Raw genomic sequence first — 58,878 nt, 5'->3', positions numbered from 1 at the left:
TTCGCCATTCAATGTTGGGCTGAATCACCCTATCCACTAAGTGTTCAGAGATATAGGATGCATGGAAATAATAAAGTGATGCGCAGCAGCCTGCGGCCCTGATGGTGGGCTGTAGGCATATCAAATAATATTGTTAAAGTTTAGTGTTTTCAGTTTTTGTTCTGTTTATATAAAACTTTATTGCTTAAAGGGTTTTTCCAAGTTATAAAAACACTGGTGGCAGCGGGCGATGAATCATATATTTAAAAAAAAAACAATACTCATCTCCCCGCTGCTGTGCTGCTCCCCGCCGCCCCTCAGTCTTCTGTTTACTTCGGCTGCAGCAGTCAAATGGTTATAGGAGGCCCCAAGATGGGACATCATCAATGACGTCCCGAAAACCTGCCAGGTCTTCTACATTGGAAGCCGACGTGACCGGTTTACAGGATATCATCAGGCCAGAAGACCCAGTGATGTCACCTGTCAGATCGGCGCTCCGGACCCACGGCGAGTATATTGCTTTTATATCGTTTTGGGCACAAGAGGCCGCCTTCAACACCAATGATAGTATTGAACTTTTCTGATGTGTATGATTTCCAATAGCATAGTGTTAACCACAATCTTATTTTAATATGCCATACTGGATATTTAACTGTCCTGGAGTCTGCAATATGAGACAGAGAATCACTATTTGTCAGTTTTATGCAGTGTGTATCAGACATCGCTGTGCGCAGGAGACCGACTGCAAAAAGCAGCAGTGGAAAAAATAATATCAGTGAACTCCCCCTAGTGGACAGCTGAGTATAACAATCAACTATACTAGAATTCATACTCATCAAGCGGAGAGCCTTTTGTACTTGTAGAACTGAGGTCAGTTTATTATGTACATGTGAGAGGGCCTCAGATGCAAGCGTGGGGTCTTCCATTCAGTCAGAGGGACCGGTACAATTGGATCCACACGGTGGACTGCTCTTTCTCTATTGCTGGGAGGGCCAAGCTCAACTCCTGTAAAGTCACCATAGTGGCACCATCAACATACTTAGGCAGTAGCAGCAATACAGAGGGTTGGAGGGTATGCAGCATATGAACTAGGAATTGCCATTGCAATACTTCAGCAATAATTGAAAATCAACAAGAAAATTTGGTTGAGCCTGTATCTGAGCCACTGGCGTATCTATAGGGGATGCGGTTGCACGCTGATAGAAAAAAATGACCCCCACAGGTATTTAAATACTTGCGGATGTCCAATGATAGACTATAGGCATACTGAACTGATCGTTGCTGCAGCATAATGTAATACCATAGTTTTACATTATAGCGCGATCTGACAGGCAATCTATCAAGCCACGCCACAGACATGGCTTGATAGGCAATCTCATCGCTGGGGGCTCATTTGAACTCCAATCTGAGCATTTAAATTGGGTCAGAATTGGGTTAACAGCTGCACTCAGCGGGAGTGCTGATCGCAGCTGCTGCAGGCAGGTGTAAGCTGTAAGAAACAGGCGACACTGGCATTGTATGCAGCAGGATCGGTCCCTGATCCCCTCCATACAAACCCCGAACCTCCATGATATAACTATATGTCATGGACTATTAAGGGGTTAGAAGGCCAGTGTGAGCACCCTAAACACCCAGCTAGGTCCCATATGGTGGATGCCTAAGTAGTAGGTCTTATTAGCCATTGTAAGCTCCAGTTAGTTGAGTATGTTGGTTATGACCTTTGGCTGTGTTCCTGACCATTCTGCCTTCTGTACTCCTTTACCTTGGCTCTGTATTCTAGACTTCAATATTATTTGCTGCCTGCCCTGACCATCTGCCAGGACCTGGTTATTGGGCCTGTGCCCCTAAACTTGATCATAGCTAGTCCTCTAGATATGCACCTGTTTACACCATCAGGTAGGATGCCTCAGCTGAGTGCATTGTCGACAGCCACACTACCAGGGATCCCACAGTGAAGGTCAAATCTGCATGCTGCCTCTTCAAATAGTCCTAAGTCAAACTGGTGTGTGGCAAGGGGGATCCTCATCCATCTGTCTCATACAATTATTCATGAGAACAGATTTGTCAATAACCAGACATTGAGTGCCATCAGTTAATGGGCAAAGCAGCTGTGAATCCCACACTTCCAATCTTATCTTGATACTTGAAACACTTCTTGCCAATTGGCTATTGGAGAAGTCATTAGCACAGAGGTTCACTTTCTTTTCTTGCTGCACTTTGATTAATACTGAGTGTACTCAATAAAAGGGCTTATTCAGACAAGCATATATCGGTTGGGTTTTCACGCCCGGCTGATAAACGCTGTCCCTATCTGCAAGGGGAGGAGGCGGGCCTGGGCGGGAGCTGGTGCACTGAGCTCTACCCCCTCTCCACTGCTTGCAATGGGAGGTTTTGGACGGGGGTGGGGCTAAGTTCCGCCCCCTCCCATTGCAAACAGTGGCGAGGGGCGGAGAGGGGGCGGGAGCTCAGTGCACTAGCTCCCGGCCAGGCCCGCCTCCTCCCCTTGCAGAGAGGGACAGCCTATATTGGCCGGGTGTGAAAACCTGACCAATATACGCCTGTCTGAATAAGCCCAAAGACATATCAAACAGAAGAAAAGCAAACTGGAGTGCAGGACTTATAAAAATATAGATTTATTAAATATAGAAAAGTCAGGTCCAATGTCCAAGGGCAGATCTGATCTGCGGAATCTGCGTGGGTTACCCGTGTGGAAGATCCACCAATCAGGCTGCCCATAGGAATACATGGGTGTCCACAAATGAAATAAAGCATTTGGATTTGATTTACTGACTTTTTGGTCCGGGGGAAAAAAAAAAAAAAAAAATCGCAGCATGCTCCATTTCAGTGCGGAGTCTGCACGGACGGCTTTTATTGAAGTCAATGAAAGCCGTCCGATATGTGGGAAGGCAGGAGTTTAAAAAAAAACAACAAAAAGCCTTCTTTTGAATGGCATCATACACAAAAGATTTTTTTAACGCATTGCGGTAAAAAGTCGTGGCACGTGCCGTCTGTGAGCGTTCCCTCGGAACCCCTCACTCACTGTTTTCAATAGGGCTGGCGAAGCAACGCACGGCAATAAAACAATGGGAAACACTCAACGGATCGGAAGATCACAACTTTCTTGAAGTGATGCGAGGAATTTTTTTAACACAAAATCACCCCTAATTCATGGGGACATCGTACATTGGTGAGAGCGATATCGAGCCAAGTTTCACAGCCTGATATCGCACTCGCTCATGTGAAATTAGCCTCATTGTGACTTGGAGAACAATCAAACTACATAATCAGCATACTTTTTCTTGCAAGTGCTTATGGCAGAACCCCCAGGCACGATTTGGGTTCCTGGAGAACTGGGCTGACTTTGCTGTTGGCTACAGGCTCTACCGTAGGGACGGGCTGCATCTTAATGGGGAGGGTGCAGCTGTGCCGGGTGAGAAGATGGTTAGAAGGCTGGAGGAGTGTTAACTAGGGACTGGTGGGAGGGCAAAATGAGAAATAGTGGGATAGTCAGTGTAGCTAGCGACCTGGGTCTAAGCAAGGGGAATGGGGGTTGAGCAGGGGGTGGGGTTAGTACAGTTAGAACTGTTAGATCAGCCATTAGTCTTAATGGGGAGGGTGCAGCTGTGCTGGGTGAGAAGATGGTTAGAAGGCTGGAGGAGTGTTAACTAGGGACTGGTGGGAGGGCAAAATGAGAAATAGTGGGATAGTCAGTGTAGCTAGCGACCCGGGTCTAAGCAAGGGGAATGGGGGTTGAGCAGGGGGTGGGGTTAGTACAGTTAGAACTGTTAGATCAGCCATTAGTAAGAATAGCAACAAAACGAATTTAAAGAACAAAAAAAACGATATAAATTGTATGACCACGAATGCAAGAAGTCTGATTGGTAAAATGGGTGAGCTTGAAGCGAGAATGACTGATGAAAATTATGATATAGTCGGAATAACGGAAACATGGCTTGATGATAAGTGCGATTGGGCGGCGAATTTACAGGGGTACAATCTCTTCAGAAGAGACCGAAGGAACCAGAAAGGGGGAGGGGTATGTCTGTACGTTAAATCGTACTTAAAGCCAAGGCTATGGGAGGATATAGGGGTAGGAGAAGAACAGGTGGAATCTCTGTGGGTAGAAATAAAGGAAGAAAAGAAATTAACAAAATCCTGATAGGGGTTTTCTATAGACCACCAAAAGCAACAGAAGAAACTGAAAACTTACTACTAAGGCAGATAGAAGAGGTGTCAAAGCGCAACGAAGTAATTATCATGGGGGACTTTAATTTTCCAGATATAACATGGGAGAACGAAACCTGCAAATCTCATAGGGGTGATAAGTTCTTGAGAGTAATTAAAGATAATTATCTGAACCAACTTGTGCAGGAACCAACAAGAGGGAGGGCCATTCTGGACCTAGTGCTAACTAACAAACCGGAACGTATAAAGGGGGTGCAGGTTGAGGGGCACTTGGGGAACAGCGACCACAATATAATCAACTTCCAGCTGTCATTCAATAAGAAGCCTTATCAGGGAGCGACAAGCAAACTAAACTTTGGTAAAGCAAAATTTGATCAGCTTAGAACTACTATCAGTAACATTTATTGGGACAACATCCTCAAAAATATCAGTACAGAGGACAAATGGGAAAAGTTTAAAAGGATCCTAATCGCCTCATGTGAGCAGTTCATTCCCTTTAAAAATAAAAGAACTTCAAGTAAAAGGAAACCAATGTGGCTCGACAAGACGGTACGAGGGGCAATAAACGAAAAAAAGAAAGCGTTCAAACTACTAAAGCAAGAAGGCAGCGAAGAAGCGCTAAAATTGTACAGAGAAAAAAACTAAATATGCAAAGATAAGATCAAAATTGCCAAGGAGGAAGCAGAAAGACTGATCGCCAAAGAGAGCAAAAACCACCCGAAACTATTTTTCAACTATATTAACAGCAAAAGGATTTGCAGGGAGAGCACTGGCCCTTTAACAAATGATGCAGGAGAAATCATTGATGATGGAGGGAAGGCAAATGTATTAGGGCGCCCACCCACTGGCGTTTTTTTTCCCTGCGAAATTCACAGCATTTTTTTCTCTGCAGGGGTCTATGGGACTTGTAATGTTAAAACCGCGATCGCGCAAAATCGCAATTTACCGCGAAATCGCGATTTTGCGCGATCGCGATTTTAACATTACAAGTCCCATAGACCCCTGCAGAGAAAAAAATGCTGCGAATTTCGCAGGGAAAAAAAACGCCAGTGGGTGGGCGCCCTTAAATAGTTTCTTTTCAAGCGTATTCACAAATGAAAAGGAAATGCCACACGAGATGCAGGGGAATAAAATGAACCCCTCACAAAATATGTCATACCTAACGCAGGAGGAGGTGCGGAACCGATTAAAGAAGATTAAAATCGATAAATCGCCAGGCCCAGATGGAATACACCCAAGGATACTAAGGCAACTAAGTGAGGAGTTAGCTAGGCCGCTATATCTAATATTTCTAGACACTATCAAAACCGGTGTTGTACCATTGGATTAGCACATTGCCAACGTGGTTCCAATTTACAAAAAGGGGACCAAAAGTGAGCCTGGTAACTAACTACAGGCCAGTAAGTCTCAATTCAGTAATGGGAAAAATTTTCAAGGGGTTTCTGAGAGACGCCATCGATGAGTACCTCAAGGAGAACAAGGGAATAACTCCTCACCAGCATGGATTCATGAAGGGTCGCTCATGTCAGACAAATCTGATCAGTTTCTACGATGAAGTAAGCTCTAGGCTGGACCTGGGAGAATCTATTGATCTCGTATATCTGGACTTCTCTAAAGCCTTTGACACCGTGCCACATAATAGGCTAATATACAAAATGAGGCAGCTCGGACTGGGTGAAAACGTGTGTAAATGGGTAAAAAATTGGCTCAGAGCTAGAAAGCAGAGGGTGGTAATAAATGGCTCATACTCCGATTGGGCCACAGTCACTAGTGGGGTGCCACAGGGTTCAGTATTAGGCCCCATTCTGTTCAATATATTTATCAACGACCTGATAGAGGGGCTGCACAGCAAAATATCAATATTTGCAGATGACACAAAATTATACAATTTAATTAATGCAACGGAGGACAATGTACGGCTACAAACGGACCTAGATTAGCTGGGGGCTTGGGCAGGAAAATGGCAAATGAAGTTCAATGTTGATAAATGTAAGGTTATGCACATCGGCAGCAAAAATGGATGTTACCAATATACACTTAATGGGGCACTGCTAGGGAAAAGTGATATGGAAAAAGACCTGGGGGTACTAGTGGATTGTAGATTTAACTGGAGCAACCAATGCCAGTCAGCTGCTACAAAAGCTAATAAAGTCTTGTGGTGCATTAAAAGAGGTATAGGGGTGAGGGACGAGAACATTATCCTTCCATTATATAAGGCACTAGTCAGGCTCCACATGGAATACTGCGCACAGTTCTGGTCACCGGTGCTCAGGAAAGATGTTACAGTACTGGAGGGGGTTCAAAGAAGGACAACTAAACTAATACATGGAATGACGGGACTGGAATACCCAGAGAGGCTATCCAAATTGGGATTATTTACTCTAGAAAAAAGACGGCTAAGGAGTGATCAAATAACTATGTATAAGTACATGAGGGGACAATACAAGGATGTTTATACCCAGGACTGCGACGGGAACAAGAGGGCATCTGCTACATCTAGAGGAAAGCAGGTTTCATCACCAACATAGAAAGGGGTTCTTTACTGTAAGAGCAGTTAGACTGTGGAACTCTCTGCCTGTGGAAGTGGTGATGGCAAAATTCCTAGAGGACTTTAAAAGGGGACTTGATGTCTTTCTGGAGAGGAAGGATATTATAGGATATAAATCTTAGGTTAATTGTTAATCCGGGTATACAGGCAGGTAGGAACTATTGGGGGTTGATCCAGGGATTAGTCTGATTGCCATTAGGGAGTCGGGAAGGAATTTTTTCCCCAAAAAAATGTTTTTTTTTGTTTTTTTTTACCTTCTCCTGGATCAACAACACAGGAGGATAGACAGGCTGAACTAGATGGACATTGTCTTCATTCGGCCTTACGAACTATGTTATGAGAGATTTATTGACTATGGCCGGATTTACCTTTAAACAAGATCACTTTGTTGATTCATAACTCTCCTCACAAAAGGCCGGCGATGAGTTCAGCCCTGCATGAGGAACAAGCAGCCCACGGCCAACATCCCAGCGTGCAGAGATCATTGTGTCTTTACAACATTGTGAAACCCCAGCTAGCAGGAAGCACAAGGAAGAGTGACATGTAAATATTTGCTGTGGGGTCTGTTTGTCGGGCTGCATTCTTCTCCAGTATTTGTAGTTTCGTCACTTATTGCACAATCTGCAGCTCCGTATGTGGAAGGGTTTGATTGGTTCTACCAACTAGTTGGACTGCGGGTCATGACCTCCATTCTTGGCTGCAACACAACTTCATATTGCACTAAGTCCCATGTGTGTGCATGATCCCTAAGGACTCCTTCACACTGTGTGGTGACAGCGTATTACATGCACAGCTTTGGCGTGCATAATACGCTGTACCAACCTGCCAGACTCCCATGTTGCGCTCACACCTTGCGCAAAATATGCACGCAATAAAGATCGCAGCATGTTCTACATTGGCGCGTATTATGCATGCATACACGCCAAGATAGTGCATGATGATTGGTGGTGTGCAGCAAGTACGCAGTGTCATTGCGTACTTGCAGCGCGACTGTTTGATGTGTGAAGCCGGACTAAAACTAAGTGCACATGGGGGTATTTTCAGGATGTGATTGCACAGGCAGCACACAGCCCCAATATAGCCTATGAGGCTATGCACAGACACGTTTTTCACGTGGACCCATGGTCCGTGTGAAATAACTCATGACATGTTCTATTCCAGCTATGCCCGCGTGCCCCTAGTCTTACGGTATCTTTTACACACATGTATTCCTAGAGATGTGGGTAATACATGTATTCAGGGCAAGGTGGCAGCGAGCTGGAAGGGATTTGTGAGCTCCAGGATAACGTGATGCGGTCTGTTGTGGTGTTACTCTATGGCATTTTGCTCCCATTGACACCAATGTTACAATTCATGTGTTCCAAATGCAAAGTGTGAAGGAGGTCTTTATATTTAATCAGCATTTCTGGAACATCTGGATATTCTCATGTTTTCTTTGCAAAAAAAAAAATAACACTAAAGGTAGAGCTGCAGCCATAGAGCTGGACCGCTGGTCTGTCCATCATTGACCTATTGTGCCCCGTTGGTAGATCTCCCAGTATCACAGCTGAACGGTGTGGAGGTCTTCACCACTTCGTCGTGCTCCACCTCTCCAGCTGACTTCAATGGGAAAAGTGGATCAAAAGTTACAAAAGCAATTCTGGACCTTACATCCAATTTTTCAAGATTACAGTGAAGACCTATTTAAATCATACTTGGGTTTTACAAAAATTGTAAAAGCCACTCCAGTCCTCACTGGTCGCTGCTTTGCGTCTGTTTGCACTCTATTAGCTCAGCTTTCCATGTAGATTTTCCCATTTTTTGCCGCCCTGCTGTTTGCTATCTACCTATAGGTGTATGTATGTGTGTGGGGGGGGGGGGGGGGGGAGGTTGTCCTATGCAGCCGGTCTGCCACTACTGTACTGGCCGGGACTTCCGCTCCCATACTGCTTTGTATAGTCCTGCTCCAATCAGCTGCAAGGCAACAACTGAATGCCCGCCCCTCTGTTGCATGTAGTAACTAGCAGGGTTACTCTTGGGGCCGCTGTTCGTGATACTACTGTTGGAACAGTTACTATTGAGGCCATGTCTGTGGGCACTGTTAATATTGTGGTGCATTCTGGGAGACCTATAACTACTGTGGACACTGTTAGTATTGGGACATCTATACAACTGGGGGCTTTGTTACTACTGTTGGCACAGTTACATTCAGGGCACCTTCTGGGGCACTATTACTATTGGGGATCATTCTGGAGGCACTATTACTGCTGTGGACACTATAACTGCTGCAGGTGACTTCTGGGGGCACTATTACTAATGGAGGCACTATAACCACTGTTACTATTGTGGCATATTCTGGAGGTGCTATAACCACTGTTACTATTGGGGTACTTCCTGGGGGCACTACTACTACTGGGGCAGTTACTATTGGGAACACTATTACCATTGGGGGCACTGTTACTATTGGGGCACTTTCGGAGGACATTATTAATACTGTGGGCACGGCTACTAATCAGGAGCATTCTGGAGGCACTGTTTCTACTGTGGGCACTGCCACTATTGCATCTTTTGGGGTCACTAGTACTATTACCTTCTGGGGGGCACTGCTACTATTGGGGCACCTTCTAGAGGCACTATAATGTCTGGGGGGCACTATTACTACTGTGGTCCCTGCTACCAATGGGGTGTATTCCGGAGACACTATTACTTCTGTGAGCACTGCTACTATTGCACGTTCTGTGGGGCACTATTATTATTATTAGAGCACCTTCTTGGGGAACTATTACTATTGAGCCACCTTCTGGAGGCACCATTACTTCTGGGGGGGCACTGCTACTATTGGGGCACCTTCTGGAGGCACTATTACTTCTGGGGGGCACTGCTACTATTGGGGCACCTTCTGGAGGCACTATTACTTCTGGGGGGCACTGCTACTATTGAGCCACCTTCTGGAGGGCACTGCTACTATTGAGCCACCTTCTGGAGGCACTGTGACTTCTAGGGAGCACTGCTACTATTGGGGCACCTTCTGGAGGCACCTATACCTCGGGGGGGGGGGGCACTGCTACTATTGGGGCACCTTCTGGAGGCACTATTACTTCTGGGGGGCACTGCTACTATTGGGGCACCTTCTGGAGGCACTATTACTTCTGGGGGGCACTGCTACTATTGGGGCACCTTCTGGAGGCACCAATACCTCTGTGGGGCACTGCTACTATTGGGGCACCTTCTGGAGGCACTATTACTTCTGGGGGGCACTGCTACTATTGGGGCACCTTCTTGAGGCACCAATACCTCTGGGGGGCAGTTACTATTGGGGCACCTTCTGGAGGCATTATTACGTCTGGGGGGCACTGCTACTATTGGGGCACCTTCTAAAGGCACTATTACTTTTGGGGGGCACTGCTACTATTGGGGCACCTTCTTGAGGCACCAATACCTCTGGGGGGCAGTTACTATTGGGGCACCTTCTGGAGGCACTATTACTTCTGGGGGGCACTGCTACTATTGGGGCACCTTTTGGAGGCACTATTACTTCTGGGGGGCACTGCTACTATTGGGGCACCTTCTGGAGGCACTATTACTTCTGGGGGGCACTGCTACTATTGGGGCACCTTCTGGAGGCACTATTACTTCTGGGGGGCACTGCTACTATTGGGGCACCTTCTGGAGGCACTATTACGTCTGGGGGGCACAATAACTAATTGCAGCCACTACATGGAGCCCGGTATTTTGTGACACGGGTGGCACCCTGCGCACGAGTGCCCCCTACAGACGGGAGGGCGGGGTAATTAATGGCAGCAGTAAACATCTGCAGGTCTGAGAGCTCCTCTTGATAATATGCCCTCCGCACAAAACCACCAGCGCTCCTCGCTGCACTTCCGTTCACCAGTCACGTGTGAGGAAGGGGAGGCGGCCGAGCAGCCCGCGGCTTTCACTCTGTACGTCCGCCTGTAGAGGGCGCTGCAGTGACAGGTGTGTATGAGCCCCGCGCATAATATAATATAGGGGGAGGCTGTGGAGGGCGCTGCGGGGACGGAGGTGTACTGGGTGCGGTCTGCTGGGGTAGTGCCGGTGTCTGCGGTCATATGGAGTAATGGTGGTGCTAAAGTGGGACTACAACTACCAGCATGCCCTGTCGGTCAGATGGCAGCTGGGTGCAGTACATACGTTACACATGTATCCGGCAGAGCAGCAGCTTCTCCTGAGGCTCGTTTACACGTAACGATTGTCGCTCAGCGAACAATAGTGCGCAGTAACCGTTAGGTCTGAACGCCATCGTACTCTCCGCCTGTCGCTCAGAATCAGCATAAAAATCACAGCAGTTCGATTGTTCTGATGATCCGCCTGTCTAAACACGCCGCGCCAACAGCCAGCGGCGATGTCACCCGCTTGTGGAAAAGGAACATAAGTACAACAGTCGCTGCGGCGAGCGCAATTTTTAGCCAGCGATAAACAGTATTTTCCATGCTGTGAAATATGCGCTATTTGTATTGTGCGTCTTTCTCCACTTCCGGGATCTTTTTTTTAATGCGGTTCCCATAGCAAACCACACCAACAATGTATCACACTCGCATCAAAAGCCTCGTCATGTGACTACGAGGCACTATTAACCCTTTCATTGAAAGTAAGGAGTTATTCGTGAAGTAACATCGCGCAAAAATGTGGCATACAGCAGTTTGTGTAAAGGCGCATTCGCACGGGCGTACTTTCAGTGCATTGCAGTAAATTGGTGTATTCACACGTCCGTGTTTTATGCGAATAAAGCAGATGGCGGCGCGTCTTATTCTGGTCCATATTCATGCAACAAAAAGCCCATGAAAGTCTATGAAGCGACAAAAATCTGCAGTAAATCCAGACGCTACCGGGCCGCGCACTGCGATTTTTCGCATGTTGCTAGACAGTATATAAAAAGGGGGCGTCCTTTGGGCCTCATTGAGGTTTTTTTGCACATGTGAAAATTACACTGAATTTAAATGCGACAAATACAAAAAACACATAAAATAGTAAATACTGCGTGAATGGACCCTAAGGCCTCTTTCACACGGGCGACAGCGATAACGCCGCTACATAATCGCAGCTTTGTACCCGCGATTTTCTAGCAACTGCAATGCATTTTCTTGTTGAAAAATCGTGCAGCACATCGCCGCTCACCGCGATTTTAGCGCGAGAAGATTAAGCCCTACCCAGAAACAAAGCCAAGACAAAAAAAAGGAATACATACCAAGCAGGCTCGGTCCGGGTCCTCCTGCTGCTCTCCGGAGCTCCGCCGGGCGTCTGCAGTCCTCATTCACCCACAGAAGATCATAAATCCCGCCTCCAGGAAGCGACGGCTGTGATTGGTTCATCCAGCACTGCATTGATTTGCTGAGCAGAGGTCAAAGAACCAATCAACAGCCAGTGCGTTGTGGAGGCGGGATTTATGAACTGGCTGTTGATTGGTTCTTCAGTTGCTGCTCAGCCAATCAATGCAGCGCTGGATGAACCAATCACAGCCATCACTTCCTGGAGGCGGGATTTATGAATCCCGTAACCAGGTAGTGATCTTCTGTAGGTGAAGGAGGACTGCAGGACGCCCGGTGGAGCTCCAGAGAGCAGCGGGAGGACCCAGACCGAGCCTGCTAGGTAAGTATTCCACCCCTTTTTTTTGGAGTGCGGGTAGGGCTTAGTTTTGGGGTAGGGTGTATTTTCTAATGATGATATCACACGAAAATTGATAATAATTTTTTTTTTTTTTTTGAGCTTTGCGATGCGACAAACAAAATCTCCACAGGGAAACATGGGCTACAAAAAAATCTAAAATCGCGTCAATATAGCGTTTGTCACGATTTTTTTTCCTCGCAGCGTGCAGGAGCCCATTGGAAAGCAGGGCCTCACATACATGCGTTTTCTCGTGCTTTTGTTGCCCATTTGAACGCGGCTTAAGGCCTCGGCACGCTATGTGATTTACATGCTGCGCATGTGTTAGTGTGAATAAGCTCTGAGGCTACATTTACACAAGCACGAATCTCGCAGTGCAAGATGCACAAAATTTGCGCAAATATGAACTACATACTTTTGAATGGAGTCATGCATATAAGCCCCGATGACCCCGGCTGGTCCAGCCCCGATGACCCCGGCTGGTCCAGCCCCGATGACCCCGGCTGGTCCAGCCCCGATGACCCCGGCTGGTCCAGCCCCGATGACATTTGTGTAAATAAGCCCTTAGGCTGGTTTCACATGGGCGAACACGATATCGGGCAGAGTAACACGACCTGATTTCGTGCTCGTCAATGCGCATTTTACCCGCGGATGCCTCTGTGAAGTTCCGTTCCTCTCGTGAGTCTCTCCTACTATAGAGTATTAAAAGTGTTTCCCATTGACCTCACAGCTGTGGCAGAGGATCGCTTTCAATGGGAGACCTTGCGGTGCTGCTGACGGCCCCCTTGAAAACAATGGACGCTGTGTTGCGAGATCAAATAGAAAATGCCACGATGCATCGCATCGCTCATGTGTATGACCCCATACGAAAGAATGGGGTTCGCATTTGTGCATCTCAAAGCGTACAAATCTTGTTCGATTTTAGCGCCCATCTGAAGTCGGCCTAAATGTCATTTTTTCTTTAACACTAAACACATGAAATTTTGCATACATGCAGGGAACAAAACTTTAAAGAAAACCTATCTGGTCCTCGGAGGAGCATCAATCAAGGTTATGGACTCGCTGAGTCCCGGCCATGATGTGACTCGCCTGCCTCCCCATATACTAACTGTCCACCTGCAAACCTGTCACTCAGTCCATTGACTGAGCTCCTTCGCTTCATTACATTCTCGCTGAACACCGCCGGGCGGACAGAGAGGGAACAGGAAGGCAGGCGAGTATGAAAGTCACATCCCTGGACTCGGAGCCCCTAACCTAAGGGTCCTCTTACACGGGCTAATTGGCAGGTGCTTCAGCGCCCGGCAGTCATCCCACCGATTATCGCTCCTGTATAATGATCACTCGGTGAAGCAGGACAGGGATCATGTCCGGCCGCCTGCCTCCATTCAGAATAAACAGGCAGCCGTTCATAGATCAGCAACTGCCTGTTTATATAGGCTGATTGTCATTTGATTTGTAGTCCTGTATGAATTAAACGATCAGCGAACAAATTATCATTCGTTATTCATTCGCAGGCAGCATTTGCGCTGGACATGTATCGCTCAGCTTCACATGGTCCAATAATAATCTGTGTAAGATCTGCTGTCCGCAGACGAGTTGTCATTGCGAGATTTGCGGCGCAGACCTCGCATGACACGCTCTCCATAGACTTACCTGTGGAAAGCGCAGCACCGTCGTCCACGAGCGGACAATCATAGCGATTCTCCGCTCGCGGGATTTAAATCACGGCATGCTGCGATTCTCCGCGGTGAGCCTAACTATTAGATAGGATCATCCCGGAGACCTGTCAGTGCTCCCCCTCGTCCCCTGCAGGGGAATATTGCTTGGTCGTGGACAGGGGGGCCTAAAAGGGCCCTTAGTTGTGCTCATAAGGCCTGACAGGTTCCCTTTAATACAGGCTCTCGCTTCCAGTGAAGGGTGTGTTGTAACTGTCATAACCGTCTGTTTCTCTCTCTTCATTGTGATTGCAAACGGAAAGAGAAATCTGATGCCCTTATCTCCTCGCTCCCCGCGCTCCGACTGGTTGGCTTTACAGAACAGTTGGGTAATCGTGTGACTGCTGGGAAGTTCGGAGCTCCGGCTGCCTGGAAGAGATTCTTTCTCTGCTTCATTCTTTCATAAAGTTCTCTGCTGTAATAATTAACTTTCGGATCCTTGAACTGTCATCCTCACAGGTCCACAGACTTTCTGCATGTTTTCTCCTCGCGCCGGTCTTTTGCGCACACCAGGCTTTGTATGAGGATCCTTTATGAACTCTCCAGACGAGGTAAGAGGCATAGATAGCAAGAGGTGGCTGGCACAGGGTTTCACTGCAAGCCTCAAGTCCTCCACAGTGGGTCATGTTTTCAGGACTCCCTCAGCATTACACAAGTGATAGAATTGTTGAGAGGTATTCTCTCTATAGGATATCCTCAGCAGGACCTGTTGGGGGGGGGGGGGGGGGCTTGAAGATTGGGGATGAGAAGCACTGGGATATAGGACAGACTTCGTATTGGAAATAACAAGTCACATTAGCTGAAGCCGTTGTCCTGACACTACTGGATGATACATTTCTGCAAATCACAAATTATATTCTATATCATCCAGGCACAATAAATGGGTTCTGTAGGTATAAGGTAAGTACTTGCATAGTGGACTGCTGAATGCGCCCTGAAATTCTGCAGCAATATACAGTATAATGTAAGTGAATGAGGTTTTAACAAACCCTGTTCGCTCACAGAGGAAGAAATCAGCAGTGGAAATAGTCATGCTGGGGATCTTCAGTGGATTTCATTCACTGCAATGCAGTAAGTTACATCCACAATCTCCCAGGGATCTTTGTAAATACTTTTCTTTTCATGTGTTCCTTACTATACAATAGTATATATGTGGTATCTGATATGTATCACCTGCTTCTTATGGGCCTGTGATATCTCTTTAAATGCACCCTCGATGTGATACAATGCACTCATTTGTTTCTTCCTTCTTCAATAAACAGAGGTTTGCATAAAACAAAATTCACCACCAAAATATGCAATGAACTCTGGTGCAACTTCCTCAATGCCTGTTCACACCTTTTAAAGGGAACATTCCACTTTTGGGTGAAGCCTGTCTTATATATTAGTGTATTAGGAAACTACACATATAGCAATTTCCTAACATCTCTCATATTACTTGCATTGTGTTGTGCTGCATTGATTGGCTGAGCCATGGCGCTCGAAAACCAATCAGAGCCAGCGCTTCCTGGAGGCGGGATTTATGAACCCCCTGACCAGAAAGCGGTGGCTAAAGACTACAAACAAGTGTGCCAGAGCTTCGTGAGAAGTGCGGAGCAGCGGACATCGCCAGTTAGGTAATGTATTGTTTTTTTGTTTTGTTTTTTAACCCCGTAGTGATGGCCCCATTGCCTTTTTACGCCTTAGCTAAGTGGGCTTTAATCCTAAAAGACGTAAAAACATGCATCCTCTTTGGATTAAAGCCCTCTTGGCTGAGGACATGACAGCTCCATGCTGTCGGTGCCCGCAGGTAGCTGACAGCCTGGAGCTGTCATCCCGGGCTGCGGGGAGCTCCCCCGGCAATGCGAGTAATTGCTTTGTTTGGCTGTGTAGAATAAAGACTTCTAACGCCAAATTGATGATTTTTTTTTCTTCCAGTCACCAAGTGCCCATCACGATGCAGTTGAGAGTCCTGTATTGCTTCCTCCTGGTTGGCACTGTTGCAGTCTTCTGTAAAGAAAACAAAGGCCATATATCCGTTGTACTCCTTGGGGCTACCGGGGACTTGGCCAAGAAATACCTGTGGCAAGGACTGTTCCATTTATACCTGAATGAGGTCAGTAGTGGCCATAGCTTCAGCTTCCATGGAGCTGCTCTGACCGTACCAGAAAAGGCAGAAACCTTACTGTTCGATGCACTGAAGTCTCTGAGTTGCCCTGCAGATGTTCACGCAGATAGGTGCGCCCTTATTAAAGACCAGTTTTTAAAACTGACCCGCTACAGACAGCTGAAGACTGCTGAAAATTATACAGCGTTGCACCAGGACATATTGGCTTCACTGGCAGAAGAGGGACTTCACGAGGCCGGCAGGTTATTCTATCTGTCAGTTCCGCCTTTTGCGTATGCTGATATTGCACGAAACATCAACGGCAGCTGCAGGCCGCCTCCTGGAGCGTGGCTGCGTGTGGTGCTGGAGAAGCCTTTTGGTCATGACTACGAGTCTGCAGAGAAGCTGGCCAATGCTATGCAGACGTTCTTCAGAGAAGACGAGATTTACAGAGTTGACCATTACCTAGGAAAGCAGGTGAGAGGTGGTAAGCTGGTGAATCGGTGCGCGCCATAATATTTCTTATCACATGTTGCACTGTAGATCTATCTGTAAGCAGACCGAGGCTATTATATGGCAGTCTGGGGTTTATTGACTTCTGCTGGAAACAGATGGCTGTAAATGTGTAAAGCAAAGGATACTGATTAGAGATGAGTGAGTATACTCGCTAAGGCACATTACTCGAGCGAGTAGTGCCTTAGCCGAGTATCTCCCCGCTCGTCTCTAAAGATTCGGGGGCCGGCGCGGGTGACAGGTGAGTTGCGGCGGGGAGCGGGGGGGGGGGGGGGGGAGGGAGAGAGAGAGAGATCTCCCCTCCGTACCTCCCCGCTGGCCCCCGAATCTTTAGAGACGAGCGGGGAGATACTCGGCTAAGGCACTACTCGCTTGAGTAATGTGCGTTAGCTAGTTTACTCGCTCATCTCTAACACTGATATATTCTGCAGCCCTACATGTGTATTACTAGACCTTTCCTGCATATCCAGCGATTGCTACAATACAAGTTCCCTGACCTATTTCTCTTGCTTCACCAATCCTATCTGCTGGAGCTCCTCTACCTGAAGTTGTGTTCACCTGCTGTATGTCAACAAGTAGGCACCGGTGATATGAACTAAGATCAACGTCCTCGGTGGCAAACGCACTTTATGGGAAGCTGAGTAACAGTATAACCACAGTGCCAGATATGTCTGAATGTGGGGTAAAAGTCTTAGTACTTGGCTGGATTCACATACAGCATTTTTTGTGATTATTTTTTAATTTTTTGTTTGCATTTTTTTGGAGGGGGTCAGAAATAGCTTTAAATACTTTAGTGCCTCATATAGCGCATTACATACAAACTGTTTTTGTTTTGTGCTTTTTTTTGTTCATAACGCAGCATGACCTTGGTATAGCATTTTTTTCTAGTCTTTTCTCATAGGAATACCAGGAAAAAAACAGGTTTTAAAGGTTTAAAAAAAGCCCCCCAAAACACTTGTTAAAAACTTTATTAAAAATGCTTGAAACACTGTTTGTTTGTTTTTCTAAATGACAGAATAGTTTACTTATTTAAATACGGCAGTCTATGATGGCGGACAACAATCGAACTTCCATTTGAACGTGTTGGCATATAAACGGCTCCATGATGGAACGGTGGTCCTCTCCAGCGCTGCCATGAAAGTTCATTTTCTGTTCATTTGATGTAAACCGAACAATGCTGTTACGGATCAGTACTCATTGTGTACACGGTCTAAATCAATGTATTCCCTATGATAAGGTTTTTTTTTGTATGTATTGCAGACTGTTGAGCAGATTCTTCCTTTCCGACGTCGGCACCATAGACACCTAGATCCAATATGGAACAGACACCATGTGGAGAGAGTGGAGATAGTAATGAAGGAAACGGTTGATGCAAAAGGTATTTGGAAGCTCTGTGTTATTTGTCACGCATTCAATCTTTGTTTTTGAAAACCACTTCTAGAAGTTCAAGTTCCAGAGGTTATTGACGTGATAAACATCTGGATAGGTGAAGTCACTCCTGAAAACATTGGCCCTAGTCTTCTATAAGTCTTTTGCTATGACCTTCTTTCAGGATTACCTGTTGTACTCTTGGAGTGATCGTAGCGGGGCGGCCACTTCTAGGGAGCGTCAGAATTACAGAATGTAGACCAGGCAGCATCAGATGAGTTTTTAAATAGTTTTCAAACCTTTATTCCTCCATTAAAAGAAGACCAGCGACATTTCGGCCACTACTGTGGCCTTTTTCAAGCATGGGACCAATCAGGGGCAGCTCTCAGCTGAATGAGAGCTGCCCCTGATTGGTCCCTGCGCTGAGCCAATCAGAGGCAGCACTCACTCACCCATTCATGAATTCATGCTGCCACAGCTGTGGCAGAGGAGAATGATTTGTCTACTATATGTTCTCAATGGGGTCGGCGCTGCTGCCGCCGGCCCCATTGAGCGCATATAGAGAAGAGAACAGGAATCGCAGATCGCAGATAGGTGCGATCTGCGATATCTGATCTATAATTTATCGGACAAGCGCATAAAAAGCGCTCATGTGTCTGATACCATTGCAAAGCAATGGTTTTATAAAATCGCCGGACGCATGCGCATGCGCAAATCGCGTGAAAAAGCGCACGTCTGACCGAGGCCTAAAATAGCATCAGTTCTTCTAGGTACACTTGCACACAGAATTTGAAGGAAATCTCCAGGGTGGTTCAAAACATCTTGGGGAACTAACCTCACATCTTCTTATGGATGTAGTCTTGCTCAAATCCTTCTGTCTCTTCAGGTAATCCCAGACAGACTTGATGATGTTGATCAGGGCTCTGTGGGGCCGTATCAATTCTTACAGGACTCCTTGTTCTTCTTTACGCTGAAGGTAGTTCTTAATGACATTGGCTTTATGTTTGGGTCGTTGTTCTGCTGCCTCCTTGGTGGTATTCCCTGATGATTAAATATCTGTCTGTATTTCTTACCATTGAGTACACTATTAATCCTGACCAAATCCCCAACTCCATTTGCTAAACTCCAGCCCCAAACATGAAAGGAACCCCCACCATGTTTCACTGTTGCCTGCAGACACTCATTATTGTACTGCTCTTCAGCAAACAAACTGCCTTCTACTACAGACAAATATTTCAGATTTTGACTCCTCAGTCCAGAGCCCCTGCTGCCATTTTTCTGCACCCCGGTATCTATATTGTTGTGCTTAGTCGAGGCTCTTGGATCTGGTTTCTATGTCGAAGTTATGTCTTTTTGGTCACAGTTCTTCTATGAAAACCATTTCTTGCCAAACTTCTCTGAAGGTGTACCTATCTTCAAAGGGAAGTAAGCATGATGTGTCTTTTATCTTCTACACTAAGCTTCCTTGGCCAGCCACTGCATCTACAGTCCTCTGTATTCCCCATTTCTTGGTGCTTCTTCAAAAGAGTTTGTACAACACATCTTGAAACCCCAGTATAGTTTGAAATCTTTCCCTTGCAGAGACCTTCGTGATGCAGTGTAACTACCTTGTGTCTTGTTACTGTGCTCAGTCTTGTCATGGTGAATGATCTGTGACTTGAAACTGCTACAAAGGTGAGGTTGTGGAAGACAGAGTTTAGCTTCTCCTCCTCACCCAGTTTTAAGCCGCCTACACAGCTGTTTCAGTTAATGACTGTGTTTCAACTTACATATGCACATGATGATCATTATCACCTGCTTGGTATAACTGGGTAATCATACACCTGACTATAATCCTATCCTGACTTTGTGCAAGTGTACTGAGAAGAATTGATGCTATTTTGAAGGCAAATAGTGGTCACACCAAAATATTGATTGATTTAGATTTCTTTTTTGTTCATTCATTGTATTTATTGACAAAAAAGAAACTATTAACACTAGTATTTTTTAAAGAACTCCCCTTTTGCAGCATTTTCCACACCTGCCTAAAACTTTGATTTGTCAGTAACCAGGCTTTGCCTGCCTTTTACCTAATGGGCATGGCACCTGTGAAACCCACATTCCTATGTCCTGAAAGGGGTTTTCTGGATATATTCTATTGATGATCTGTCCGTAGGATTGGTCATCAATAATTGCTTGGCAGGGTTCCACTGCTTAGGATCCCCACTGACAAGCAGATCCAGTGACCCTCTGTGTCAATGCAGCGGAGTCGGACGTCCACATTGGTGCTCAGAGACTGAAGTGTAATAGATCAGTTTAGTTAGCTTATCGAAGTCACAATTATTATAGACAAATACAACCAGATTTTTCTTGTAATTAGTTTACAAATCCAAATAATTCCAAAGGGTTCACTTTCTTTTTTCTTGCAACTGTACACCATAATTAACCCCTTCCCGCTCCAGGATGTACATTTACGTCCTGGAGCGTTGGGGTATGTATGAAGAGAGGTTGCGAGGCGACCTCTCTTCACACAGCACGGGCGTCAGCTGTTTATTACAGCTGACACCCGCGGGCAATAGCTGCGATCGGCCGTTTGCGGCTATTAACCCTTTAAATGCCGCTGTCAGTTCTGACAGCGGCATTTAAATCCCCCGAATGATGTTTGGGGGTCCCACACGGCCGCCCGTGGTGAGATCAGGGGGGCCGTGCAGGTGTCATGGCAGCCGGGGGCCTTCTGAAAGGCTGGCCCCAGGGCTGCCTTGAGAGACTACCTATCAAGCCATCCACGTGGGGTGGCTTGATAGGCTGCCTGTCAAATTGCAGTATGATGTAACGCTGTAGCATTACGTCATACTGCAGGAGCGATCAAAGCATCGCATATTGTAGTCCCCTAGGGGGGACCTGAATGTAAAGTTAAAAAAAAGATCAATAAAGTTTTTTTAGTTGTGTAAAAAAAAAAAAAAAAAGTTTAAATCACCCCCCTTTTGCCATATCTATAATTAATAAAATCTAAATAATAAAATAAAAATACATATTGGGTATCGCCATGTCCGTAAAGGTCCGATCTATCAAAGTAGCACATTATTTTCCCCGCACGGTGAACTTTGTCCGAAAAAAAATAAATAAAAATAACACCAGAAATGCACTTTTTCAGTCACTCTGTCTCCCAGAAAAAACACAATGAAAAGCGATCAAAAAGTATGTATTCTGATTGGTACTAACGGAAACTACAGGACATTTAGCAAAAAATGAGCCATCGCTGAACTACGTCGACGGAAAAATAAAGTTATTACGCGCACAAGGTGATGGCAGAAAATAATTGAAAAAAAAATTAAATGTCTTTGAAAAAAAAGAGTAGTATAGTAAAAAAAAAAAACTATACAACTTTGGTATCGTAGTAATTGTGCCGACCCATAGAATAAACTTTTCATGTCGTTTTTGTTGCAGTTTGTGCGCCGTAGAAACACACTGAAAGATGGCGGAATGTCGTTTTTTTTTTTTCCTTTTACTTCACTTAGAATTTTTTTTAAAAGTTTTTCAGTACATTATATGGTACTTTAAATAGCACCATGGAAAACTACAACTCGTTCCGCAAAAAACAAGCCCTCATACAGCGACGTCGATGGATAAGTAAAGGAGTTCCGATTTTTTTTTTTTTTTTAAAGGGGGGAGGAAAAAAACGAAAATGGGGGAAAAAAAAGGGGCCGTGTCATGAAGGGGTTAAATAATATCCCATAGGGTTGAATAGGGGCTGCATTTAACTTTCTTGTATACACGCCCAGACTCCTTGAATGGAGGAGCTGCAGGGTAACTGTGTGAGAGTACGTACCTTAGACGTGGGCACATTTGGGGTTCCAGCGCATAAGAGAACATCTCACCCGTTGTTCCCTTGTAAGCCCTGTGGTCTGTATAGAGAGGCTGACTTTTGTTGAAGTGGAAAATAGCTTTCCAGCTGATCCTTGCATCTGCTAAGCCATTGGATTATAATACAGAATCCTTTAGGTTGAGGGATGTTTCCAAGCTGTCCTATTATTCCTGCAGTGCCATGAATTGCTAATACTTGGCGATATTTACATGCTCTCTGTACTGTACAGGCCGCACCAGCTTTTACGAAGAATATGGTGTTATACGTGACGTCATCCAGAACCATTTGACAGAAATCTTGACCTATGTTGCCATGGAAGTTCCACGTAACCTCAGTGACTCCAATGATGTCCTAAGAGCGAAGCTAGAATTACTGGGTTCTCTTCAGCCTCCAGAACACAACAGCGCTGTCATCGGTCAGTATCAGAACTACCTGCCGCAGGTGAGGGAGGAGATGGAGAAAAACGAAAATTACTTCACCAACACTCAGACATTTGCTGGTGAGTTGCTATTATAAAACACCTCAATAGTTCAGTAAAGGGATCTTATGAAGTATATAAAATATAAAGGGAACCTGTCATCCCTTTAGAGAGATCCCTCTATTGAAGTGCGTGCATAACAGGTGTCTCAGCAGGTGCCGTTGCACCAGGTGAACAGCGCCACAAATTACTGTTCAAGTCATTTCAAAAGCAAGAGCCATATGTTAATTATTGTATCTCCCAGCCTCATTGGACCGTGTAGTGATGGCTTAATCCTGGCCATACCCCTTTTGGCATGGCCGTGACTGCTAGATGCCTCGCAGTAGTTGCCACATGGCGCATGCTTTTCGACCCGCTCAGCATGAATACCATCTTATAGATGCCCGGTAACAGATTTTTAGAACCAAACATAGTGATTTCACTTCCTTTAGTGATGGGAATGTTCCAGTTATATAGCAGCACGTCTATGCTAAGATTTACATTATCTGTAGCTTTCCTTGTCATCATACATAGAGAGCACTGCGCAGTCTCTGCCCCAACCCAGAACTGATTTGTTTGATCGTTGCACTAAGGGAAGCTATTTGAAAGCTACAGCTGGTTGGATTCCGTGGGGGAGCCAGCAGTGGATCCGACCATGCCTGCAGCCGAGGACCATGCTTACCTGTCCGGGTCTTCACTGCGGATGTGTGTGGAAGCGCCGACACATGCACAGTAGTGATTTTTTTTAAGTCTCCTGTTTTCCAGCGGAATCCGTGGGCCCGTCTGCAATTGAATTGCGGATCAGACGGCTTCCATTGACTTTAATGAAAGCCGTCCGTTCAGGAACCGCAGCAAAATGGAGCATGTTGCGATTTGTTTTCCGGACCAAAAAGTCCGCAAAACAAATCTGCATGCTGTAATTCAGCTGAAGAAACCCATGTCTCCCTATTGGTGGCTTGATCGTCCGCGCGGGTGCTCCACGCGGATTCTGCAATTCAAATTTGCCCTTGGACATTGGGCCGATGGTGGTAAACCAGCATGTGTAAACCTCAAATTTGCACTAAGCCACTAGGGAATAATATACTAAGCGCCTGTAGGGGTTATTCCAGGATCCGGAGTTATTCCCTATCTCACTGCTGAGACCCCATCAATCCCAAGAACAGACGTTCTGTCTACTCATCGTTGTCATTGCGGGCATACTCTATTCGTTTTAATGACCCCCTCAGTGACTGACAGAGGGCGACACCCTTCTTGAGGTAGGTGCAGGTCTCAGCGGATAAGGGCTAACTTGTGACCCTCATGGAGTATGTCCAGCGTTAAGAAACTTTCAGTCTTTATTAAACAATCCAGACTGACATAGAGAAATGGAGAGCGTGCGCCGTCTTACATGTTTCAGGCATATGATCATAGACATCAGGGCGCATGTGAGTAACACTTCTATCGCTATAGGCAGCCAATGGGGTGCTTGAAACAAAAACACATGACACAGAGGCAAAATATAATAAGAGAACAGAATAAAAAGAACTAATCGGGCAATAAAAGCTCAAGTTGACGGTTTATGGGTTTGTACAATATGCATCCAAAATGCCTCCCTATCAAGACGTTTTCCACCCCATAATCGGTGGTTAACTCTCTATCCCCCCATCAATCAGAGCATATTTGTTTGATTTGTCACATTTAGTTTTTTTTTCTCCAAGAAAAGGAGTGAAATAACGAGGAGTCGCTCTTCTAATCACTCCTCTACACCCTTTAACCCTGCAGATGCCGCAGTCATTCCTGGCCATGGCATCTAAACTTTTTTTTACGGGAAAAAAAAAAATTAAAAATTGCTATTTCCCTCACACAAGGCTTCAAATATTAAAAAAAAGAACAAAAAACCCTACACATAATTGCTATCACCATAACAGCCCGTACTATAGAATATCACATTATTTATCCGGCATGGTAAATGCCATTAAAAAAAAGAAAAGGAAAAATGCCAAAATAGCGGATTCTGGTGATCTTGCTTCAGTACAACCGGAACAAAAAATAATCAAAAAGTCGTATATCGCTCAAAATTGTTTCAATAAAAACTAAAGTTGTCCACAAAAAACAGGCCCTCGTCCATGGAAAAATAACAATGCTGTGTTCCTGGCGTGGGGCGTCATCGTCCTAATGACTTGGATAAAGGTAACATAATATTTATGGTGAATGCTGTAAAATTCCAAAAAGCAATAGTGAAATAAACTTCCTTTTTTTCCCATTCCCCGCCAACAAAAATGGAATGAAAGTTATTCAATACGTTATATGGAACCAGAATTAGTTCTTATAAAAACTAGAACTCGTCCTGCAAAATGACGAAAAAATTAGGGTTCTGATCGCTAGCTTATAATTAGTTATGTTATTAAGGGGTTAACAATGCACTTAAGGCAACAAGTTCTGTGCCAAATATAATATCTACAATAAAAAGGGGACATTTTCGGGAGGGTTTTTCCAAATTCTATGTGACTGTTGGGTTGAATAGTTGTATTTTAAATGAAACAGTGCTGCGGTGTCTGTAACTCTACCTTGTGCTGTTCTGTTACTCCTCTGGGAAATGTATACATAAATTTACTACTGGGCATTATTAACCCCTTCCCGCTCCAGGGCGTAAGTTTACATCCTGGCAGCAGAGTACTTCCCGCACCAGGGCGTAAACTTACGTCCTGGGGATAGCGCAAGATCACATATGATCTCACGCTATCCCGCAGCGGGAGCCGGCTGTCAGTCTCAGGCGGCGTCCTGCTGCAACAGCGGGGGTGCATTGGAGATGCGACCCCCCGCTGTTAACCCCTTCCCTGCCGCGATCTATGTAGATCGCGGCATGGGAAGGGTTCACGGAGGGAACATGAAAAAGGGAAATGGTAGCATCCAGTTGACAATTTATTAAGCCGTTTCTAGAAGGAATAACAGAGGAAAGGCGCAACACACCGTTTTAGGCAAAGAAATTTTAGAATTTCATAAGGAATGCAAGTATTTACTAAAATCAGCTTGTCTGAAGAGCTGTTATTTTTCAGAAATCTACTATACTGGTACATGAATCTGAGTATATAACTCTTGATTTCCATTTTGAAGGTGTCCTTATTTATATTGACAATGCTCGATGGGAAGGAGTGCCCTTTCTGCTGGTATCTGGAAAAGACCTGGATGAGAGGACATCTTATGTCAGAGTGGTCTTTAAGGACAATACTTTTTGTGTCCTTCAAGAATCCAAAGAAGAAACTGTAAAAAGTTCATGCCAACCCAAACAGATCATTTTCCACATTGGAAACGGGGCTCTAAACTCTCCAGCTATTCTACTAACACGGAATCTTTTTAAGGCGAGCTTTCCTTTGAGCCAATGGAAGGAAGCATCAGAATTTCCAAACATCTCATATTTCGGCCAGCCTATCTCCGATTATTATGTGTGGCGTCCAAGTCAAGAAAGAGATGCGTATGATGTGCTGATATCAAATATCTACCGTGGAAGAAAGGGATCCTTCGTCACAACAAAGAACCTACTTGCTTCTTGGAAGTTCTGGACTCGACTTCTGGAGAATCTGGACGAGACACCTAGGATCTACCCAGGAGGAGCAGAAACCGGGACGATGCTAGACTTTCTAATAGAACAGAGAGCACTACGTTATGTTACAGATGAGCCTCTAGAAGTTATAAGTATGGGCCAAAAAATGAACGCATTTGCTTCTACCCAGTCCATCTTCCTAGGCAATACCATGGTGTCTAACTGGGCAGAGCCACTCATACAAAAACTAGCGCAAGACATACAGGCAACAGCTGAGGAGGCTGTGAAGAGTAGAGGGGTTTTCCACTTGGCCCTCTCTGGAGGCTCCAGTCCTGTTGCTTTGTTTCAACAGTTATCTAGGCATCATTATGGTTTCCCCTGGAAGCATACTCATTTGTGGATGGTTGATGAGAGATGTGTGCCATTCACAGACACAGACTCTAATTTTGGTAGCCTTGAGCGGCATCTCCTACGGCATGTGAGAGTCCCTTATGTGAATATACACCCTATGCCGATACACAAGAACCAGAGACTCTGTGCAGAGGCGGACAATGGCACGGAGGAGTACGCACAAGAAATATCTGCTCTTGTGAGCAATTCAAGCTTTGACATGGTACTGTTGGGCTTGGGTAATGATGGGCACACAGCCTCCATCTTCCCTGGTTCCCAGGATGGCATCACTGGAGATAAGCTTGTCGTATTTTCAGAAAGCCCACTAAAGCCTATAAACAGGATGAGCTTTAGCCTCCCACTCATCAATAAAGCCCAGAAAGTAGCTGTTCTTGTATTGGGTAAAGGGAAGCATGATATTATAACGCTTATCAGTAGAGCAGAGAGCAAGCCCAAGAAATGGCCAATCTTTGGCGTGAAACCCACTTCTGGCCAGTTGGTCTGGTACATTGATTATGATGCCATGTTCAGATAAAATGCCTCGATGTTCTCATCCCCAAGTGCCTTATATCTGGTCCCACTCATACTTTGCAGCGAGAGAGTTTACTTTCTGGTACTGTATCTTATCACAGGTTACTACCAACTTAAACAGGTTACTCCCAACTGTATCGCAGTTGGGAGTAACCTGTTTTTGAATCTCCATTCACACACAACATTAGTGAACACTGAAGGGTTTTAAAGCGTATTTGATAACTTAACCTATCCCTGGAACTAATGTGACTTTTTTTCCCCAATGGCTAATGGAAACTTCGCTATGGTTTTAAGCGACCCTACGGCTCTAAACCAACCATGATGGCCGCACCGCTTCTCTGACTACTCGATACACGCTATTGATTGGTAGTGCAAGACACTATATGTGGCTTTAAATGGCCAGAGCTGCTCACTGGCCAATCAGAGCAGTGTGTACCAATGTACAGTGTGAATCGGGTAGTTAGACAAGCGGTGTGACCATCTTGGTTTGTTCAAGAATGGAGGGTCGCTTGAAGTATGCAGTGTAGTACGTGCAGTTTTAATAGTTGTTCCAGAGATTTGCAGATGCAGTTTTAATACTGTGTCGTGTACAAAGCAGACCTTATGGGAGCGAGTTACATCCTATAACCCCCTTACACACTTATTTTGTGTAGCATGTACTCCAAATAGTTAAAGGGAACCTGTACATGTATCTTTTCCTACGAAACCGTGTATTAGTCTTTGATTAGCTTGTTCCTTTCAGGAGCTCCATGATAAATGCCGGAGGAAAAAAAAACAAACGCAGCATTATTTTTTTGTAAAATAATGGAACCCATTTATAGTCAATGAGTTCCGTCAGGCACCACTGGGTTCTGTCATTTTGACAAATCTGGCGGACATTTCCTCTTCGTTCTTCTGTTCAGTAATGGAATAGAAGAATGGAAATGTGAACAGAGCCTTGAAGCAATCCTCCAGGCCTGGACAAGCAAAGATGGCCGCACCAGCTTCTCTGTACACGTAATTAGTCTGACGCTACACCTGCATTGATTAACCAGCGGCCAGTGGGCAGTGTCTTCGACTACCAATGAATACTACTGCACAGTGCACATCTGGTAGTCAGAGAAGCGGTGCCTGCAGGCCCGGATGGTCGCTTTAATCCTCTCCCCTCCTCCTGCCTGAAGACACAATGTTCAATGTGAAAGGTTCCCTTTAACTTGTTTTTTTGTGACGAGTTGTATTTTTTTTAAATGGTACTATTTAATGCACCATAGTCTATTCAAGTTTTTAAAAAATTTTGCATTTTTTTCCCCCCATTTTACGTCACTTAAAAGTGCAATTTTTCAGGGGTTTTTGCTTGTGAAGTTATAACACTGATAGCTTTATTCTATGGGTCCGTACCGTTTTGACGATACTATGTTTCTAGATTTATTTTTTGTTTGTTTAGTTTTACGACTTTACCATAAGTTTTTGGCATGGCAAAAGTATTGTTCAGTGGGGGTCCCGCTGCTAAGAGCCCTGCTGATCGCTAGAATGAGAGGACTGCAGTGCTCATTCAAGTGCTGTGCCGCCTCACGTTATCTTCACTCGTTTTCGACTTCTTCCTGCTGCTGAAGACGGCTCACATAGAGGTATATAGAAAGTCCTATACGCATGCCATCTTCGGCTGCTGGGGGCAGCTAAAAATAAGTGAGGATAGCCGAGGGAGCACAGCATTTGGGTGACCGCTGCAGTCCTCTCATTCTAGCGATTAGCAGGGATTTCAGTAGTGGGAATTTAAAAATCTTTTTTATAGAAAAAAAATGCTTTTTGTCGTCCCATTCTCCATAACTATTCTATTTTTCTGTCAATAGAGGTTTGTTACTGGTTTTTTTTTTTTTTTTTTTTTTAGCCCCAGTAGGGGACTTGAAGTTGAAATCGTTTGATTCTACAATATACTGCAATACTTCAGTGTAGTAGTATATATTATATTTTTAACATTCACATATTAAAGGAGTATTCCAGGAGTTTGGTAACTTCTTCTATTGTTGACTGGCGGTTCATTAATAGATGATCTGCGGGGACCCACCACTCGGCCCCCTCTAATCACCTGATTACTACTGCTGCTGCTGTCGCTATGATCAGTGGAGGAAGCAGAAAGCGCTGACCATAGTGCATCGGTCCAGGTTGGTAGTTCAGCACAGCTCTCATTGAATTCAATTAGATCTGCGATACTAACTCGGGCCATGTGCTATGGTCAACACTTTTAGCTTCCTCTGCTGAGCATAGTGACAACAGCACCAGGAATCAGCTGATCGGCAGGGACCCAAGTAGTAGGTGCCCACCAATCGCCTATTGATAACCCGTTGATCAATCAATAGAAAAAGTTAATAAAGTTTTGGAATACCCCTGCCTGTGGCAGGTCTTTATATGGTTATCTACATGGCAACCATAGGCAACTTGTGATGACATTACTGGGGACCGATGATGAGTCGGAGGGTTCCTTTCCAGCTGACAGCTTGCATTCCGCTGTCAGAATCTTCAGTGCCTGTAAGCTGTCAGGCAGCCGCTACTGGAGCTGGCAGGTGTCAGCTATCTCAAACTGCTGGTACACACTGGGTTTGCAGGGAACTGTGCTCCCGGGCCTGTTTCATACCTATCCTGCACCTCCGTGACATACATGTACATCTGAGAGGCAGGAAGGTGTTAAGTTCAGAAGCAAGTAGGATTTGGGGGGATTTTGTAAATGTCTTCACTTGGCTGTACATATTTATACTTTTTTATATTGATGTAACATTTCCTTGATATTTTTATGTTTTTAGTAAAAAGTTTTTAGGAAATTTTTACCTTCACCTACAGAATTCTTGAGCACAGTAATTTTGCAAATCGACTCAAACTGAAAAATAATTTCACTACCTGAATGTGACCTACATTTTTTCAGTTTTCACTATAGATTCTATACACAGTTTGTTACCTCTTTGTAAAAATTTTAGTAGAAAACATTAAAAAATCGTCCATTGACATAAATGGCTTCTCATATGTACAGGAATACATTCTCCAAGGACGTCTAAAGATCTTCAAGTAAAAACCCAAATGGTGTCCCATGCTAGCAGATGGTGACGTCACAAGTTTTCCAAAACTGTAGCTCCATTCTTGTTGGACTATCTCAGGCTTTGATTTACAATGGTACGATTATTTCGCAAAAGCGGTACCACGGATGCCTGTAGCAGCCAATTATATTTGAGCTCTTCTTTTTAAACTGTCCTTTTTAAATTAAAGAAACCTTCTGATTGGTTGTTCTAGGCAGCTGCTCCCGAGTTCCTTTGAGCCAGTTTTAATAACTCTCCACCACTGTTCTTCAGCTGGTTAATGACATGTTGACTCTTCTGTAGGAGTGTGTTCACACTTTGAGATCAAATGTGCATTTTTTTGCTGCTATTTTTCAAGAATCTTAGCCAAATCCATGACTTGAACGTGATGTGTGGACACGCCGTTTGGACATGGATACTTGTTTCTGCAGCATTTTCATCACAGACTTTTGCTTTATGTTGTTCTTATAATTAGGAAATGTTTTCCTCTCATTCGTTACACAAAAAAAGCTGAAAAAAGTGGCAAAAATCCAAAGCATAATCCCCATGCGTATAGTTCATTGTTTGCTGGGACGGATCATTTGTAACGTGTGAATATTTTTTTTACCTGAATAAACTAGAGAACTTTTTTCCGAGATGAAGATGTGAATTTGCTTTTCTTGAGTTAAAAGGAATATTATTGTAGCATTTCACAGCCCTTCTGAAGGGATAGAACTGTATGCCACTTGAAGCTAGTGCACTGAGCTCCCGCCCCCTCTCCGCCCCTCGCCACTGTTTGCTATGGGAGGGGGCAGGAGCTCAGTGCACTGCTCCCGTTGCATCCCATCTCCTCCGTTTGCAGAGAGGAGCAGCGTATATCGGCCGGGCCTGAAAACCTGACCGATATATGCCCGTCTAAATAAGCTCTTTGGGAGTATTTTTCATTACAGACCTAGCATATTATACATACATACAGATGTGTTTGGAAATTTGTGAACCCTTAAGAATTTTCCATATTTGATCTAAAACTACATCAGATTTTCCCAGATAGCTTGTTGCTCCAACCAAGCTGTTGATCCAGGTTTAGTTAAAATCAACTGTTGAACTTGGCTTAACCCCTTAGTGTTCAAGCCTGTTTGCACCTTAATGACCAGACCAAATTTTGGAAATCTGACGTGTCACTTTAACAAAGAATAACTCCGTAAAGGTTTTGCATATCCAAGTGATTCTGACTAGAGATGAGCGAACGTACTCGGATAAGCACTACTCGTCCGAGTAATGTGCCTTATCCGAGTACCGCTGTACTCGTGCAGAAAGATTCGGGGCGCTCCGCTGCTGACAGGTGAGTCGCAGCGGGGAGCGGGGCAGAGCGGCCGGGAGAGAAGGAGAGAAAGATCTCCCCTCCGTTCCTCCCCGCTCTCCCCTGCAGCTCCCCGCTCCGCAGCGCGTCCCGAATCTTTCTGCACGAGTACAGCGGTACTCGGATAAGGCACATTACTCGGACGAGTAGTGCCTATCCGAGTACGTTCGCTCATCTCTAATTCTGACATTGTTTTTTTGCCACATGTTATACTTCATTTAGGTGGTACAAATAGACCGTTAGAACTTGTATATATTTATTAAAAGTGCCAAAATTGGGAAATGTTGAAAAAATTGTAATTTTTTTCACATTTTCAATTGCAATATCTCAAATATGTGCAAATATACTGTACAAATTTTGATAAGATCTATATTTCCATCAGTTTGCTTTATTCTGGACGCACATTTGAAAAACTTTTATTTTTTTTTAACCATTTAGGAGACGTACAAATTTAACGTTGATTATTAACATTTTGAGGAACCTTGTGTTTCCTACACCAAGCCAAGATTGCAAAGGCTTATAGGTATCAGAATGATGGATACCCCCACAAATGAGCCCATTTTAAAAACTGCACCCCTTAATATATTTACTGAGGGGTGTCATGAGTATTTTGACCCCACAGTTTCTTTTCAGTAGTTAATGCAATTTAGAGGAGAAAAAATAAAATTTCATATTTTTTGAAAATATAAACATATTTATTTATTAGACGTATTTTTTTTCTAAAGTGCACAGAAAAATGGGGATTTGCACCCCGAAATGGATAGCCCTGTTTGTCCTGTGTTCAGGAACATACCCATTGTGGCCCTAATATTATGTCTGTATGCACAACGAGGCCCAAAATGAAAGGAGCAGCCAGTGGTTTTCAGAACAGACATTTAGCTTGTAGGTGTTTCAGGCCCCATTGCACACTTGTAGAGCTCTTGAGCAGCCAAAACAACAGAGAACCCCCACAAAGGACCCCATTTTGAAAACTTGACCCCTTAACAAATTCATCTAGGGGTGTACTGTATTTTTTGACCCCATGGTTTTTGAATGAATTTAAGCAAAGCAGAAGGAAAAAATTATGATTTTCTTTTTTTTGGCAATTGTGTAATTTTAAAAACCGTTTTATTTATACAGCACACATAGGAATGAAGACTTTCACCCCAAAATGGATACCCCTGTTTGTCCTGTGTACAGAAACATACCCATTGTGGCCCTAATATTATGTCCGTATGCACAATGGGGCACAAACCGAAAGGAGCTAAAAAACTTCAACTGTCTTTTAAATTTTTCGTGATCGCTATTATCCGTTGGTTAACGGCGATCACGTGATCGGTGACCGCTCATTGCAGCCCACGGCTACTGCTCGAGGCTCTTCCCAAGCTTCTGCGCTTGGGTCTGCCATTTTGGCGATGGATGCGTGTGCCGAAGATCCCATCGGGGGACAACACCATGGCCTTAGGTAAGTAATTTCACCTCCCCTCTTGGATCTGATCCGTGACGAGAGGTGAAGCTTTAACCCCTAATGGTACATGATGTACAGCGTTTGTATGGAGGGGGATCGGGTCGATATTTTTTCTTACACCTGACACCCTCCCACTGATTGCAACTGTTAACCCCTTTTTGCCATATTTGTAATAAATAAGCCCTAGCTAAACTACAGAAAAAAAAGACTGCAATACTCACCTAGCCGGCAGCGTCTGGGTCCCTTGCACTGGTCACCGGCGCAGCAGCAGGCTGCAGTGTAATCCTCAGCATTGACATAGCGCTCCATCTCTGGTGACAGGGCTTTGAAAACCTCACCTCCAGTAAGCGAGTGCTGTGATTGGACTACGAACGCCTTGGCTCAGCCAATCAGAGCTGGCGCTCGATCATTCACAGCCATTCAGTAAATGACATCACTGAATGGCTGTGATTGGTTCACCGAGCGCCGACGAGGTATTCAAAGCCCCGTCATCAAGAAGAGACTGCTGTGTCAACGCTGAGGATTACACTGCAGCTTGCCGAAGCGACGGAGGCCAGTGTGAGGGACCCAGATGCCGCGGGCCAAGTAAGTATAAGATACTCCTGAAAATGAGATACTGTGCCTTTTTTGGGGCAAAAATTAATATCTGACAGTGTGTTATTTTTGGAAATACACGGTAGCTCCTGCCCCCTCTCATTCCAAACAGCCGGCAAAGGGCGGAGAGAAGGGGGTGGGAGTTTAGCAGACACGATGCTAAACTCCCTCCCACCACCCTTCTCCGGCAGCTACTATTGGTTCCCATAGGAGTCTATGGCAGCGGCCGACGTGTTCAGGCCAGGAAGAGAGTTCCTGAACTATCTTTCTTGGCTGACATAAAAGCGCCGCCCAAAATTGGCCGGCCAGGCGCTTTTACGGCGCGATAATACGCACATGTAAACTGATGCATGGTATACCAATGCATCAGATTGGCATCGTATGTCGGCCGGGCGTGAAAGTGTGGCCGATACACGCTCGTGTGAATAAAGCCTCAAGTAGATGTCGGCAGAAAGTAATTTTTTCCATTTCCCCCCCCCCCCCCCTTCTTCTAAAAAATCCTAACTCTTTTAATTCTTCATCAACATAGCTATCTGAGGGCTTGTTTTTTGTCGTATAAGTCATATTTTTCAATGGTACTATATAATGTACCATATACTGGAATGAAAAACTAGTGGATTGAAATGGAAAAGAAACGAAATTCCGCCATCATTTGGTGACATAGTTGTGGATGTCTCATTTTGTGTGGAACGTCCTATAGTTTCCATTGGTACTATTCTGGAGTACATGACTTTTTGATCCCTTTTTATTACTTTTTTGGGGGGAAACGGGGTGACCAAAAAAGCGCAATTCTGGCATTCTTTTTTTCTTTTTGACTACTTTCACAGTGCGGGGTAAGTGATGTATTACCTTGAAAGATTGGACTTTTATGGACGCAGCGATACCAAATATGTATTTTTGTTTTATTATTTAGATTCTTTTATTATAAATATGGAACAAGTTTTAGCTTTTTTACTTTTATTACCTTTTTTTAATAATTAATAAAACTTTTTTAAACTTAATTTTTACTTCTTTTTTTTTTAGTCCCCAGGGGGGAACACAATAGTGTTACATCATACCGCGTTCTAACAGGTATTCTATCAAGCCATGCCACGGTCATGGCTGGATAGGCATTCTGCTATGACATCCCTGAGGCCTTTCAAAAGGCCCCCGGTGCCATGGCACCTGCAATCTCGTCGTGGGGGGCTGTACGGGACCCTGGAATATCGGCCGGGGAATTTAAATGCCGTTGTCAGAATTGATAGCAGTATTTAAAGGGTTAACGGCTCCAATGAGCCACGTGGCTTACTGGAGCTGTTGCGGGCGGGCTCCTGCTGTAAGAAACAACCGGCGCCCGCGTTGTATGAAGGGAGATCACTCTGCAATCTCCCTCCATACACATCCCGAACGTGCAGGACATAACCTTACATCCTGCTTCTTAAGGGGTTAAAAGTAGTGCAGCAAAAAATCCTACATAACTTTGGTATCATAGTAACCATTCTGACCCGTAGAATAAAGTTATCATGCCACTTTTGATGCAGTATGTACACCATACAAACAAGACCCCTCCATAAGGATTGCGGAGTTGCGCTTTTTTCTTTCCATTTCACTCTACTTAGAATTTTTTTTCTACGTTTTTCAGTACATTATATGGTATTATTGAAAAATACAACTCAACCTGCGAAAAACAAGCCCTCAGACAGCTACGTTAATGGATGGATAAAAGAGTTATGATTTTCTTTAAAGTGGGGAGAAAAAATTAAAATGAAGTATGTAAAAAAAAAAAAAGGACCTCGTTCTTAAGGGGTTAAAGAACGAGCATCCATCAAAGTCTGAAAACTTGTTAGTGGAAGTGTATAAAGAGTCAGATTTTCAGACTACGCATGGACTTCACAGGGGACACTGCGGGAATGAGAGAGCGAATGAGTATAAAGGAAATACATCCCCGGCTCCCTGTCAACTCCCTGAACAGCAGCAGATCTTAGTTTATGGTGCTGCAGGGAGGTGACAGGTTTCCTTTTAAAAAGTTTTGCAGCTGTTTGATAAATCACCTCTGAAAGCCGGTGTCCCAGACCTCTTGTGCAACCTTAACATCTGCTCCTCTTCACTGCCAGGGAAGATAAAGCAGAGTAGTGCAATACAGTGTGACTCAAAGCTGGATCACATCGACATGTCTTTTTTATTACTACTTTAAAGAGCACTCAGCAGCAAAATAGCATAGAAGATGAGCGTAGAGTCTTCATAGCTGAATAAGGATAGGGGCAGCAGCTCAAGAGGATATTCCTATTAAAGGGAATCTGTCAGCAGTTCTTTTTGCAGGCAGGATGTTATACAGCAGGAGAAGCTGAGCAAACAGGTGTAAGGTTTAGTGGGAAAATGTTGTGAATAACTTGGATTTCTCACCCGTATCATTGGGGAACACAGCGAAGACCTTAGGTATAGCTTCTGCTGTTAGGAGGCGACGCAAAGTAGAAAGTGTTAACTTCTCATACTAGCTATATCCAACTGCAAGCACCACGCTGATCAGTTTTAGCTTAGTGTCTGCAGGAGGCAGACATGTTAGTGTTAGGTCTTCAGAAAAAGACATCGATGGTGGGAATACGGGGAGGCAGGACTTTTATGCTCGACCCAAAGAAAAAAAGGAGGCGCGATCATGCTTGTGCAATATAGATCGATGCCCACCAGCCATAGTGTGTCCCACACTGGAGCAACTCCTATCCCCGGTCTCGCTCCACGATCCCCTCGGACATAGACGAGGAGCAAGCCTCTAAGCTATACACTCTTGTGGACAACCTGATTGTCACCATTAAGAGACTCTCCACGTGGCGGAGGATACAGCGACAGCCCCGTCCGCGACCATATCTTTTAGACGGCACAGCTATTCCCTCCTCATAAGGAAGTCCTGGGCATTCTGGATAAGGAGTGGGAATTTCCCAACAGGCGTTACAGGGGACCCAGCAAGGTCTAGGACGTGATGTATCCCTTTCTGGAAGACCTGGTGAAGGAATGGTAGGTCTCTCCTGTAGTAGATCCCCCGGTATCTCGCCTAAGCACCACTCTTCCTACTGCCGACGTGGCATCGTTTTCCAATTCACATAATAGGAAATTAGATTTATTTTCGTAGCACAAAAAAGAAATATGGGCCCACCTCACCAGCAGTATCTTCCAATATAGCAGGGAAATCTGAATTTCAACGGGAGCTCCGTCCTCAAGCAGCCGACGGCAGACGGCTAAATTCCATATGAAGAAAAATAGAAGTGGAGAGGAGCTGCTACCGTTAAAAAAGTCATTCTTTATTAAATAAAAAGCATACAGCTCACAGGTCCGCGCTGAACGCGTTTCAGCTACAATAGCCTTTGTCAACAGCAGGGTCTGTGCAGTGTGCCATATTTGCCTCTACTTGGGTCAGTAAGGCCTCCGTGGCATGGGCCAAACAATTACGCCAAAATATTCTTGCGGGCACTCCACCAGAGGAATTGGCAGACGTAGCAGAGAACATTGTTCAGGCCAGAAAATTTTTATGTACGGCTTTTTTGAATTCGGCGAAATTCCAGGCCCCAGTGTCAGCAGCATCTGTGGTGTCTAGTCGTACGCTCTGGGTGAAGAACTTGAATGCAGACGTGGTTTCTAAAAAGGCGCTGACAAAGCTTCCATTTGTTGATAACAGACTCTTCAGGGCCAAACTGGATGAGCTCATTAAGGAAGTTACGGGTGGAAAAAACACGCTTCTTCCCCAGAGCAGGGCGAAAAGAGGAAAGGCTCCGATGCGGACAAAATCCTCCTTCCGATCATTTTGATGCTCTTGAAAGAGGGGACCCTCCCGTCCTCAATCATCCAAGTCCGCAGGTGCGAACTCTTCTGCATGAAGACCAGTCGCCACCTGATCTCACCAGGGTGGGGGGCCGGCTTTCCCTGTTCAGGGACACATGGCTAGCTCACCTATCCAATTCTTGGGTACGGGAGCTAGTTTCCTCCAGCTACGCCATAGAATTTACGGCCCTACCGCCAAATCGATTTTTCAGGTCAAGGCACCAGAAAGGGCATCTCAGCTTCTTCTGGCAGTCAACTACCTGCTTGATCAGAGAGTCAACGTACGAGTGCCTTGTTCCCAGCACGGTCAGGGTTTTTATTCAAACCTGTTCGTGGTACCCAAGAAAGATGGCACATTTAGATCAGTTCTCGACTTGCTATGTGGTGGCAAGACATTTTAGCATGGAATCCCTGAGATCAGTCATCGCATCCATGGAGCCGGGAGAGTTTCTTTCCTCGATCGATATCAAGGACACGCACGTATGTCCACATTCCTATACATGGGGCTCATCAGAAGTTTCTCCGTTTCAATAATCAGGACCACAATTAGCAATTCGTGGCTCTGCCTTTCGGTTTGGCCACGGCACCTCGAGTGTTTACGAAGGTACTTGCGACAGTAATGGCCCTCCTGCATGCCAGGAGTATCGTTGCCATCCCGGAGCTGGACGACATACTTGTGAAAGCCCTGTCTCGGGCGGACATTCTGGGAAGCTTTCATATTACTTTACAGACCTTGGAAAGGCTTGGCTGGATCATCAACCACCGCAAGTCATGTCTGACTCCAGCACAGAGAATGGAGTTCCTGGGATTCATCTTTGACACAGACTCGCAGCAACTTTTTCTGACCCGACCCAAGAGGTCACTGTTGAAGAAGAGTATTCGGTTGCTACTGTTTCAGGGGCCTGTATCCAATCGTCACTACATGAGGATCCTGGATTTGATGGTGTCCTCTTTTGAGGCAATCCCCTTTGCCCAGTTCCACTCCAGGCCGCTTCAGCGACTCCGTCTGTCACATTGTAACAAATCAGTTCATTCTCTCGACCATGAGCTAGCGGTTCCCCCCAGATCTGCCACTCACTTCTCAGTGGCAAATGTTGATCACAGATCCCAGCCTCTCCGGTTGGGGGGGGGGATACTCTGGGGAACCGGTCAACGCAGGGAACCTAGTCCCCACAGAAAGCCAGGCTTAAAGAGTACCTGCACTTTCACTTCGGAGAGCTTCTGTTTCCTCGGCTGTTTTAGGCAACATCCAGCAGCTGAAAATGGCACTATAGCATTACATGGGGCAATCTTCAGCTGACAGAAGTGAAAGTGCAGGTACTCTTTAAAATTATATGGAATTTTTTTGCACAAACCTTTTGAAGGGATAGAACTGTACCCCAGACAAAGCCCCTCCTGTTCTATAACATGCAGCATACTATATGGACTGCATTAGCAAGCCTTTAAAAACCTACAGGATAGGCTAACTAAACTTATTGCAAAAATGCTTATAATTGCCTGTTCTGTACATTCAAAAAAAAATTGACAGTTAATCCTAATATATTATACCACATTTCCCATTTTAAGTGTTAGGTCTATTTGCACTGCTTGCAATAGATGTATGTATGATTTGATGCCTTTGATAATTCTCACCCCCTGTTCAGGTCCTTCCCCGCAACTTTAGTTGTGATCCATTTTTACATCCGATCCTTTGATTCTAGACTGGAAAGATATAAATTAAATATACCCTGCTGCCACAAGGTGGTGCTTATTCTCCATAATACCAATGCTGTTAACCACTTAGTAAAGCACATATTTTCAGCCTTACTCCCTGAACAACTAGCTTAGACCTCAAGGACATATTCCTTTTTTGATGGAGGGTTGGTTCCAACTCCACATTCTGGAAGCCTTTTTTATTTTGCCATTAAAGGGGTTGTCCCGCGCCGAAACGGGTTTTTTTTTTTTTTTCAACAGCCCCCCCGTTCGGCGCGACACAACCCCGATGCAGGGGTTAAACAAGAACACTGGACAGCGCTTACCTGAATCCCCGCGCTCCGGTGACTTCTTACTTACCTGCTGAAGATGGCCGCCAGGATCTTCTCCCTCGGTGGACCGCAGGGCTTCTGTGCGGTCCATTGCCGATTCCAGCCTCCTGATTGGCTGGAATCGGCACGTGACGGGGCGGAGCTACACGGAGCCCCATTGAGGAAAAGAAGAAGACCCGGACTGCGCAAGCGAGTCTAATTTGGTGATTAGACGCTGAAAATTAGACGGCTCCATGGAAACGAGGACGCTAGCAACGGAACAGGTAAGTGAAAAATTTCTGATAACTTCTGTATGGCTCATAATTAATGCACAATGTACATTACAAAGTGCATTAATATGGCCATACAGAAGTGTATAGACCCACTTTGTTTCGCGGGACAACCCCTTTAACATAACCACTTAAGGGCATGTTTGTTGCAAGTTTATATTTCATGGCACCATTTTGAAGTACATACATGGGGAAAATTAATGCAGGGATTTTTTATGACAGTTTTTAGACATTTTTTTTCTTTACCTTCTCCAGTTTAAAATGTGGCAAACTTATCAAATGTTGCAAAATTTGTGACTTTTTAAAAAGTTGCAATTCTTTAATCTGTCTAGAAGTCTCACATCACTAAAACCCCGCCCCCTTTTCTTGGCACTTTTGAGTGAGAGACATTACATCTGTTCTTATTGGCGCAAATCACTAGTAAATTTGTTTAAATTGATTTGGACCCAAAAAAAGGCACAACGTACTCCCAGAATTCTGGTGGAACTCCAGTAATAAATGTGATAAATAAAGTGAGAGAATACATGCTAATATTAGTAATGGTGAGGCCAATTGGATGCAGGGAGTTGGATAGAAATATCCAATACGTCTCCCTTCTACATAGCCATTCAAAATTTTCCTTCACGATTTTCAACGGGGTTAATCCCCTTTTATACAGGACGATTGTTGGGCGCTAACAGCCATCCCAGCAATGATGACCAATGTACTTTTGCACAGGAGTGATCATAGCTCAGTGAATGGAGGTGGAGCGGCTGGAGATCGTTCTGGCCTGCCTGCCCCCATTCACAGTAAACAGGCCGTCGTTAATAGATGAGCGACTGCCTGTTTAAGCTGAATGATTTAGCGGCAGACCAACAATCATTTTTTGGTCTTCATGAAAAATCGAACAGGAATTTATTAGTAATCGGTCTCTCACTGCATGTGTTCATACGGCACAATAATCGTGCAAACCGCTTAATCTAAAGTGCTATTTGCCCGATAAAGGGGCTTTATTTGAAGTACCTGGATACACTATGCTGTTCAAACTGTTTATAGATATTAGCACAATGTTTATTGTTTCTTTCCCTTTGGGTGTATATAGTGCGGTCGATATGCTGCAGCCCACAGGGACATTACAGCAGCTAGGCTACAAATATAGAACTACAGTCCATGTGCTGGTAAGCTTAATGATTTCCCCAATGGCCTGAAAATTTGCCCAGGACACTTAAACAGCATCTGAAGGATCCTAAGTTTTCATTAGCCCAAATGGGTTGATCTCTTCCATTATACACTCTGGATCTTCTAATATTTTTATTCTTCAGGCATGAGAAGCAACCTTATTCTTGAGAGATTGAGCTCTTCTAAAAGTTAAACCGAGTTGTCTTGTGTGAACCACTTTCAAAATCGGGTTAATCGGTATGATCGACCAGTGCTGCTGTAGAGTATTATTTATATCTGCGGGATGGGTATTATAGCGGGTAATAAATCTAACCAGTGCCTTTTCATCGTAGCCTCATTTTTACAAGATACTAGTCATTAAGATTCATTGCTAACACTGTTTGCTGTGTTATCAAATTGTTTTTTTGGTACTTTTTTTTTCCTTTCATTTTTTTTCTGCTCTCAGTTTCAGAACCTCTTTCAAATGCCCACCTCTTTCACATTAGCCCCTCTCACCTGTTATCACCTATGCACAGCTCGCATGCACTCTTTACTTTCTTACTTAGCCTCAAACCCCCTAATGCCACTAACAAATATAACAGTCACCCTCATAAATCTCCTAACCATCTGCTAACCCTTGCTATCTTGCTGCTACTAGCAGCTGGGGATATCTCTCCCAATCCTGGCCCACCCTCCACTGATCCTAACTATTACCCCCTACCTGACTTGCTAAGAAAACCCTCAAGCCCAACTGCTAGCCCATGCATACCCTCCCCTGTCTTCTTTAAATGTGCGCTCTGGAACTGCCGTCAGCATGTAATAAACTCCCCACCATCCACGACTTTTTTACTTCTAAATCTGCTCGCTCTCACAGAAACCTGGACACAGCAGTCTGACACGGCCTTCCCTGCTGCACTGTCTTACAGTGGCCTGGAGTTCTCCCATACCCCGAGACCAGATGACAGGCGCGGTGGAGGAGTAGGTGCTCTTCTCTCCCCGAAATGTACCTACCAGGTAGTTCCCCCTGTACGCTCACTCACTTTCCCATCATTTGAGGTACATATGCTATGGCTTTTCCGCCCACTGTAGATGTGAGTAGCAGTTATCTACCGCCTCCCAGGTGCTTCTCTCATGTTTTTGGACCACTTTGCTGCCTGGCTCCCCCACTTCCTATCCTGCGAAATTTCAACCCTCATCTTAGGTGATTTTAACATCCCCACTAATGACCCTATCTCTCCATCTGCCTCTTAGCTTCTATCGCTCACCTCCTCCCTTGGTCTCTCTCAACTCACAGCGTCTCCCACTCACAGGGATGGAAACACTCTTGATCTGGTCTTCCTCCGTCTCTGCTCTGCTTCCAACTTCACTAACTCCCCTCTTCCACTCTCGGACCATAACCTCCTCTCTTTCTCTGTCACGCTCCCTAACATCTCTCCAGACCCACCTACCTATCGTACCTACAGGAACCTTAAGGCCATTCACACCCAGGACTTTTCTGAGTCCCTACAGTCCTCTGTCCTCTATCTCTCTCCTCTCCTGTCCCAACCTGACTGCCGCTCACTACAACACCACTCTCAAACATGCCCTGGATGAAGCAGCGCCCCCCCATGACCCAAGCTATCCGATGTAGAATGCGGCAACCCTGGCTCACGCCTCAAACACGTTTTATCCGGCAGTGCTCTAGAAGTGCTGAACGGCTGTGGAGGAAGTCGCAAACGTCCGCAGACTTCCTCCACTACAAATTCATGCTCAGAACCTACAACCTTGCCCTCCACCATGCCAAACAAGTCTATTTCACCTCTCTAGTCTCCTTACTATCGCACAACCATAAACGGCTCTTTGATACTTTTCACTCCCTTCTCAGCCCTAAACCGCAGCCCCCAGTGACGGATCTCAGTGCTGAAGAGTTGGCTGCTTACTTCAAAAAGAAAATTGATGACATCCATCAGGAAATAACTTCCAAATCTCAGACTAGCCCTGACCCTAGTCTTGTCAGCACTGTATCTAGCTCCTGCTCACTGTCTGTACTCCGATCCCTCTCCCTAGTGGTCATCTCCCATCTCACCACTATATTCAACCTCTCTCTGACCTCTGGCATCTTTCCCTCTTCTTTCAAACATGGTATCATATCCCCACTGCTAAAGAAGCCGACTCTTGATGCAACTGACGCTGCCACCTACAGACCCATCTCTAATCTCCCCTTCATCTCTAAACTACTAGAGCGCCTAGTTTACTCCCGCCTTGTAAGCTATCTATCAGAGAACTCTCTCCTGGACCCCCTACAGTCTGGCTTCCGACCCCAACACTCAACAGAAACTGTCCTTACAATGGTATCAAACGACCTCCTGACAGCCAAATCGAGGGGTGATTACTCCCTACTGATCCTTCTCGACCTCTCCGCAGCATTCAACACTGTTGACTACAAACTCTTCCTCAGTATGTTTTGCTCCATCGACCTAAAGGACACTGCTCTCTTCTGGTTCTCCTTCTACCTATCTGACCGCTCATTCAGCGTTTCCTTTGCTGGCTCTACCTTCCCTCCTCCTCCCCTTGCTGTTGGGGTCCCCCAGGGCTCGGTCCTCGGCCCCCTCCTTTTCTCCATCTACACAGCCCCTATTGGTCAGACCACAGAAAATAGGTGGTGGTGACAGCATGCTTGAACAAGACTCCTTTGGAGTCGAAACGTTGCATGTAAACTATGGAGGAATAAAGAAACGTTTTATTTGCACCTTCTATGCTGTCACCGCTACCTATTTTCTGTGGATGAAGTAGACCTTAGGATCGGATCCTTTAAGTGACCGGGCATCATAAACTTCAGAATAAAGTGTACACGGCAGCAGGTCAGCTTAGATGTAAAACAACTTGCCTTTATTCCACTTAGCGGTCTCTATCAACCATCTTAAAGCTGTCCTACCATATTATGGTGAGAAAGCTGTGCTGCTAGAAAACTTCTGTTTATTGACCTATTGGACAGACCATCAGGAGTTTTGGCATCCAATACCCCCTCTACGCTGATGACACCCAGCTATACACCTCTACCCATGACATCTCTGCACCTTTCCTCCAAAACATCACTGACTGTCTCTAACACTATGTCCTCTCTCTAACTAAAACTAAACCTCTCTAAAACTGACCTACTGGTGTTTCCACCCTCCACTAACCGACCTCATCCTGACATCTCCATCTCAGTGTATGGCGCCACCATAACTCCCAGACAGCATGTCCGCTGCCTTGGGGTCATATTCGACTCCGATCTCTCCTTTACCCCATACATCCAATCTCTTGCCCGAACATGTCAGCTGCACCTCAAGAATATCGCAAGAATCCACTCTTTTCTCACCGCAGACATGCTACAAACGCTTATTGTTGCCCTTATCCACTCTCAGCTTGATTATTGCAAATAGTTTCTGATCGGCCTCCCCTGCACCAGACTCTACCCTCTCCAATCCATCCTGAATGCGGCAGCCAGGCTCATCTTCCTACTCGGATGCCTCTGCCCTGTGCCAGTCACTGCACTGGCTGCCCATTAAATACAGAATTTAATTTAAACTTACTACCTTCATCCACTAAGCCCTCCACAGCGCCCCCCCTATATTGCCTCCCTCATCTTAATCCATCACCCAGCCCGGGCTCTCTGCTCTGCTAACGAAACTAGACTGCGCTCCCCTCTAATTCAAACTTCTCATTCCTGCCTCCAAGACTTCTCCAGAGCAGCACCGGTCCTCTGGAACGCACTACCAAGGGATACCCGGGCAGTCCAGGACTCGCAGAACTTCAGGCGTACTCTAAAAACGCACCTCTTCAGGGAGGCATACCGCATACCCTAAACAAACCCCTCTGTACTCCGCCTGATAACATGCTCCCTGACCTACTGACTGCAATCCCTGTTAGCCACCATCAACTGCCCCTGCAGTCATACTGTTTCTGCCGTCACACGGCTAAATGTCTGACCATTGTCTATGTGTATAGCATCCCTCACTCTCCACCTCGCCATACTGTGCACATCTCCAGCCCCTTTACCCTCTGTATCACCCCATTACTTGTAGTATGTAAGCTCGTTGGAGCAGGACCCGCACCCCTATTGTTTCCATCAGCTGATTACTATGTAACCGTGGTTTTGTAATTTTTGTACTATTGTCATTCTGTATTCCCCCTGTCTATGTAAGCGCTGCGGAATATGTTGGCTCTATACAAATAAAAATTATTATTATTACTATTATTAAAATGACAGTTTCTGTCCACATCTTTAAAATGTGTTTGCTTAAATCCTACATCCCTCTGTATATAAATTTTGATCCAGCAAAATAATTTCCAGGGAATCAACATGAAAAGTAAATTTTATGTCCCAATCATTTAAATTAACCCCTTAAAGAGACTCTCACCTTCTTTTAGCCATATAAGCTAAGTTTATGGGCTAAAAGTCGGTGATCTGCTGAGTCTGGGGATGTAAGTGTTAGGCCGGGCTCACACGAACGGGTCTGATTCCAGAGGTTAGGTCTTCAGTGGAAAAGAGGGCAGGCAACCCCTTTAACACCCAAGCAATTTTTGACAAGCTTTTGGTGTCATTTTAAGGTGAAGATACTTGACTTTAAAATGACACCACAAGCCTTTATAGAACTGGAGTTACAGCTATTTAAAGCGGAAGTTGGAATACTGAATTTACAGCTGTCATTTCTTTAATGTGTGTGTGTGTGTGTGTGTGCATGTGCAGATGAGAAAAGGAGGTGGAGGGGAGACCAGTGGCAACAGAGAAGATCTGATAAACACTTAAAACACGCACCAAGCATACCCACATGTGTGAACAGGTGGAATAGATACAATACGAGGTATTAGTTATATTTTGGCCAAGATGCTTAAGCCCACGATCCCACTTCACGGGTCCTTGTTGTCTCATGGGTCCCTACACTAACGAGACAACTAACCCTAGGAAACCTGCCTGCAATGTGGGGCGATCTTCACAATAGTGATGACCCCGCTCTGGGACCTAGGGACCTACCTCGTTCTGGATGATAAAAGACCCACAGCAAGACACAATTCACACTACACATACCGAGAGCTGCACAGACATGCAGGAGTTCACACTGTTCACACTGAACAAATCGAGAAAAGGCCAGCAGTCTCTAGCAGAGGATTTGGTATATAAGAGCAACAGACCTTGTGGATTGCCTGGCTGAAGCAATTTACATCCAGCCAGCTCAATCAACCCCACCTGTGGAGCAATGTTGCTGAAAACACATGTAATACAGCAGATCCCAGCAGTGAACCCTAACAGTACCTCAGAGACATAGGCAACTAACACACAGGGGTCTAAGACCCACGGGACTGGCTGGATGGAGAAATCCATCCCCTCAACCAACCCCTCTGTGAAACTATGCTACTAAAAAACCTATGTAGTACAACAGATCCCTGCAGCAAACCCTAACAAAATCAATGCTTGACCCTTTAAGAAGGTCTGTAGAGCAATGGTTGAGAATTGAAAAGCAAGCCAGAATCCATACACAGACAGCTGTTTCTGGGTTTTTGCCCCTCATCAGTGTGCAGTAGGATCCTGGCTTGGCTAGTAAGAGGTCTGTGACGTGGGTCGGGATGACCCCTCACGATCCAATTTTAACGTTACTGTTGGGGTGTTAGGCTGCCTGTCCACGGGCGAGTTTGAATTGCGTTCCCCGCGGCGATAATTTGGCCATGGGGAACGCAGTTCAAGTGCTTCCCCCTTGTCCACGAGCAGAGAATCATTGCGATTCTCTATCTATTAGATAAGGCTGACAGCGGAGATCCGTCTGCCGGCTCCTGCTCCCGGGCAGCGGTCCCGTGGCGGAGATCCGCCGCGGGATACAACAACGCCCATGGACAGGCAGCCTTAATGACTTATGTAGCTTAGATAAAAGAAAGGTATGGCTGTATGGCACGTTTGTCCAATGGGCTACATATGGGTATTGCAACTAAGGCCCATATGAGCGAATTGCAATTCTGTTCAGAAAATCACTTACAATTTCTAACCACAAGGTGGTGATCATATTCCAGGTTGTAAGAAACTTACATGATAAACTTTGTAAAAGTCGTTGGGCAATCATTTTACACTATACACAGAGTGCATTATTCTTCCTTACTTACAAAAAAACCCTCAGACACCGCAGCCCATCTGTGATTCTTATATTGTTTTGATTCAAAACAAGGAAGTAAAACTACATGGCAATCAATTTCTACCCCTTTATTTCTTCACTTGAAAATAAACTTTGCAAAGTTCCCTTTCTATTCGTCAGATCTCTAGAATACTGTAAGTACTATAGCTATAGGAGGTGCAGCACAGAGTCCACAGCCACATCCAGGTCCCAGAGCCTGATAGGGTAAAAAGACCCCTCCAACACATTGTAAAACCATTATTATATAGTATATGCCTCCCAATCGTTCCAGATCCAGCATGACAGTCCAGATTTTGAGAATTGTCCCGCCATTCCTTGAGGCATACCTAGTATTTCTATGTGCAACAACAAGCTGTTGGCTGCCTACTCCACGATTGGCCTTGCCAGCGGCTCGGCGGACATGATGGAGTGACATCCTCACACCTACCTGCGCTGAGCCATCACAGATTTGAGGAGACCTGCAGAGTGATCTCCTCTGTGAGAACAGGGACAAGGTAGTACTTATTCTATTGATTAAGGTTGGAAGCACTCAGGGGGCAATTTTATGTGTACTGGCACTAACGGAAAATGTTAACGTGGAGGGCATCACTGGGGGCACTAAGGCCACTCTCACAGCCACAGTACAACGCTCCCATTGCTTTTAATGGGGCTTCTCTTACCACTGGGGGTACTAAGGAGGCATCTGTGTGTAGGTGCAGTCACGGTGGATAACTAGGGGTACTAAGGGGTAATATTTACTGTGGAAGGCATCTCTGGGGTTAATAAAAAGGCATCTGTATGTGGATGTAATAATGGAGGTTCACTATGGTACTACAGTAAGAAGTCATATATACAATGGGAGGCATCTCTGGTGGTATTAAAGAGGTAATCTTTGTGTGTGGGAGCATCAATGGGGGCTCTAAGAGAGATTCTATTGTGGGGGACATCTCTGAGGGCGCTATGGAGGCATCTGTTTGTAGGGAAACTAAGGGAATATTACCAGGAGTACTAAGGGAGAAGATTTGCTGTGGGGTAAAATTGGGGTACTAAATGGGAATCACTAGGAGCACTTTCTGTGGGAAACAATAAGGGGTAATCTTTACTTTATGGAAGCATCACTACTGTGAGGGGACACTAGGAAGGGGCATGCTTTCTGTGGTATACACTAAAAGTCCATCCATATTATGCGTGGTCCACTAAGCGGCATCAATAGCATGAGGGAGAACTTTTACTGTGTGTCGCACAAAGGATACTATCAAAGGGGCATTTTTGTGGTGCACTAAGAGGGCACCACTACTGCTTGTTAGAAAAGGATGGCACTGTTACTTAGTGGTGGCTCAAAGGCAATTGAGTGAAGTAAGAAGTGGGGATAAAGGTGTGGCGTGGCTTAACAAATTTTCCACTAAATACTATGCACACCACATGGTTTGTCCTTCTTTTCGTTCTTTAATAGTTGGGAGCCATGATTATTACCAAATACTGTACATGGTAGGTGAGGGGGTCATGTGACAGATTTTGCAGAGGAGCCAACAGTTTCAAAGTATGCCTCTGGGGTTTGGAGCTGTGTTTTTCATGGAGCCCCACATCTCTTGCTTCCCTTCACATAGTCATGCAGTTACATGATAAAATTCGGGCTTCTTACAGACACCACTAGGGGGCACTCCCTGTCTATAGATTTATATAGCTAGCATTGATCTCAGACGGAATTCCAAAAAATCTTTTTGAAGGGACCACACGCTATCACATGGCCCCTTGTCAGTCACATGGCCTGCCTCTATGGTAGAGGTTACCCCTTTAAAAGAGAAGAACTTCCTCAGACATTACATTGGACGTAGTGCAGTGAATGAGACGTGTTTGGATTTCGACTTCATTTCTTGGTGGGGCTTTGTCAGCTCAGTATACAATATTTCATCAAATGGATTACAAATTCTGTTTGACTAAGCAGAAATTGGATGATGAAGTAAACATGTAGTTATTATTTACAGTGATTGATGCAAAGTCCACAAATTCCGCTTGCAAATAATGTATCTAGTAGACAGAATATAGCAAAATGGGCTGCCAGTTCCCAAATCCTTTGCTGGCTGGAAAGTGACAGTAAGACAAAGTGGTCTATATACAAATGAGCAGAGTGTAAGAACAGCAGTGCAGGCTGGAGACGGAGTGTTCCTATGATGGCATTAGCTGAGCCGCTGCTGCTGCTTCCATTTCCCTGTGGCTCCAGAGTGAGATTTAGCAGGTGGGGTAGCAGAGCTGTGATGATTGTCATGCAAGGATTTGGCTAAACCTTGTGAAATTCCAGACATTTTGTTGAGGTGTGACTGATGAGCACAAACAGGGTGTGGAGATGATATATTTATACTAGGCTTATAGAGAACTTCTGCTTTGGAGCCACTTAAATGATATTACAGAATTGCGTAATTATCAGTTCCCTATAATGTTCCCAAAACATCGGAAGACTCCAATAATCACTATGGGAAATTGAAAGAGCATTTAAATAACTAACTTCAAAAACTTTAAATTCATGATTTATGAATTTTATGCTTTTTTCCACTTATTTTACTTGTGCAACAGATGGACTATGTAAATATGCCCGCTGCAGGGTAAATGTATTCATGACTGAGAGACCTACCTAATACTGTACTGTATTCTATACACTACAAATTTCAGCATTGTCATTCTTGAGTAGCCAGTATTGCAGTATATCAGCCATACTTGTGTACTGCTCATCCCTGGTTCAGCATTAAAGAGAAACTACACTTTTTGAAAAACTTTTGACATGTCACAGCGACATGTCAATAGTTTTGACCAGTGGAGATCCGGGTGCCGAGACCCCACTGGTCGCTCTAATAAAGGGTCTTCAGCGCTCTCCCATCCAATGTGCCCCTTTGGCTGTGAGTGCTGCAGCCCCTTTATTTCAGCAATCAATGGGGGCCTCAACACCTGGACCCCTACTGATAAAGATTTTAAAAAGTGCAATTACTCTTTGGGGGCTCGAATCTTAGGAAAAGCCACCAGGGTGTATCAATATGCAGTAGATTTGTTGCAGAAATTTCTGTGTCGGTGTCCCTCATCTGAATGCAGCTTGCTGCAGCTGAAGGACCACCATTCAGATCAAAGAAAACTGATTTTCAGTTGCAGAAATTTTGCAGCAAATTTGCCATGTGTAATTATACCCTTATGGTAAGATGGAGCAAGCACAGGAAATAGCAAGTGCCTGTCATTATAGTTTGCATACTGTAGTCTGATATAGCTCAGGCTTGTATTGGATGATCTTTGTACGCAATAGTCGCACGCATCAGGTAAGTTGACACCCAGAGATGGTGGGCATGGCTACCAAATTTTGAAGCCGTGAATACAAAAGACAAAAATCATAAAACTAGGACTATTAGGAAAGACATGTAAGTGGCACAAAAGTCACAGAGTACAGCTATAAATATACAGAAAAATCACTAACTTTTTTAGTAAGTCTTTCACATTTGAAACCAAGGAGTTGGAGTTCGGGTTTTCCTGAGCTTTTTCCTCTGCAGCTGCTCTGGGAGGTTCCTTCATAAAGAAGATCATTAACAAGACAATTAAAAATACCAGACCTTGAGTGACCTGTTTGGAAGAAGGACCGTCTTTGAGTAGGGCTTGGTCATTGGTGCTAGACATTATTTTATTGCCAACCTTGTGGGGTTTTCTTGAGATGAGAGTATACTGAGAAGAGTGTGATCGATGAAAAACATCCAGCAAGAGGGGAAGCTATGGACATAAACAACTCGGCAATGAAAGGGGTCAAAGGAGGATGTTAAGAATTGCTCTGATGAACAGGCGGTGCATAGTCAAGATAGTAGCCAACTACAATACTGTTGCTCCAGCTAATGAGCTGGATTGCACAACTTGTTATTTCTTAGCGCAGATGGGCCGTAACAGCTGATGACCTGTTCTGGTGCCATTGCTGTCCAAAGGCCCTTTTACACGCAACGATTATCACTGAAAATTAGTTCCAAAGGCCAAAATTAAGCGATAATCGTTACACGTAAACGCAGACAGTTGTGCATTTGTCATTAGCCAGCATAAAAACCATTGTTTGGTCACTGGAAATTTGTTCCATTTGAATGCAGTTTGTTCAGTCTTTCCAGCAGCTTAGCAATGGATTTGTATGCTTTGCATACTCAATTAGTACGGTGTTTACTCTGCCATGAGAAGGACAATGGAATGTACCAGCCAGATGTTTGCTCAGCTGGGCGTGTGTTTAAGAGATAACTATTGCATAAACACACGCCCAGCTGAGCAAACAACTTGTAGAGGAAGATGCAATGATTAAAGCCATTAACTGCACATGTTAATTTATTAAAAAAACGAAGCAGTTCCTTCATGGTTCGGTTGTTTAAGCCATAATCATAGCGCGAAAAAGGGCCTTGAGAGAAGCAGAAAGGTAAGACTCCAGTGAGAAAATATAATAAAAAAATTGGATCACTGCGCAGTATAAAAACATATCAGAAGCATCCAAATTTCTGTTGCACCATGCTGATGGTTAGGTTAGAATTTTACAGAAGCAGCATTAATTGATGTACCTTTCCCGTCAGGTTAAACAGTTCAGGTGGGTGGAGGTGGAGTAATGGTATTGGAAATGTTTTCTGGCACACCTTAGGTCCTCTGATGACTGTGGATGGATGCCCTACCTTGACATATTACAGTTTTCATAATGACTACTAGAGAATTCACAATAAGCTAATGTCTTTTATTCTCTGTGTAATGCAGCAGGTGTGAACCCACTGTGCGACTGACCGGTTTGTCTTTAGACTACTCCTGAGGGCTGCTCTAACAGGTCCCATGTTTACACCCTTTAACCGCTTTGTGATGGATATGGTCTTAGCTGTAGGGAACCCCCAAGTTGTTTCCCCAGGAGGCGTCTCAGTGCAATAACAGCTGACCCAGGTGGGCCAAAAGTATTCAAAGCGTAGTGCGAAAGGAATAGGAAAGGATGTAGTCAGTATAACAGGCTGAGGGCAGGACAGGCAGAGTTTTTTGAATTACGGCAAATTAGGCTGGAGGTCAGGGCAGGTGACCATCAAGCAGATGTAGTCAAAAACAGGCCAAGGTCAGGGCATGTAGAGTTTGGGAAATCTGAGTATCCAAGCAGAGAGTCAAAATTGGGTAGCAAACATAACACAGGAATGCCTTCACTTGCAAAACTAGGAACTGTATTGTTTAGGCACCTACCAAAAGGAGAGGAAAGGTGCTTTAAAGAACTAGTGAAGAGCCAGGATAGGTTCGGTATGGGAAAGTTGGGTGCGGACATGCACATGCTTGCGCCACCTCATAAAAGGCCAGTAAGGAGACTCTATGGGCAGAGGCAACACCTGGAGAAGTAGTGAAGCATCTGCCACACACAAGACACAAACCAGAGGGATGATATTTGCCATGATTGGCAGAAAAGAGAGGTGAGTAGCGGCCATAACATGCAGTAGGTCTCTTGACAGCTTTGCTGTATAGACTGGGACATATAGGAGTCCTGACAACATTTAAACAGAGTTTTACTTGGAAATACTTAATCAAATCAATGTAAATATTTAAAACTCACTTTTTTTATTCCTGTAATAAAAAGGATTCATCACACAACAGCTACAAACTGTACTTCCCAGCAAATTGTATTTTAGGGATTTTCCTTCACAGGGGGAAGTTCTGTAAATCCTGGTAGTAGTGAGTCACCTGCTATATGTTTGGACCTGTTTGCATGCAAAAAACAAAATCTGATTATTTGGATTATATGAGTAAAAGGTTCTTCACTATGAGAAGAGGTCTGTAATATCTGAAATGTCACCAACCGTATATTATTTGGGGGAAATTTATGCCGGTCTTAATTTGCTACCCACTAGAGAGAAAGGCGCCAGATGTATATCTTTGGTATATCTAAGGACGTCCATGTGCCAAAAAATGAAGTCTAAGCCAGCTATAAGTTAGAGTAGGTTTTCTCTAGAATTTCCCTACTTTCTGGAGCACTTTGTGATGTAAATCTGTTGCACCATGGGTGGCCATGCTCCTCCTGCTAAGTTCCGCTGAATTATTTGAAAAATGGCAAGGGTAGAGTAAAACTGCCAAAAAGTTGCAAAGTTTTGCACAAGTATGATTCACTCAAAAGTTTTTGACTTTTTTTTATATCAGAATTGTTCGCATAGCCATCATAAATTCTTTTGCCTATAGCAAGATGCTGGAGTCACTGCTTTAAATATCTATTATGGTGTGTGATGCATGTTAGATGAAGTACACATATTTGGCATCGCTATACACGAGAGAATTTGCAGTAAATTTTTCAAAAAGTTTATTATATAACTTGTTCCAACTTGGTACCATGACAAAGCACTATATATCTAAAATAGTAAATAACATGAAAGAAATTGACATTTTGAATGTGACGTTCCAAGGTATTCAAGGATTAAAAGACCCTCAGATCATAAAAAACATACAGTAAGGCTTCCTGTCCACGGGGAGCAGGGGGGAGAACTGTCAGTTCTCTGCAGTGAGCCTGTCTGACAGAGAGGCTCACCACAGAGAATCGCAGCAAATCGTAGCGTGCCGCGATTTGAGTCCTGCGATCGGAGAATCGCTGTGATTCTCCGCTCGTGGACAGGGTGCTGCGCTTATTGTAGCAGCGCTATGGAAAGCGCGCATTGAGTTACTCATATACTTGCGTACACTATGTTACTCTACGTCGAGCTCTGTGTAGTGGCCGACACTTGTAACTGCAGGCACAACTCCCATTGAATCCGTGACCTTTCCGCAATGTCATTGCGGAACAGCTGCGGGTTGGACGGTTTCCATTGACTTCAATGGAAGATGTCCGTGCGGAATCTGCTCAGAAATAGAGCATGCTGCGATTTTTCTCCTCTGAGCGGAAAATCATGATTGATTTCTGCTCGTGTAGAGGAAAACGCATTTTTTCATAGCATGCTATGGGTGGTATTCGCTGCGGAATCTGTAGGCAGACGCCCACTTCGGATTCCGCAATGCAAATCCGCCTGTGTGCAGCTGGTCTTTTGGCCCATTTACACCAGCCGATGATTGCTAAAAGATCGCTCAAACAATAGTTTGAGTGACAACTTTGAGCGATCATTTTGCATAAAGTATTAACCCCTTAAGTGGCACACCCGGAAAATCCAGGACGAGCTCCACTGCCCATAGCAATATAGCCCGGAAGATTTCCAGGCTATGTTTCACTATGGGACCTGCAAAGCACATTGCCATAAGCTGTGACATTGTGCTCTGCCTGCACAGACCCACACAAAACAGTGCAGGACTTTAAAAAAAAGAAGCAGGAATATATTACCGATCTGCCAGCAACTTCCCGCTTCTATTTTCAATCTCCTGCACTGCTTTGTTTACAGGTTGGCACGGAGACCATCGGCCAGTCAGAAGCCAGCCAATGGTCTCTGTGGCAGGGAGAGCTGGTGCTTGGCTGTCAGAGGATAGCCAGGCACCAGCTCTTACACAGCAGAGAATGGAGAAAACCTCCAATCTCTGCTGTGTTAACCCTTTACATACCGCGGTCTATGCGACCACAGCATGTAAAGAGCTGACAGAGGGAGAGGGCTCCTTCTGTCAGAGGATAGCCGGACACCAGCTCTTATACAGGAGAGAATGAAGAAACCCTCCGATCTCTGCTGTGTTAACCATTTACATGCCGCGGTCTATGCAACTGAAGCATGTAAAGGGCTGTCACCATCGGACCCCCGGAATGTGATCAGACTTGCTGTGTCCGGGGATGTGAGTATTATACTTACCCGCCCCACGGTTTCCCCGCTGTGCACAGTTAAAGATGCTGCTGCATGTCTCCAGCAGACTATTTGTTGTGCACATAGAATGAGAGGACTAGTTCTCAGTGGCGGCTTTGACAGCGTACAGTGATGGAACGGCAGGGAAGGTAAGTATAATATTTACCTCCTAGGACTCAGTATATCAGCTACTATGAGCCCGTATGTTTAGTTTATGGGGCCCAGAAGAGCTTACAAATTCCCTTTCAGTATTGTATTGGTGGTAGCACTACAGTGCAGGCAATGCTCCGCACTCACAGTTTTATTTGTACACTTCATAGTAGTATAGTTGAAACCCTGCAGTATTATTTCTGCACTGCCCATTTCATTTGTGTTTCAGTATAATTTAGATACCATATGATAGCATTATTTGGGTACTGTATATTAGAGCTATTCAAGCCCTGTGGGCCACATTTATAAAAGTGTTTAGGCCAGTTTTTAGTGTATAATGTGACTTTTCAAACATACAAACATTGCAAACTACCGATGCAATTGTGAGAAAACGCAGTTTAGGTCAAATTTAAGTAAGGATACATGGCACAAATTTATGGCATATAATCTGTGTAGCTTCATAGTAGGTATATGAATATATTTTAGATGTCATTATTAGTAAATATGGGCATGTACTGTATGGGAGTATTATATGTACGCTGTAGGGGAATATTCTTCGGACACTCTATGGCACTATTATTTGGATACCATAATCCACTGCTATTTGGACTCATTACCAAACTAATTATCTACTTGTACCACGTATTTCATCGTATAGTAGTGTAAGCAATATTTCTAATTATTTAGTCTCACTTTATCCAGTAGGTTTTGGCTCTCATATATAGATATGAAGGCAAGTAAAAAATTCATTAGCCATTAACCCCTTAAGGACCAGGCTGATTTGTACCTTAAGGACCAGACACTTTTGAGGGATTTTACCCAAAATTATTTTTACTGCGCGTTTTTGACTTATAGGGTGATTTTTAGAATATCTTTTTCACTAACTTTTTTTCCTGTTTTTTTTTTGTTTTATTGGGGGTAAAAAATGATTTTTTTTAAACATTTATAGTTATTTTTTTTTAAATTAGTATATTTACGCTAAAATAAAGTATAGGAACGGGTTCCTCATTTTGTTTCGGACGTTTTGAAATATAATTTGTGTGGTTTTGGATTACAAGGCGCATACGGCGACAATTTTGGTTGGCGTCGGTTTTGGGCTATTTTCTTTTTTATGTATATATTTTTATTTTATTGTGTAATTTTTTTTTACTTATTTATGTGATAATTTTTTTTGCCATCTATGTCCCTCATGACATCATATAAGACCTCTGGGGAACATTCAGATGTTTTTTGTTTTTATTTCATTTGACAGTTTTCCACTGTAGCTTGGGTATCCATAGAAGCCGGATACATAGGAGCCCCAGTTACTGGGAAAAACATCCCCTTGTAGTGTCTGCTAGGACCCTGTAGCTCTGCTGTAACAGGGGACACCCAGTGTTCACGTGACTGCTGGCTCGTGTAGTGGAAGAAACACTTCCACTTCTTAGTACATAGCACTCGTTAAGCATTATGTATGGGGTAAAGGAGAAGGCAGAAGTTGTTAAAATCTACTTCTCCTTCGGGTTCTCAGCTGTAACTAACAGCTGATAACGCAACCTGCTTGTGCTTGAATGCAGAAGCAGGGGCTTAAATCCTGCATCGTATTTTTACTATCGTCCAGGATTAAGGCCGAGGTCCAAGCGCTGTAAATTCACAGCACTTGGTCCTTAAGGCCGCCTGCAGACGGGAGGAAATTCCACGGCAGGATTTCCCGCGGGATTTCCGCTGTTGGAAGCCTGCAAAGGATTGCGTTAACAAACGCACTCCTATGCAGATGGCCACAGTTTGGCCGCGTGAAATCTTGCGCGGCAAACAAATCGCGGCATGTTCCATTTCTGTGCGGGGCTCACAGAGCCCCGCACAGAAACATTACTCACCCACTGTCGGCTCCGGTCTGCGCATGCCCCGGCTGCCCGGCAGCCGGTACATGAAAGACCTGGAGCTGCGGGGCGCGGGTGAGTACGCACTGCTCTCTGCAGATGCTCGGGTCGGGTCCCGCGGCGAGAATTCTCGCTGCCGGATCCAACCCGGCCGTCTGTAGGCAGCCTAAGGCGTTAAAGAAAGTCTAAACCAAGAAATTGATCCTAAGCATGGCTGTGATTGGTTCATCGAGTGCTGACTCTGATTGGCTGAACTGCAGCGTTCGAGAACCAATCAGAAGCAGTGTTTCCTGGACCAGGAAGAATTGCCTGAAGACTGAAGACAAGTACTGGAAAGCTGCAGAGAAGTGCGGCAGCGGCTGTTAGGTGATGTATCTGTTTGTTTTTTTTATTGCAGGCAGGGCTTATTTTTCGGGTAGGGCTTATATTTTAAGAACCCCCCCGAAAATCCCAGCAAAAGAGCGCTGCAAAGTCGCGTGAATTTGTAGAATCATGCATGACTTTGTAGCTACACAAATTCACTATATCACAGCGAGAAAACGCAGCGGTAAAACACAGAACACAGATGCAATATCGCTGCAATTTTCTCATGGCGATATTGCGTCGCCAGTGTGGAAGCGGCCTAGAGCAAATGCAGACAACTCATGTATTAATTATTGAAAGAGAGCCCGGACATGACCCCTCATGGTTTGTGTGGTTCCTGTATGTATGATCTGCTATATATCAGTATGATTCTGTACGTTTCCTCCAGTCACATTGAAATTCTAAGAATAAAAATATGTTTATTTTTTAGTATCCATCTCTGGTTTATTGCTTTGAAGTCAGGATTAAAATGGAAATCTGTAGTGAATCTGACATTGTGGAAGATGAATTTGGGGATAGAGATGCTTAAATGTGTTACTGCAGCAGCAGGTATCATAAATCAAAATATTGGGTACAGTTTTTCTCGACATATTTGGCTGCGACGCCATATTTTGATCTCTTGTTAAGCCTATTACATCGACTTTAAGCCACTTTATTGGATTGAAATCCCATGATATCCGAGGAATGTCCTCTACTTCCCGCAGACCTAATAAGATTAATGTTTGCTAGTAAAATAAAGACTAATTGTGATTTTCTTATTTTTTAATTTGTGCTGGAACGTAAGCCAACTGGCTGTGTCCACATGGAGGGAATTTTATACGCTGGTGTTTTACACACCGGTCTAAGTAAAAAGTGGCCTGGAGTGAAGGTTGGCAAATTTACTAAGAGGCGCACACCTCTGGCCAGTCTGTAAGTTGCCATAGATTTCCACTATAATTTAGGACAGTTTCTGGTGTAAATTCTAGCAAATCTGACAGGCTGTGAAAGGGTGCACTCCCATTTTTTTGCTGTGCCCCTCCCATTTTTAAAAAAGTTACTACTAGGGAGTAAAAAAGTCAAAAAGTTCAAAATTTTTGTGCAAGTATAACTTATGCAAAATATTGCGACTTATTTTAAGACAGAACTTTGGCACAAGTAGTTTAACCTTTTCACAACCAGCGATTTTTCACTTTATTTTCATTTCTTCAATGATATTTCAACAGTTCTGACTTTTGCAAACATGGTGTGGGTTTAAAAAAATGTTTTAGATTTTTTTATAAGAAAAGTTTTTTTCCCCTTTTTAATATTTTTAATTTTTTTCTACTGTTGAAAAAACTTTATTAAACTTTTTCTTACGCCTTTATTTAGTCCCCACAGAGGACTTGAATTTGCCATCATTTGATTGCTTGTACTATATACAGCAATACTTCAGTGTTGCAGTATATAGTTATTTTGAACATTGCCTATGAAGCCCTGACATGGTCAGGGATTGATGGGCAGCATGGCATCCCTGGGAGCTACTTTGCTAGCCTATCAGCATCCTCTGATCGCATCATGGGGGTTACTAATAGGGCACAGGAGGGGACAGCCCCATCTCCCACTGACTGTTTAGCCATGTGTTCAGCTTTGACCGTGACATCCAAAAAATTTACTGCCTCAGTCAAAGCTAACTCTGATCCAGCAGTTACCGGCAGTGCCAACTGTCAGAAACGGCTAATAGCCGTCGATTATAGAGCTATTTCGGCTCCTGAACCCACTCCATATACTCTTAACGATCGCAGTACGTATATTTACATTGTGCGATCGGGAAGTGGTTCTTAAAGTCTGACCTACTTTCAGCGTATGCTTCAGTAATGCTTCTGTTGCATGGGCCTAATTGACTCACTATATGCCAAATGAGTGTTTCTTTGGCATACCTCGGGCAGTATTGTCACCTAAGTTATGCAGTATAGGTCCAAGTCACTTTAACTGTATGGCATGGTTTGTTCAGCTATTTAAGACAAAGACGTCCTGTAAAAAATATTTACCACGTAGCTTATGTTTTTATTTTATAATGGGAGCCAATAGCTGACATATGCCACTATGCCTATGAAGTGACCTATGTCAGAGGCTCGATGTTTGTTGGAAATATTTCCTCCAACGTATACTACAAATCCAATGTGAACAAAACCAAGGCAGAAAATAACAAAAAAGGAAATACCTCTCTTCAGCCCCCTGAGAAGCACATGAAATGACTCTGGTGGCTCTGGCTCC

At 44.5% G+C, this 58,878-nt stretch overlaps 1 protein-coding gene across 2 annotated transcripts; it reads left to right on the top strand.

The window, feature by feature from the left end:
* Window positions 1-10,604: 10,604 nt before the first annotated feature.
* Window positions 10,605-30,434, top strand: H6PD (hexose-6-phosphate dehydrogenase/glucose 1-dehydrogenase). 2 transcript variants are annotated; one of them, XM_066606858.1, is made up of 6 exons: window positions 10,605-10,666; window positions 14,506-14,597; window positions 15,964-16,609; window positions 17,906-18,023; window positions 22,087-22,356; window positions 25,408-30,434. In XM_066606858.1, the coding sequence occupies exons 3-6, from the start codon at window positions 15,983-15,985 to the stop codon at window positions 26,757-26,759; spliced, it is 2,367 nt and encodes a 788-aa protein (XP_066462955.1). In that variant the 5' UTR covers window positions 10,605-10,666; window positions 14,506-14,597; window positions 15,964-15,982; the 3' UTR covers window positions 26,760-30,434. The 2 variants fall into 2 exon arrangements, with proteins under 2 accessions (XP_066462955.1, XP_066462956.1); XM_066606859.1 differs by lacking the exon at window positions 10,605-10,666 and adding an exon at window positions 14,340-14,375.
* Window positions 30,435-58,878: the final 28,444 nt, after the last annotated feature.

Source organism: Eleutherodactylus coqui, chromosome 6 (genome assembly GCF_035609145.1).
Source record: "Eleutherodactylus coqui strain aEleCoq1 chromosome 6, aEleCoq1.hap1, whole genome shotgun sequence".
NCBI classification, from domain to species: Eukaryota; Metazoa; Chordata; class Amphibia; order Anura; family Eleutherodactylidae; genus Eleutherodactylus; species Eleutherodactylus coqui.
This window is presented reverse-complemented; position numbering and strand designations above follow the sequence as displayed.

What these genes read in the sequence shown, in the direction of transcription:
- H6PD (XM_066606858.1), top strand. Translation starts at nt 15,983, where the DNA reads ATGCAGTTGAGAGTCCTGTATTGCTTCCTCCTGGTTGGCACTGTTGCA. An exon ending in ACCATTACCTAGGAAAGCAG is followed by an intron (nt 16,610 to 17,905) that starts GTGAGAGGTGGT and finishes TATGTATTGCAG; the next exon opens with ACTGTTGAGCAGATTCTTCC. An exon ending in CAACACTCAGACATTTGCTG is followed by an intron (nt 22,357 to 25,407) that starts GTGAGTTGCTAT and finishes TCCATTTTGAAG; the next exon opens with GTGTCCTTATTTATATTGAC.